At 31.1% G+C, this 67352-nt stretch overlaps 8 protein-coding genes across 14 annotated transcripts in view; 2 read left to right on the top strand and 6 right to left on the bottom strand.

Moving 5' to 3' along the window:
* The window catches only part of LOC110645829 (CBL-interacting protein kinase 18-like), a 3290-nt gene extending 1740 nt beyond the window's left edge, over positions 1-1550 (bottom strand). Inside the window, exons 1-2 of the mRNA XM_058133818.1 lie at positions 1412-1550; positions 1-169 (exon numbers count right to left, since the gene is read on the bottom strand). The exon at positions 1-169 is cut by the window's left edge and continues 1740 nt beyond it. The gene's annotated coding sequence lies outside the window, so the exon portion shown is untranslated. The remainder of the gene's footprint in view (positions 170-1411) is intronic.
* Positions 1551-6613: 5063 nt separating this feature from the next.
* LOC110645834 (uroporphyrinogen decarboxylase, chloroplastic) lies at positions 6614-10050 on the bottom strand. Of its 2 annotated transcripts, none has more exons than XM_058133819.1 (6): positions 9787-10050; positions 9165-9286; positions 8546-8656; positions 8101-8289; positions 7354-7479; positions 6614-7244 (listed from the first exon to the last, which is right to left on the bottom strand). In XM_058133819.1, exons 1-6 carry the CDS (start codon positions 9893-9895, stop codon positions 6729-6731), a joined length of 1173 nt encoding a protein of 390 aa, XP_057989802.1. In that variant the 5' UTR covers positions 9896-10050; the 3' UTR covers positions 6614-6728. The 2 variants fall into 2 exon arrangements, with proteins under 2 accessions (XP_057989802.1, XP_057989803.1); XM_058133820.1 differs by having other exon boundaries at positions 9802-10049.
* Positions 10051-10866: 816 nt separating this feature from the next.
* On the bottom strand, positions 10867-16682 carry LOC110645839 (5-amino-6-(5-phospho-D-ribitylamino)uracil phosphatase, chloroplastic). 3 transcript variants are annotated; one of them, XM_021799104.2, is made up of 11 exons: positions 16461-16682; positions 16249-16356; positions 16030-16098; positions 15787-15891; positions 14713-14767; positions 14225-14298; positions 13576-13659; positions 13350-13490; positions 12425-12490; positions 11498-11607; positions 10867-11286 (listed from the first exon to the last, which is right to left on the bottom strand). In XM_021799104.2, exons 1-11 carry the CDS (start codon positions 16569-16571, stop codon positions 11118-11120), a joined length of 1092 nt encoding a protein of 363 aa, XP_021654796.2. In that variant the 5' UTR covers positions 16572-16682; the 3' UTR covers positions 10867-11117. The 3 variants fall into 3 exon arrangements, with proteins under 3 accessions (XP_021654796.2, XP_021654795.2, XP_057989800.1); XM_021799103.2 differs by having other exon boundaries at positions 16249-16359; positions 16461-16670; XM_058133817.1 differs by lacking the exon at positions 15787-15891 and having other exon boundaries at positions 16249-16359; positions 16461-16670.
* A 9512-nt stretch (positions 16683-26194) lies between these two features.
* On the bottom strand, positions 26195-29375 carry LOC131168859 (WEB family protein At2g40480-like). 4 transcript variants are annotated; one of them, XM_058133815.1, is made up of 3 exons: positions 28761-29367; positions 27560-27902; positions 26195-27439 (listed from the first exon to the last, which is right to left on the bottom strand). In XM_058133815.1, exons 1-3 carry the CDS (start codon positions 28995-28997, stop codon positions 26448-26450), a joined length of 1572 nt encoding a protein of 523 aa, XP_057989798.1. In that variant the 5' UTR covers positions 28998-29367; the 3' UTR covers positions 26195-26447. The 4 variants fall into 4 exon arrangements, with proteins under 4 accessions (XP_057989798.1, XP_057989797.1, XP_057989796.1 ...); XM_058133814.1 differs by having other exon boundaries at positions 26195-27899; positions 28761-29375; XM_058133813.1 differs by having other exon boundaries at positions 26195-27902; positions 28761-29370.
* Positions 29376-37426: 8051 nt separating this feature from the next.
* LOC110645828 (uncharacterized) lies at positions 37427-38470 on the top strand. Its single transcript, XM_021799087.2, has one exon. The coding sequence runs from the start codon at positions 37598-37600 to the stop codon at positions 38273-38275; it is 678 nt and encodes a 225-aa protein (XP_021654779.2). The 5' UTR covers positions 37427-37597; the 3' UTR covers positions 38276-38470.
* Positions 38471-44814: 6344 nt separating this feature from the next.
* Positions 44815-46570, top strand: LOC110645827 (LOB domain-containing protein 15-like). The gene is made up of 3 exons (XM_021799086.2): positions 44815-45222; positions 45514-45763; positions 45962-46570. Exons 1-3 carry the CDS (start codon positions 45209-45211, stop codon positions 46373-46375), a joined length of 678 nt encoding a protein of 225 aa, XP_021654778.2. The 5' UTR covers positions 44815-45208; the 3' UTR covers positions 46376-46570.
* Positions 46571-53848: 7278 nt separating this feature from the next.
* On the bottom strand, positions 53849-56090 carry LOC110645836 (peroxidase 4). The gene is made up of 4 exons (XM_058133812.1): positions 55781-56090; positions 55179-55370; positions 54908-55073; positions 53849-54465 (listed from the first exon to the last, which is right to left on the bottom strand). Exons 1-4 carry the CDS (start codon positions 56015-56017, stop codon positions 54074-54076), a joined length of 987 nt encoding a protein of 328 aa, XP_057989795.1. The 5' UTR covers positions 56018-56090; the 3' UTR covers positions 53849-54073.
* A 6996-nt stretch (positions 56091-63086) lies between these two features.
* On the bottom strand, positions 63087-67075 carry LOC110645835 (protein NRT1/ PTR FAMILY 5.1-like). Its single transcript, XM_021799096.2, has 4 exons — positions 66858-67075; positions 66087-66304; positions 64900-65456; positions 63087-64186 (listed from the first exon to the last, which is right to left on the bottom strand). Exons 1-4 carry the CDS (start codon positions 66958-66960, stop codon positions 63301-63303), a joined length of 1764 nt encoding a protein of 587 aa, XP_021654788.2. The 5' UTR covers positions 66961-67075; the 3' UTR covers positions 63087-63300.
* Between the last annotated feature and the right edge of the window lie 277 nt (positions 67076-67352).

Below are 67352 nucleotides of genomic sequence, written 5' to 3'. Positions count from 1 at the left end.
AAATCCTACCCCATAGAGGTTGGATATTGGTAGGTGAAATTGGGATTGAATATCACCGACTCCGTAGAAAGAACTACCAGAGTTCAAGCGCATTTTTCAGCATTCCCTAGTGTTTTTCTTCCAATGGAAGATGAAACACCAAGCAGCCAAGCAAATACCAGATATGAACCTGTGAAACAAACAATTCAAGACAGCAAAGAAATATTCACACCATAATCATAGTATAGAGGAAAGAAAAAAGAAAAAAAAAAACCCAAAGATCTGGCAATACCATTTAGGCAATAATCATACCATTACTACATTGTGAGGCATGTTTTTGAAATGTATGATTTCTCAATATGCTTAATACAGTATAAGGATATGAACACAAGGGAATTTAATTAATTTAACATACATAATAATGATTTCTATGTTAACAATAATTCATGTAGAAGTTAAATTTTTTTTTTAAAAAAAAAAGGGCAGAGGAAACTACATCTACCCCAATCCTCTTCTTTTGTAGAGGCACACATTTATACTGATTCATTTTGAATCGGTACAAATTACACAATTCTTTGAGAACTTATTAATCGTTATTCATATAATGGAAGAAACATAAGAACCAAGCAAAAGAAGAAGAAGAAGGAGGAGGAGGAGGAAAATTAGTAATAATGACTGGAATTGAAAGTAATGAATTTTAGACTTATTTGGTCAAGACTTTTTTCAACAAGCCTCCAATTGTTTTATAGAAAATAACTTGCCTATGAAAATTGTTTTCTATGTTTTTCATCAATTACCTTTTATGGTAGCTGGTTGCGACCAATTGCCAAGGTTTTTGCACACAGGTGATTGCCGAAGATGACATTTTCACATGTTTTCCTTATGGAATTTCTTTTTTTAATACTCTATCAGAATAAAAAAAAATTTTCTCTTTGCAAAAAAGGATGTCTTTTTCCTTGAAAGTAGTTTAGTTTTCCTTCCAAGTAGTATAGCATTTTCCAATGACAAGTTTTTATGAGTGCCCCGAGATGCTAGCAATGGCTAAATGCAATCAATTATACTACATTACAGAAGATAGTCTAGATTTTAGATTCATACAACAATGCATAGATCAGCAATTAATTTTTATTTTTAAAGAAAATTAAAATTGAACATAAAAAACGCAAAAGAAGCCAATGTTTGAAACTGGCCAGCTTCAAAAAATGCAGATGGCAACAGATTAATCCATGATGGATTTGTCATTTGAAACAACATTTTTTTTTTATTAAGATCACAATACAGACCCCATATCCAAGACCATGACAAAAAGATCAAACAATTGCATAATTTAACTGACAAAAATTAACAAAACAAATCTGACCAAGAGGCTCAGAAGATTCAGCAACGAAACAAATGAGAAAAAATAAAGCTCGGAAAAGAAAAAGGAAATTACCTTTGGGGGGAAGTAAGGGCCCCTTCAAGGGAGAGATGCAATGAAAGGAGAGCCAAATCAGATGTGCCTGTCAAGCTATGTATATTAAAAAACTGGTTTTTTGGACTATTCTAAGGATGTGTATATATAGGAGATAGACATCATCAAAATGAGGTCAGATGTAGAAGAAACATCCCCTTTATGGCTTGAAGATAAAAATAAAATGTAAAGGATTGCATTGGACATCTACCACCCACACAAAAGGAATTTGGGATAGTATGGTAAGTTCAACTCATTTTTGAACAGTAAACTGAAGGTATTTATTTCTAAAAAAATATGAAGGTATTAAATTGGTTTAAAAGTTTAATATTTTTTTTAGGAAATTATCAGAATCCCATTATATTTAGCATAACTAATATTCACATATTATTTGTTTTTATTATAGAAATGTGACTTTTATTGCTACATAATACAATAAACTTTTAACCATTTTCTTAAGCAGTAAAATATTTAATGATTTTAAAAAGATTTGGTTTATTACAAGAATGATTAAATTATCATAATTCAATGGTGCAATTCAATTATTTCCATCATTATTGATATATTTTTTTTCCTTTTTCGATTGAAAAACAAATAAGAGTATTAGCGTCACGATCTGATCCTACGGGCCAGACCAACACTAGTAACTAGGCTAGCATAAAACCTCAAAGACTCGTAGTAAGCTTTACTATTCTCCAAATCCATAACCAGGGCCCAAAATTGAGGCCCAACATGTAAATAAAATAAAATAATATATTATATTTTTATTTGGATCAACTCAACCCGATAACCATAAATATGGGAGCTCAGCTCAACCCTGATACTATTATTTACAAACTAGTTAGATATCATAAAAATTTTCATTTGTTAATACCAATAACTTAAATTAACACTGTCCCTGACAAAATTCATGCTACTGCTAACACATACGGAGTTTTAAATTTTAAATTTAAATAATAATAATACAAATAATTAACTGTTAATAAACCTGCAAGGAATGAAACAGGTTACTCTCAAAAAGAACTATCCTGTAGCGTAGAAAAATATGATGAATAGGAGTGAACGTTTGACTCATAGAGTAAGATATTGATTTTAAATATAATTTCTATAACTATCTAGGGCTAATGCATCTCTAAGGATGAAATGCAACATAAATCATCAAAGTCAATCAATTTCAGACAATATTCACACAAAGTATAATTTAGAGCATTCACACACTCGTATGTCACATCAATCAAATATATATATATATATATATGAGAGTTGATTCCCTACACAGTTCTCTTAATTCTAACATTTGTCAGTGAAATCAACTTGAGTTGGACTTTCTCTTAATAATCCAAATGCAAAGGTCAAAAAGATCAACTCAAAGCCTTACTCACCTCCACTTATCATAAAAAAGATCGGACCTCAAGCGAGACTAACTCAAGCCAATCTACCCGTCTTACCCACATCCAGTACCATACCTCACGCACATTGACACATGCACATAGTTTCAAATTACCTTAAGGCGACACTCACATCAATTTCATCAAATAATAATGTAATACAAAGTGTGTTTATAATAATTATATATATATATATATATATATATATATATATATAATTATAAGTGAATACATGAGCATGTCTTATATATATAATAATATTGAAATTATAAATAAAATCAATATCTACTCGCTGGTTAACCAGTGACTACTGTAGTGGTTGGGTGGAGAAAGACTGCTGATCCTGATCACCTAAATAATTATATAATATTTTCATTAGTACTGGCTTAAAACAAGACTTTAAAGAGACAAAAGTCACCTAATTTATACCGAAAATTCGACAGAGTTTTCCCTATACGTAGGACCTACTTAACCTACAAATGGTTCAAATAATGCTTCTAAAATCACACATCTCAACTCATATTTCATTAACATAATGTGGCCCCTCCTAGGCCCTTCAAACTAGGTAATAATCACAAAATTAGAAAATTATGTTTTAGCTCCTAAAACTGACATTCTGCAAAAATACTCAAACGAGCTCTAAAAATTCTAAAATTTTACTTCGCTGTCCTTAACAAGGTTATAAAATTATGACAATAAGAATTATAATTTTTTAATCACCCATGAATATTTTATTAATTTTCATTCTAAACCCGATATTAGGTAAATAAGAAAACTCAGGATTCGGATTTATCTATGCTAATTCCAATGCTTGAAACACGTTTGGGGTATCTAAAAATGATAGAATCGATTATAATATCGACCGTGTTATGGGACAAGACGCCGAGCAGTCGAATTTGGCAAAAAACTCAATCCCGGTGCCAGTGAGCTATTATCAATCTGATCACACCTAAATTAAGCTCAAAAATCTCACTAAGCAATTTAAACCGTCCAATGATCATCTTTTTTAAACAGTGTCCAATCAGAGTGGGGCCGATCCCATCTCAAAGGTTTCGTCGCCTTATGTCCAATAGTGGTCTTGGATCGTTGATCCGACAGTTGTATCGCCTAAAAAGTGGCCGGAAAGCCACTGTCATACCTATTTTCTCTCTCTTCCATTCTCTCTCCTCCGGCCATTTTTTTAGGTGAGGTTGGTCTAAAAAAGAAGCTAGGTTCATGGGGATTCGAGTGCCGCCTAGATCGCCGGCATTGGTGGTCGGAATTGACTGGAAAAAGGCCTGAAATTTCACTCACCGTCGCTTTCTCTCTCTTTGATTCTCGCCGTTGCCGTCGTCCTTGGCGTGTGGAGGTTATTTGGGCCGCTTGAGTCTTTGGGAAGGTTCTTTGCCACCGTGGTTGCTGGGCAAAGGGGAGAGCATGAGTGAGGGAGGAGAATGGAGAGGGGAGAGAGAGAAGGGGAGGGAGGCCGGGGGGGGGGGGGGGTGTCTGTTGCATTTTTGAATTTTTTTTTTTTATACTTTTAATTACACTATTGATCCTTAAACATTTTGGGTATGTTTAAAGGGGTCAAAACTCTTTTCAATTGGGTCCCAAATTATAAATATGTGTACAATTAAATTATAATAATAATAATAACAATAATATGTTTATTGATTTTTATTGAAAGCTTATGATAGTGATTACTTTGGAGAAGGCTTATGATAGTGTTCCAAGAGAGGTCTTATGGAATGTGTTAGAACAAAAGAGGGTATCTATTAGGTACATACAAGTATTGAAAGATATGTATGAAGGAGCAACTACCATTGTGCGCATAGTGGGAGGGGACACAAGAGATTTTCCGATCTCAATTGGATTACACCAAGGATCACCATAAGCCCTTACCTTTTACATTAGTTTTAGATGAACTGACTAAATATATACAAGAGAGTATTCCTTGGTGCATGATGTTTGCGGATGATATTGTTCTGATAGATGAGACACGAGAAGGAGTCAATAGGAAGCTAGAACTTTGGAGAAGTACTCTAGAGTCAAAGGGTTTTAAGTTAAGTAGAACAAAGACAGAATACATGCATTGCAAGTTCAGTGAAGGCCAAACTGGTGATAGGGAAGGAATTAGTTTGAATGGAGTGGTATTGTTCCAAAGTAATCACTTTAAATATCTAGGCTCAGTCCTTCAAGTAGATGGGGGATGTGAGGAGGATGTTAGTCATAGGATTAAAGCCGGATGGTTGAAGTGGAGACGTGCCACGGAGTTTTATGTGATCGTAAGATTCCCAATAAATTAAAAGGAAAATTTTACCGCATGACCATACGATGGCTATGTTATATGGTAGTGAGTGTTGGGCACTGAAAGATTCGTATGCATCTAAGTTAAGAGTTGCATACATGAGAATGTTAAGGTGGATGAGTGGCCATACTAGACTAGATAAAGTCCGTAATGAAAGTATTAGAGAAAAGGTAGGAGTGGTGCCAATTGAAGATAAGTTGAGAGAAGAGAGATTAAGGTGGTTTGGTCATGTGAAGCGTAGACATACGGAGGCTCCAGTTAGACAAGTAGAGCACATTAGGTTAGAGAATAGAAAGAAAAAAAGGGGTAGACCTAAATTGACTTGGAGGAGAGTAGTACAACATGACTTAGAAGTATTACACATTTCTGAGGATTTAACCCAAAATCGTTCAGAGTGGAAAAAGCGAATCCATATAGCCGACCCCGAATTTTTGGAATAAAGCTTAGTTGAGTTGAGTTGAGTAATTTTATTAAAATAACATCTAATTAAAATATCTTATTAAAAATAATATTTTAAATTTAAGAAAATAGAAATTAAGGAAAATGGGGTTGTTACAATTAGTTTAAGGTCTGTCTTAAATATATGGTTGAATGTTTTCTCCATGATACAATATAGAATATCATGAATTTAAATCTTAACACTTATTTTCCTTTTTAACCCCTCTTTTTAAAAAAAAAAATTGAAGTAAAAAAAAGAATTGGAGGGTTAAAAAAAAGCTCAACCTATTAATATGGAACCCTATTTTGGTGTCACATAGACCACAAATGGAAATCATTATAAACCACAAAGATGGATGAGAGGTGTATCCAGTGTTTCAGACATTTATCCAAGTAGCTGTCCAGATATGAGACGCCTTGAACCTCATGGTCCAGTTAAGGTATGATCAGGTTCTGTTTTCGGAGAAATTTGCATGGATTACCTTAAATTATGGTCCAGGGTTCAAAAATTTCTGTATTAACTAACCTTTAATTTAGCTGCATTATGTCTGATTTAGACAAAACTTGCATTATGTCTGATTTGCCCTGAGGTCTCTATTATCGCAAATAAAAACAAAGGTCCAAGATTGGTGGAAACAAAACTTAGCTAAGCCTTGCTCTTTTATGGAAACTTGGAATTGGAAGGGGGAAGGAAGAGAACTAATGCTGAAATAGAAGTTGCTATTAGTATTAGAAACAATCCTGTCCATATGCAACAAACATCAAAATGCAATGGACTTGATAAATTACGTATCATTTGTGGTGGAAGAATAGGTTGCAGAAAATAGGCTCCATTTAAAACATCAACCTCAGATCGCCTCCTACAAACTGCCATGCACTTTCCAGAAATTACACAGTAACCTGTTTTGCCTTCAAGAGTAACTCAACCTGCTCGATTGCCTCCTTCAAACTTTTGCTTATTACATGAACGCTTGCAATACTAGTGCCACTGGATTGAAACAATAACTTAAACAGAAGAATAAAAAAAAAAATCCTGACTTCTGTCAAATTTGCAGAGTGGAATAGCATCACTAATGAAAATGCTAATGAATTTTCATGGAACAGTATCGATTTCTATAAAAGAAGAAAAGAAGCTAAGAATACATAAAACTCATTTATCAGAAAATCAACTAACCATTGTCTACTTTTAGTATCTAATTCCTTTAGCAACCTCAAAAAAATGAGCAACATTCTCCTCTGGTGTGCCTACTACAATTCCATGACCAAGATTCAATATGTGTTTCCCTTTACCAGCTTTTCTCACAACATCATTTATCCGATTAGTGATAAAATCCTTTGAGCCAAAAAGGACTCCAGGATCTACATTTCCCTGAACTGCCATATCAGGTCCCAATCGCCTCCTACCTTCAGCCATATCCACTGTCCAATCCAAGCTAACTACATCCACACCTGTCAAAGCTAACCTCTCAAGCAAGCCCCCAGATCCACTTGCATAAAGGATTAGAGGGAGATTTGGATGTGTTCTTCTCACAGTATCCACAATCTGCTTCAGGTATGGAAGACTGAACTCCTCAAAATCAACAGGGCTAAGCTCTGTGGCCCATGAGTCAAAGATTTGAACAGCTTGAGCCCCATTGTCAGCTTGATATTGAATGTATTTTGCCATTGAGATTGCAAATTTCTGAAGCAATGCATGAAGTACCTGTAGGAAGGTCATGAAATTTTGGTTTCATTATATGGTTTACTATAAAGAGTAGCAGGTGAATGTTCTATGATAAGAAAACTAGACAGACGTGTTACTACAAGAGTACCTTAGGCTGAGAGAAAGCTAATCTTTTTATTTTTGAAAAGTGCTTTGATGAACCACCTTCAACAACATATGATGCCAGCGTAAAAGGAGCCCCAACAAAACCAAGCACTGCAGCCTTATTATCTACCTGAAGAAAAGAAGAAGAGTGTGAACTTGCTCAGAATTTTATTGGCTGCGATAAAACAATAGAAAATCCCGGAACAATCATTGGTTTCATTAGATTTATCAAGAAAGAGCTCCCTCTTTTAATATGCCAAAATCTTTGGATAAAGAGTAAAAAAAATATGCAATTGTTCATTTAGAAATTAAAATTATATCCCACACAGAAAGCATTTTTTTCACGGTGAGAAGTGAGAACTATAAAATGTGTTCAAGCAATCTTGTTAAAAAAAAATAGAAAATTCATTCAGACTGGCCCCCATGCAAGGTTGTTTTCATTCAGTTCTATGATTCCAAGTTTTTAGTACCAAAGGTGTTAGTTTGATTCTACTGCAAGTAATCATGCACAGCCTGGACCACAAAGACACGGAAAAGAATTTCTCTCAAACTTTAAAGGTATAATCTACAACTTGCTCCTTCCTAGGAAATTCAAATGCATCCATCACAATAAATAAACTGCATTTTGCAATGCAGCTGGTGGCTAACTGGAGTATAAGGAGGCTTAATCTATGAAGAAAACAACTGAATAAAACGAAAACAATTTAACTTTCAAAGTTGAAAATCAAAAGAGAAGCACGCTAAGCTGGACCTCTTTTCGAAGGATTGTCAATGATTCTCCAACGTATGGAACTGACTCCTCCGGAAAAAATTCTCTTACTTGATCAACATCTGCAGCAGTGCGTAAAGGATTGAATATAACAGGGCCTTTACCTTTCACAATGTCAAAAGGTATGTTCATCCCAGAAAGTGGAGTAAGAATGTCTGAGAATAAAATGACCTGTCCCAATGATCAATAAGGAAAACTGAGAAGAGACAGCAGGAAATATTTCTCCTTAAGTAATGAAACTTCAAAACTATGCTGTCAATTTTGTTTGCAGAGTTAGAACTCCTAGTTGAAAGCAACAACTTGTCAATGGATGGTTATTTAATAGCAATCAAAATTGAAAATTCAAAGATACTAGGCAAGCTTGTGCACAACAAAAGTCAGAAAAAAAAAAAAAATACTAGATAACTGATTCTAAAGTTTGTCTTACCCCATCTGGCTTAAAAACATTCCAAGGCTGCAGAGAAATTTCCACTACAAGATCAACATTTTCTGATCTTTCACGAAATGAAGGATACTTCTCACAAATGATTTGGTAACTCTGTAGTTAAAAAGAATGAGATCCAAGTTAACTACAGTACATAGGCTTAGCTAAAATGATCAAACACATTAAAGATGTGCTCTTACTGATGGATAAAAGAGTAGAAAAAATAACATGATATAACAAAAACTCTCTGTTCTATATGACATGGTAAGGCAGAACAATATGCCTCAAGGTATGATAAGGGAAAGATGATGTTATAGCCAAGCATACTATAAATCTGGTGTATACCTAGTTCTCAAAAGCTATTCCATTTCTAGACAGCCACATTATCGTCATATTGAGAAACTAAGTTAATAAGCAGGCACTACAAAACAAAATTACTGCACAATTATGCACAATAATCAGCAGAAGGCACAATATATATGAATGTAGAATCCCTAAAATCACAATTATGCACGATCAATCATCAAACTAGAAAGGCGAAAGCAATAAAAAGTATAAGCCTTAAGCATGGAAAATTACAACAGTAGAAAAGCATATGAAAACTAAAGCTGCATAGACCTGCCTTCATGTACCTCCCTGCTTGCCTCATAAGCCAAACTGGGGGTCTTTCAACATCTTCTCCTCTAACAGCATTCAGCAACAAGGGTTCAGCCACAGAGGCAGTCTTCGGTTCCACCACTGTCCCTGGATAGAAATTTTGAAGAAAAACTTTTAAAACCAGCAATTCTTAGCAAACACAAAATTTGATAGATGAAGAAAAGCATAGTAAGGTCACCGTATGAGTCAAAAACCACAACCAAGGATCACTTGATCAGGTATTATTATCATCGGCTTTCATATTTAGATTGCAAGCTTACTCTAATTCCACTACCAATTAAAGTCAAAACTACATAAAATGGATTATTTTGTAAGCTAAACAGGGTGAAAATAAGCTCCATTTAAGGCCTAACAAACCTAATTCCAAAAGACCAGAGTTTGGTTGCCAAGAGAGTGATGAAAATATATATATATAAAGAATCTGGTGTCTGGAAAAGCAAATAAGCTCAACGCTTCCCCTTTGTTTTGGATTGAGGGAAAAGGGAAAGAAGAGAAAAGAAAAGAAATTTGATTGAGCTCGGAGGGAGCATTGAACAAGAAGAAGAAGCAAATAAGAAATCAAATGAATTAAAGAGAAAAAAAATTACCTGGGAGAAAATTACCTGGGAGGGAGCATTGAAAAATTGGGGGCTTAGATACTGATTTCCTTGGAGAAGAGAAAGAAGAGATTGAGCTAATGCTACAAATGCAAGACATTAGTGCTGAACTTGAGGTGACCCCAGTTTGGGTTTAGAGTGAAAGCTTCAGACTTTAAATGTTTTGTTAGCCGCTGCGTGCTGCACAAAAGTTTTTGCTCCAGCTCTCTCTCTCTCTTCTCTTGCTTTTCCCCCGGCTGTGACAGTGAAAGGGATTGCTGATTGGGCCTTTGACAGATAGAGAGATAAGGGTCAATTGCGGAACATGTAATCTTTATGCCCGTTCTCTTTGGCCATGTCAGCCTTTCCCCATGTTTGAATTGATTGAAAAGGTATGATCTTTTTTTTATTATTATTTTTTAGAAAAAAAAAAGGGGTGATCTTGATAAGCAGAAGCCGCGGCAAAAATAAGAGAGAACGGGAAAATAAAATTATTGTTATTTTTTCTTTAATTCGTTGAAAAGCTCGTTTAATTCAACGATTAAAGTTAATTTTAAATTTTTAATAATTAATTTTTAAAATTATATTTTAATCATTAATTATTAAAAAAGAACTTGCAATTAATGTAAAATAATAAAACTTTAAAATTTAAATAAAAAAATACAAAATTTAAGTAAATGATTTTCTTTTTTCTAATAACATGTACAACAAATGTAATAAAAGTTTTACTTGTAAAAGTTCACATTTCCATAAGCATTTTTATAGCTTATTATTATTATTATTATTATTATTATTATTATTATTATTATTATTATTATTATTATTAATCCTAATTTACTAAATTAATAGATAAATATGAAAAGATAAATTATACTAAACTTATCTATTATGAATCAAAATATAAATATATAATACTCATATATTTAATAAATAAACTCTATTATATATTTTATATCTTAAATTTATAATAAATTAAATTTAAATAAAAAGAATTCATAAATAAATACATAGTACATGTCAATCTTTCCGTTAACAATGTGTAAAATACTCAAAACTACTTTTACCCATTGGGCTGGTGCAGTGACAAATGACTGTTTCATCAAGCTATACCCATTCAATCTCAATATGATCACTGTATCAGGCCACTTGTAGAAGAAGAGAAAGAAGGGAAACTCCTTCACAGTACATGTAATTTTCTAATGTGATCAAAACAGTATACATATCCTTTGATTTCAATTACTGTGCATTCATATAAAGAATTTAAAACCAAAAAAAATAAAAAATCTACCAGGTCAAGAGGAGAGGAGAGAAATTAAGAACAAGAGAGGCAAGGTGAAAACTAATCAGAAAATGGTGTCAATGGTTAGCTTTCTTTTTGAAGGAGATTTCTCTATAATCTGCTTTTGCCTGTCCATAAATCCAGAACCCTTGTTAGCAAATAATCTCCGAAGATTGATCACCGAAAGTTCATTGAAGCTAGCAACTGCAAGATCAGCCTGCACCAGCTCATACCTGCATTTTTCTACATTAGTCCATATACGTATAGATGATGCATTGATATCACAACTTTTTAACCAAACGCAAATTCAATTAACTGAAACACATGAGTGAGGACACTCGATTGCATGAAATTTCCCAATATGATTCAGGATTTTTTTGAAAAACTAACCAAATTGTACAAATCACTTTGCAAATCCAAATAAATTTTCTGAAGGGAACATACGCAGGATGAGCACCAATCAATGCCACGGCCATCATAGTACAGTTGTGAGCAGCAGTTATTCCTCTGGGATCATCCTCAAACACCACACATTTCGATGGTTTCCGATCCAGCTGCAAGAAATTTATTCAAGGGCATCAAAACAACTAAAGTGAACAGAATCAACTAGGACATAAAACTTGTTGGTTTATTCTTCATGAAGCATGTAAATATATATCCCAAATGTGATTGCTTCATTCATTTTTCCCTTTCCCTTAAATAAAATCACCCTTTTTTTTATCAATTTCCTTTTCTCTGAGCTTCTGTTTCTATAGTTGTTAACTTGCTGTGACACTCATTTGTCTTATTATTCATAATAGAGGGCAAGTTAGCTTCAACCCAAAAAAAGAACGCATGCAAGCTCCTCAGCAGTAGCCTGCCCCCACCCCCTCTTTCTCCCTTTCTTTTCTTTTTCAACTCTTCCAAATCACACCAGGACTGAATCAGACTGGAGATGTGACCAGTATGAATATGTTTCACTAGTCACATTATTCTCCACCTTGAAAAATCTGCAACCTGTTATCTATAATAGGCAAACTATTGCACCCCTTTTCTATCCATAGTATTCATCAAGCCCACTTTTCAAAGCAAAAGATAAAGGAACCAAATTACTGCATTTATAGTTCAGATTTGATTATTGTTCACTTTCTCCGTATATAATGCTTTTCATGGTCAGAATGTACAGATAAACTCAAGCTAAATGGAACATGATTATCAGGTATATTGGCTATCCTAAGCAGATAAGAAGAATCCATAGCTAGCAAATTTGAACTAAGCACAATATTTGTTCAAAATAAATAAATAAGAACAGTGAACAGGAGTAGAAGTTGTGCTCCAGTATAGGAAAATGTCATGATATAAATCATCTTAAAGGACAGTTCTCTTCCATACCTTTATTGCAGCAGAAAGAAATCTATGAGCTATAGACTCCATACCATCTTCCTCAGTCACTATCGCCTGAATTGATAAAGAGATGACTATTAGCAGCAGGCCACCACAATTTGGACAATTACTGAAATCTAAACCACTAATGAGAAGTCTGGCAACTTCAAAGAATTACGGTCTTATATTATTCAATTGTCTTTAAGAGCATCACATATGTTACAAAATACTGTCACATTTCTTCATGTATCAGTACTATAAATGCTTTCTGTACTTGACCAGCAAAAATATAAAATTAAATTATCACAACTGAATATCTATTTGACAATTGAAGTAGAGATGGCAATGCAACTTGAACCCAAAATAAATTTTCAATAAACTAAAAGCACTTTTAGGTTTGAGCCCATGTAACTAGTAAAAAAGCACCAAAAATTATTTTTTTTTTAAATTCCCAAATTTAATTTTAAAACATTATCCCAAAAAAAAAGATTTTTTAGTTTCAATTTTTCATTAAAGAAAAGTAATTATAAAAAAGACCTGACAAGAATTCCAACGACTTGACTAGTTAACGACCCAAACCCATTCAAAATCCAAATAACCTTAACCCAAAATAAGCAAATTCAAATTCACCCAACCTGATTTGCTTGCCACCACTACATATAGTACCAATGTAAGCATAAGTAGCCATTCACAATGGGAAAAATGGTAAGAAAAAAAATTACAGCACATAGGAGAGGAAAAAAAAAGAGAAGCAAGGTGATGGCTGCAAAACCAATTAGATCAGTCAGAGAACATTATTAGCAAATAAAGATGAGAAAATAACTAGATGAAACAAGCACATGCTGCACATAATTCCACTTTTTCTGTTAATGTTTGTTAGAGTCATGACTGTTGGTTCTCTCTTCACAAAGTACAATTTACAAGTGGTCATAACCTGAAAATACTTCTTCAGCCCCATCCGCTCCAAGGCACCCACCATGTTTACCCGATCTAGACTTGAAACAACAGCACAAGGAATGCCTGCTCTTGCAACCGCATCCAGCCACTCTTTCAGCCCCTCAATGGATTCTCTGAGCTGAGTGAAGAATATTTATAGCAATATAATATTTAAATTCAAGAGACAAACATACCAGCCATAAATTGAGTAGAAAGGACCTTACTCTAAGTAAATGATCATAATACAGCTGTGATAGCCTCAATTTTAATCCATCTACCTCACTTTCTGCTGTCTCCCAGTGCAGTATCTGAAATAATAATGTGAAAGCTCAGGTACACTTGCAGAGTCTCCAAAAGTAACTACAGTGGAAATTGACTCCAAATCACCACCAAACAAATGAAGCTAAATAATGTCCAACCACTGGTCACTCAAGTACACCTCCCAACCTTGGAGTGATTGTCCTTTAAAAGCTTAAAATTTTTATGCAATGCAATCATACACCAAAACTTCATCCCCAATTCATAGATTTTTTTTTAACTACTCCCCCATTTCTTTCTTTTTCAAACAATCAGAATTTCTTTGATGCTAGAAACTAGTAGGAAAAGAAACACATTGTATCAAATTCAACATAAGTTTCTGCAAAACAATAACATAGAAAATCTTAAATTTTATTCTTTTTTTACTCTCAATCAATGAAAGCATAAGGAAACTCATTCCACTCAAACACAACAAGAAGAGTTGAGTTCAATCAAATATGAAATGCATTTCTTTTTAGCCAACACTCAATGATGTCATTTTGGAGGGGCAGACAAAACAAAAAGGTATTACATCAAAATAACAACCCAATACAAAAATAACCAAAATTCTCAAACCTTATGTAATACATGATCAGCACCTGCATATAACATCAACTTTTGTGCATGTCCATCATCAGGAATTTCCTTTCCTACACAAGAATCCAAACAATTGTACAGAGTCACAAAAATCTCCAATCCAATACACCTTGACAATTAAAAGAAGAAAAATTGAATCTTTGCCTCCACATGAAACCAACTAGACACCAAGACAACAAGATGTTCCATGGCATCTCTCCTGATGATAAAGAAAACAAGAGGCAGTCTTGCACAAAAACTTGCTGCTGTTTCCAACATTTAAATGTAGTTAATTATGATAAAGAGTATTACAAAACATCCTTACAAAATCAGCAGCTGTCTTCCAAAAAGTTAAAAACGTCAGAGAAAGTTCTCCTGATTCTCTAATTTATTTTACATATACTTTAAATTAAAGGTAAAACAACAGTTCACATGAACTTGAAGAATTTTCACTGTTAGCAAGTTAGGGGTAAAAAATTACAACATACCCTCTTCAGATGCAAGCTGCTTCCACACATTCAGCTTCATAGCTCGGGTATCTGCCTGAAACATATCATACATAAGATTAAAAAGGAATTGCATTAGAATGTGTCCCTTAGAGCACATATGATTGGGCATTTTCTCCCTTTTTTAATACCATGATGCCAGTGCCATTCCCATTTTCTCTAATACTCTGTTTCAGGGAATGGAAAATAGGAATAAAAGATTTTGAAAGGTAAAAGTAAGGCGAAAGGAATTTCTCCTTGTTTGGAGAAAAGAGGAAAAAGTTGAAGGGAGTAAAATAACATTCAACTTTCCTTTTGGGATTTCTATTTCCCAAACTCTCAATTTAGAGAGAAAAGTATACCCTTCATAAATTTACTAATCCGTTTCCGTCCTAATTGAGATCAAATCAAAACAAAGTGTAAGTTTCATTAGCTATAAAGTCTTCTCTTCACATGAGTGATCCAATACCCCTTTTTCTGTAGATTATGGAAACACAATGTGCTGGCTGTTATATATTCACACATATGAAAGTTTCTTTACTTACAACATCGCTGTTCTTACAAATTTATTATGTTAAAACTTCATCTCAGTTGATTAAAATAAATAAGAGAATAACAATGCCAACAAGAACAGCAAGAAGAAATATCCACTACCAGTAAAATTGTTTTAAAAAGTTAACAAAAACTTTAAAACCTTTCGGTCTTATATCCCAACCTTCACGCAAGGTGCATGAAATGCATATGCGTTTCTCATACTTTAATGGTTGATCATCAAATGACACATCTTAAGGCATTTCCCAAGTGTCATACATAGACGTAAATCAAGATATACACAAGACAAAGAAATTATGCAAGTTCAACTAGAGCCCATGTTATTGGATTTTGAGGGAGCAATGTAATGAAATTTCAATTTAACCCTTCACTGCACTGCATTAAGAATTTGCAACACCAGCTGATTCAACCGTATTTGGTCCCCAAAGGAATCAAGACACAACAACAAAATCTAACAGAAGGTTTTTCTTTTAGCAACTTGCGAACTCTTATGAAACACACAATGGCAGAGTTTTGGGAGTTTACCACAACATTGTCCCATGAGAAAATAAGACCATACGCTTCATCTGGTTTCATGGCATAACGTATCCGTTGAAGAAAACCTTCTTGCAGCCTATCATTCAAAAAATCCTATTTGCAAAAACAAATAATTCCCATAAGTCATACATATCCTACACTCCTTCAGCACCAGAACCATATGAAAAACCAAATTCAATTCAATAAGACAGAAGGGCCATTAGATATGCATTATCAGCTAAAATTGCTCACCACATCAACCTTCAAAGGCCCATCTGGTCTAAATGTCTCAAAACCTTCTCCATATTCAGCTCCAATTGCCTATAAACAATAAGAAAAACATCAAAAATTAAAATATAAATAGAGAGAGACAACGAGGAACAAATAAAATAATCCTTTAAAAAATACCCAATAAACAATATATACACTGATACACACAAACACATTTATACATGAAAAAAAAAAAGTTACCTCTTGCATAAAAAGCTTGTTGGGTGTGATGGGAAATCCATTAACAGAGCCATTTTCGTCGAACCCACAAGCGTTTCTGATCACTAAACGATTCCGAACCTTTAATTTCTGCTGATTATCAAGAAAAACAATAAACAATACAAATAAGAAGGAAAAAACACCTTTTTTGTTGAAATAAATAAATAAATAAAAAGAGCTGGTAAAAGGCAGACCGATAATCTGAGCTTGGAAGGGAACAGGGAGTGAGGGAGACGAGAAGAGGGTGTAGAAGGAGATAGTAGCAGAGAAGAAGAGCTTTTAAAATTGCTGCAACTACACTCCATATCTTGGCCTCTTGTGTATTCAAAATTTAGGAGAAAGAGCAACTACTAGAACTAGACTCTCGGATAAAAGAGGATCCCTCTATACGACGAGCTCGCCTCACCTGACTCTCTTTTTATTATTATTATTATTATTATTATTATTATTATTATTATTATTATTTCATTTAATTTTATATTGTGAGGTGCACGGTCGGCGTGGGTGTCACGTGGAGTGTCTTCCCGTTCCGGCATGTCATCCAGCCAGTCACGTGCGGTTCCGTGGAAGAAAGAACCCTTGTCTGAAATTAAAAGCGAAAATTGTTACCATTTGCTACGCCATAATATTCAACAAAACCTTTTTTTTTTTTGCAAGTTCTTCTATGACTATGAATAGTTCTCCAATTTTATCCAAAAAAAATTTATTAATCAGTTTTAATTTAATAGTATTTGATTTATTTTTAAAATTATAAAATTTTGAAATTAAATTCTATTCAAAATTAAATGATAAAAAAATTACTCATAAATTTTAGTTGAATAGTATTAAATTGTTCATTAATTATAAGATAAAATTTCAATATCAATAAAAATATAATACTAAAAATAATCTAAAGCTTACTTATTTATTTATAATAATTTTTAAAATTATAAATTAAATTTATAAATTAAAAAAAATTGAGAGATTAAACTTTTTATTTTAGTGCGTACGAATTATAAACTTATAAATTGAACTTAAGCTAAAAAAATAAGTTGGAGAACACAGCTTTTTATTTTAATGCTTATATAAACCAATTTGACTAAATATTTTATTATATTATCCTTATTTAATTTTTAACTCCGCCTAAGTAGTTTATGCCCAAGCCCTGATAAAGGAGGAAGGTTGCGTAGGTAGGTGACAACCAAAGAAATAAAATTTTGTCACACCTTATGATATGGATTCAAATGATATAAACGTTGGGGCTTCCTTTACTAACGACGTACATCTGAGTGTGTAGTGAGAAATATGCAAAGGTGTAGGGCATTCACCGAAGCGACGCCATGCCGCCCGAGTGTGGTGTTAAGTAAGCAAGGTTCCCACATCATGGATGGTGTGGGTAAAGAAGTTAGTCCATAGGATAGACAAGAGAATGTATAGTGGAACAGTAATACAAGATAGACATAAAACAATAGAAGATATCATAAAAGAGACTAATTAGGAAGGAACAGATAGGAGAAGGATCGTGGTTGATACTTGGAATGTTGGATCACTTACAGAAAATTAATGGAGCTTGTGGATACCTTGGAAAGGAGAAGGGTGAATATTGCTTGCATTCGAGACTAAATGGGTAGGAGAAAAGCAAAGAAGTGGGTAATTCAAGGTACAAACCGTGGTTTACCGAAAGGAGATAAATAAAACGGGAGTGGACATAATTATAGACAGACATTGAAAGACTGTAATAGCCGTGAAAAGAGTAGGAGATAGAATTATACTAGTAAAGCTAGTACTAGAAGGAAAAACAATAAATGTAGTTAGTGCTTATGCCCCACAAATAGGACTAGATAGTAAGAGTAAACAAAGGTTTTGCAAAGATATGGATGATTGAATGCAAAGCATACCAAATGAAGATAATATTTTCATTGATGGAGATTTGAATGGACATGTAGGAAGTGATATGCAAAGCTATGAAAATGTTCATGGAGGTTTTGGTTTTGGCAGTCGAAATGAGGAGGGAAAAAGCATCCTGGATTTTGCTATGGCATACGATCTAATACTAGCAAATACCTACTTTATAAAAAGAGAGTCACATTTAGTGACTTTCAAAAGTGGGCAACATAGAAGCCAAATCGACTTTCTCTTAACCAGGAAGACAAATAGAGCTCTATGCAAGGATTGCAAGGTCATTCAGAGAGGCTTTAACAAGTCAATATCGGTTAGTGGTCTTGGATGTCAAGTTTATGAACAATTCAAGTAAGGTCAGAAGAAATAGTGTAGCTCGAACAAAGTGGTAGGAGTTCAAAGGAGTAAAGCAAGTGAAGTTCAAAAATGAGCTTCTCGAGTCTGAAGCATGGAAGCTGAATATGGAGGCCAATGATATGTGAATACAAATGGCATCAAAAATTAGAGAAGTAGCTAGAAAAGTACCTGGAGAGTCTAAAGGACATGGACCACTCTCAAAAGAGAGATGGTGGTGGAATGAGGAAGTACAAAAGGCAGTGAAGAGAAAAAGAGAATGGTATAGGAAATTACCTAAATGTGATAATAACGAGGCATATGAACAGTACAAGATAGCAAAGAAAGAGGCAAAAAAGGTAGTTAGTCAAGCAAAAGCACAGGCCTTTGAAAAGTTATATGAGAAACTTGGAACTAAAGAAAGGGAGAAATATATTTATAGATAAGCAAGGAGGAGAGAAAGGAAATGTCAAGATCTCAATCAAGTTAGGTGCATTAAGGATAAAGAAGGAAAATTATTGGTGAAAGATGAGGACATTAAAGAAAGATGGAGAAATTATTTTAATGATCTCTTTAATAATAGTCAAAATGGTAATAGCGTGAATATAGACTATAGAACGATAGAAAAGAATGTGAATTATACTAGAAGGATTAGATCTTTAGAAGTAAATGAAGCACTTAAGAGAATGAAAGTGGATGTCGCAATGGGATTTTGCGGTCGCCCGGACGATCACTCACCGAAGTGGGAAAAAGTGAGGAGTCGCCACCTTAGTTTTGAGGGGAACTAAAGAAAACCATTTGAGAAGATAAATAAAGAATGAAACCACTTCAAGACAGAGATTCTAGATTCGGGGTCCGTAAACGGGTGGGGAAGGTGTTAGGCACCCCACCTCGTCCCTTAATAAGGGTAGGTAGATTTAATTTTGCGTCCTTTATAAATTAGTTAGAAGGGCTCGGATGGGAATGTTAGTCCTTTTGGTAAAAGGAATGTTTGATTTTTCACTGATTAGGATCACCCAGATACATAAGTAAATGAGACAACCTTAGTGAATTACTTTTGCATGTTAATTTTACTTAAAAAGGAATGTTTTATTTAAAATTTAATTTAGAAGATCGGATAAGAACTCTCCTCCGATCTTCTTTTAGATATTAGAATTTTGGTTGGGGATCGGATAAGGACTCTCTTCCGATCCCTATTAAATATTTATTAGAGATTTTAATTTGGGATCGGATAAGAACTCTCCTCCGACCTCTTTTAAGTATTTATTAAAATTTTAAGCTGAGACCGGATAAGAACTCTCCTCCAATCTCTATTTATTAAAATTTTAAGCTGAGACCGGATAAGAACTCTCCTCCAATCTCTATTTATTAAAATTTTAAGCTGAGACCGGATAAGAACTCTCCTCCGATCTCTTTTAAATGTTTATTAAAAATTTTGAATTGAGGTCGGATAAGAACTCTCCTCCGACCTCTTTTAAGTATTTATTAAAATTTTAAGCTGAGACCGGATAAGAACTCTCCTCCGATCTCTTTCGAATTAGCAGAGCTGGAAGGGGCTTTGCCGATCTCCGAATTTCAATTTCACTACATGTCACAAGAACCTAAAACTAAGGTTTCGGCATTCAAAAATCGAGGTTAGGTTTCTTGATACCCTATGACTAAATGGGTAATACTAAACTTGATTTACCGACCTTCCATGTAGTCATTTCACGATACCTATTAATGTCCGATCTGTCTGGCCTAGTTTATTTTGGTTTTATTCCTCTTCATGGTATCTTGCGAATTCCGCTCACGCCACTAATAGTTTGGCTATTTTCCTGACGTGTTATTCAAGCTTTCTCTTGTAAAAGAGGCCCTTAAGTTGCAGATACCTATATTTTGCCCGACCACTTACACGCTACTAGGAGCTAAAAGCTCGTATTCAAATGACGAAAATTGACGAAATGATGGACCGATCACTAAAGAGATAATTCGAGAGTAACGTTCTTTGAGATTTTTGCTTAGAATAAACTTAGAGTAAACCGCGACGTAAAGAGAACAAAGAAAGTGCGAAAAGTAAACGCAAATACTTAATAAAACAAGAATATGAACTCTTACCGTGAGGAGCCAAATATATTGAAATAATCGAGGTGGTAAATGGTGATGAAGATGGCGGATTGATCACCGAGAGTTGATGTCTGTGAGGAGCCAAATGTATTGAAATAATTATGAGGTGGTAAATAGTGATGAAGATGGCGGATTAACCACTGAGAGTTGATGTCTGTCATAAACCGAGAGATGCTTTAGCTAAAAGGTAACCTGTAAGAACCAGTGGAAGGAAGTAGATCTTGAACATAGTAAAAGAAAGCAAACATCCCCAGATTATCAACAGATAATGAACAAACCGAAATGTAGAGTTCCAGATTCAAAATCTTTTCCAAGAAAACACTCCCAAAACTAGTTTCAAAAGTCTTTTGATCACTACAAAACAATGAGTAACAAACCGAATGAAGTTTGAGTTCCTCCACGATAATAGCAACCTCTTGTCTATATTTTTGTCCGTTTCTTGAAGCTTTTTCATGCAGTATTTATAGGAATCGGGTGCTCCCCATGAAGGGTCAGGATTTATTTTGAGGGAGATGGAGGGTCAAGATTTTGAAGTACATGATCGGATGTTCAGGAATTAAAGAGAATCAAAACAAATGGCTGAGATCGCTTCTCAGAATATTTGTCCTTTTCCTCTTTTAATCTGACGATCTTGAATCCTCTTGTCCGGAACGATCTGAGGGCTAAGAGTGAAAAACGCTGGTATTGTCGTCTTCTCTTTTGATCCAAGGGTTCCGGATTCATCCTTACAAGTGAGATCAACGGTGGAGATTGGGATGTACAGATCGCATGACATACCGCACTTGTCAAGATTAAGGCGATTCTTAGGCGTGCGGTGGAGATCTCGTCTGCCACGCTTTAACTACCTCGGCTCTGATTCTGACGACGGTTATTTGTCTTATTCTTTTTGTCTTCCGATCCCTCCCCTAGCTCCTATTCCGATCTCTCATCTTCATGGGAGTCATAATCACCCCATCTGAGCTGCACATCTATCCGATGCCAACAGCCGGTCTCTTGGTCAAACACATCTTTTGATTCAGCCACAAGACTAGGCTTTGACATAGGCCTTTTAGATAGGATGTTCCACCGGTCTCTAGAGATCGCCCAAATGATGTAATCCTGAAATGTAATCAGATCTCTAGAGATTGCCCAAATGTTGTAGTTAGACCTTTATTGTAGTCCGATCGCTAGAGATCGCCCAAATGATGTATTTTATTTTCAATGCAATCCGATCTCTAGAGATCACAGAAATGATGTGATCCAATGTTAGTGTAATCCGATCCCTAGAGATCGCCCAAATGATGTAATCCGAACTTTTGAAAATAAAGACTTTATTTTGTCAGTTATCATCTTATTATTTTTGCATTGATTATTTTCCGATCCCTAATGTGATTATCCAATCTGATTCTTTACCTGAATGACACTTAGCTGATCCTTTATTCAAAATTTTTAACTTATTATGCCGATCTCTAATAAACCGATCTCAGAACATTCGGATATTTGAGAAAAGTGTCGAAACAATGCCGAGTCCCACCAATCGATGCGCTTAGAACCTCGCGAGCATTAAATGCTCTGACTAGTATAAATAGGGGTGGGAGGGTTAGCCGCTTGTTCTCTCATTCCATTTTCAATCCCCGCTCACAACTTCAAGTTCTCTCATTTTCTCCAGTCTCTCCGACGATCGGACTCTGTAAGGACTTTGATCTTCTTTCTTTTTTAAGTTCTTTGTTTCTTTTAAAAATGAGCGGTCGAAGGTCGAGAGCGGCGAGCCCTCCTTCCATTCGCTTCTCATGGTCATCGTCGACGAAGAAGAGGCGCGGGCCCAACAGGCAACCTAGACCCCTAGGGTCTCTGCTCCAGTCTGTCGGGTCATACCATCAAGGCTTGCACCACCTTCAAGGAGAGAGACCCTTCCTATAGACGAGCTTCCGGTTCTTCGAGAATCCGATCGCAATCCTTTGTTCAAGAATACAACATTTGTCCCGATTCATATGAGTGATCAAGTGCCATGGCGATCTTCGTGTCGATCACTCTTTTGAAGAGAATGACATGGTCATGGTGTACGAGGAACAGTTAAAGGTCGTCCGAGGTTCCCTCTAGCCGATTTCTATAAGGAGGTCCTAAAATTTCACCGAATATCCATTGTTCAAATCCACCCCAACTCGTGGCGGATCTTGGTTGCTTTCCGAGGTCTATGCCGAGCTAAGGGAATCGGACCTACGGCTAAGGTGTTCGCCGAGCTACAGACTAACTCGCCAAAGGAAGACGAACATCGTTCTTTCAGCGAAGCCTCGTTATGACTCTTTTCCGATCGCCTCATCCCTTAAGAATTGGAAGAACCGGTTCTTTATTCCGAGGAGTAAAGATCCGAGCCGCTTGAGGACTTTCCTATTAGCCGGTGGTACCAGGGGCCCTGCTCAAGCACTTTACCCCGAGTCAAGAGGAAAGCTTGATAGTGATGGAGCCGAAAAGTCGTGCCACCACTCTAAAATATTCTGTCCAAATGCGGTGGCTGAATCGCACCATTGGACCATGCAATCGATCACGTGAGATCGCGAACTTCCGCTCTCGACCTCGGCATTGGTATTTTCTATATCTCGCTCAGACCTTAGAGATCTCACTAACCTTTTCTTTGTGCGGTATGGCGGGTGGTGAGGGTTCTAGGAAGCGGAAGAAGGAAGAGAGATCTCCTGAAGGTAAAGGAGATGAAGCGTTGAACGTCTTCAAACACCCGGCCACGAACTGGGAGATACAAAGAGACCCGCCTCAACCTTCGGTCCGCCGACCATTGAGGTCGAGATCTCCTCCTAGATCTAAGAGCACCCGCCTCTCTCGCTTATTCTAAGCACGGAAAGGGAGCCTTCTCAATCTTCTCGAGGACCTCTTCTCGTGGCGCCGACATCGACCGATCGCTTGAAGAATAACCGATCGTTAGGGAGAACTCCGATTTTGCCAAAGTCCCGGGATCTACCATCTTCTTTCAGAGGATCGGACAGCTATCCCGAGTGGTCTCGATGATATCTTGACTCGAACCATGAGCCTAACGTGGAGTGTCCGTGAACCGCACCATGATTCGGGAAAAGATTCGGGTAAGGAGGTCGGGAAGAAAAATCAGAAGTGGCTTCCTCCGATCTCAACTCTCATCCGCTCAAGATTATATATCTCAAGTTGAGGGACGCGAAGTACCATGAAGACCACCGGCCGAAAGGTCTCGTGACTTGGCTAAAAGTGAACGGGCTCTCGAGAAGTCCGTGCACTTCAGCCAACGGCCTTCAGTCGCTCAACTTGTAGAGGAGCTTAACGCGAAGGATAAGGAGCTTTGAGAAAGACAAAGAGCTTAAGGAAAAGGATGAAGAGATGGTGTCGAATAGCCTGAGCCTATGTGAATGCTAATAAAGATCTCTTGGCCGAACTCGAGCGCTATCCTCAAGAGGACTTCTCTTGGATGGACGACACTGCTCCGGGCGACGGTGAAGATAGTGAGGAGGAGGCGAGGAAGAGAGAGAGAGTGAGCAGACAAATCAGCCGAGGGTGATCCTCACCAATAACTTGTACAAATTATGAAATGAAATGGAATATCTCTTTGTTTAATGAATGGATGTGATTGGAAAATCTTTGAATTGCCTAAGTATTTGATTGTATGAGCATAGCGAAACATGAACTAAATGCCATTATTGATCTAAGTATAAAAGATCGGAAAGCACAATAAGCATGAGATCGGTGGGGAGAAATGTGACGGACTTGGTTAAAATTGAAAATTTAACTTGAACACTTAAGATCGGAACCCTCGTTAAACCGAACCCAAACTTTAGCTCTTAATCTTCCAAAAGGAGGTCGGCAATAAAACGGTAGGAAAAGATCTAGTGCTTCATTTTATTTATCAACAGAGATCAGAATATACTTGACAGTCCTAAATTCGACAACGGGTTTGAGGGGTCGGTAAATGATTTGAGAGACCGGCGAGGCTTAATGAATATGAGGACTCAGCATTAATTCAATTTTTGTGAGGAGAGATCGGAAATGTGACCGCCTAAAGAGGGATCGGAAACGAGATTAGCTGTTCAAAGAAGAATTTTTATTGATTCTAGGGATCGGCCAAAATATGGTGTCGACAGTGGATAAAGCCTGTGGACCCGATGAAATATCAATTGAAGTGTGTAAGTGTTTGAGAGATATGGGAGTGGCATGGTTAACTAAATTATTTAATAAGATTCTAAACTAAAAGAAAATGCCTGATGAATGGAGGAGTATTTTAGTACCTATTTTTAAAAATAAGGGAGACATACAGAGTTGCTCGAATTATAGGGGAATTAAACTCATGAGCCATACTATGAAGTTGTGGGCGAGAGTTGTGGAGCATCGACTACGTCGTGATACTTCTATCTCTCTCAATCAATTTGGCTTCATGCCCGGTCGTTCAACTATGAAAGCTATCTTTCTCATTAGAAGCTTGATGGAGAAATATAGAGATGTGAAGAAAGATCTACACATGGTTTTTATTGATTTGGAGAAGGCTTATGATAGTGTTCCAAGAGATGTCTTATGGAGTGTGCTAGAACAAAAGAGGGTATCTATTAGGTACATACAAGTGTTGAAAGATAGGTATGAAGGAGCAAGTACTATTGTGCGCACAGTGGGAGGGGACACAAGAGATTTTCCGATCTTAATTGGATTACACCAAGGATCAGCTATAAGCCCTTACCTTGTTACATTAGTTTTAGATGAATTGATGAAACATATACAAAAGAGTATTCCTTGATGCATGATGTTTGCGGATGATATTGTTCTGATAGATGAGATGCGAGAAGGAGTCAATAGAAAGCTAGAACTTTGGAGAAGTACTCTAGAGTCAAAGGGCTTTAAGTTAAGTAGAACGAAGACAGAATACATACATTGCAAGTTCAATGAAGACCAAACTGGGGATAGAGAAGGAGTTAGTTTGGATGGAGTGATACTGTCCCAAAGTAATCACTTTAAATATCTCGGCTCAGTCCTTCAAGTAGATGGGGGATGTGAGGAGGATGTTAGTCATAGGATTAAAGCCGAATGGTTGAAGTGGAGACGTGCCACGGGAGTTTTATGTGATCGCAAGATTCCCAATAAGTTAAAAGGAAAATTTTATCGTACAGCCATACGGCCGGCTGTGTTATATGGTAGTGAGTGTTGGACATTGAAAGAGTCATATGCATCTAAGATAAGAGTTGCAGAGATGAGAATGTTAAGGTAGATGAGTGGCCATACTAGACTAGATAAAGTCCGTAATGAGAGTATTAGAGAAAAGGTAGGAGTGGTACCAATTGAGGATAAGTTGAGAGAAGGGAGATTGAGGTGGTTTGGTCATTTGAAGCGTAGACATACGGAGGCTCCAGTTAGATAAGTAGAGCACATTAGGTTAGAGGATAGAAAGAAAAAAAGGAGTAGACCTAAATTGACTTGGAGGAGAGTAGTACAACATGACCTAGAAGTATTACAAATTTCTGAGGATTTAACCCAAAATCGTTTAGAGTGGAGAAAGCGAATCCATATAGCCGACTTCAAATTTTTGGGATAAACGCTTAGTTGAGTTGAGTATCTTTATTTAATTTTTAAAATTTAATCATAAATCACATTTAATATCTTCTTAGTCCCAATATAATAAAGAGCTACCACATTTCCAATTTCAATTGCTGGGCAAATTATAATAGATTCCAGCTTAGACCAAGGGCCAAGTCCAGGCTATGGATGTATAAGAACCACACACAATACATCTTTACAAGGAAAGAATATCTAAACAAAGCCTGAAGGGGCGCAAACAACAGAAGCAAGCTAAAACCAAAACTCACGACCAACACAAGGCAACAAAGGAAAGAAAATTTTCACTACTCAATCACAAAACATTCTTCTGTCTAATGCATCGCATTGTTGAAATCTTGAGTCTTTTTCTTACTTGGTTTTGTCATAGGCAATGATATGTGAATGAACCCGAACTTTCTCCTTTGTGCAAACAACTGCTTTTGATCACTTCCATCTTTCTCAGCTCTGGGATGAAATGTTAGATCCTCTCTCAGTTCATGAAGCATTTGACTCAAAGCGACCTTCTGTCGTTCTTCACGGCCTTCTGTCGGCCTTGCCATTACATATTCTTCAGGCATAACTTGCTTTCTGCTGAGTACATCCCGCATTGAAACTGTTGATCTTAAAACAGGCTTTGGATCATCATTAGCTAGATTGGAATTCCTCATTTCATTTAGTGGAGAATCTTGATGGTTATCAGGTTGAAGCATATGGAAACTATTAAGCCTAGTTGCGTAATATGCTGCCTGTCCCTCCTGATCATTCTCTGGCATCCATTTGCGAATAGCCTCTTCCACAGCAAATTGCTTTCTATTTGCCATTTCAACTTTGTTCAAAGCTTCTTCTAAGGCATGTTTACTTTGTTTTACTTCTTCTGTTGCATCCCTCAATTTCGTTAGAATAGACATTTTAGTCATATTAGCTTCACGCTTTTGGAGCTTTGCAACCTCCACTTTCTTGGCAAGCCCTTTTTGAGCTTTAGGGGTCAATGGAGTTAGTGCTTCAAATGAGGCTACTTTCTCGGGCTCTGGCAATACAAATCCCGATGATTTCTCATTGCTTGATAGAGCCTTGATTTCAGCTAGGGCAACGGCTTCTGCTGCCCTTGCCGCTTCCTCCATTTTTTTGGCTGCAAGCAACCTCAATTCAGCAGTCCTTAAATTTGTCTTGGTTTGTTCATTTGCTAAAATTGCTTTTGAAACTTCTGACTTCTCAGCTTCGGCCATTTTCTTCAACTGCTCTGCCTTGTAATCAGTTACTGCACTGTCTGCAATACATGGTTTCACTCTTGCCTGTTTTAGCTCCTCCTCCAAAGACAACACCCCTGCAAATTTTGACGTTAGCCTCTCTCGGGTTTTCTCAAGAAAGGTTTTCTCTTTCTTCATTTTCTTATTCAAAGACTCAACAGAAGTTTGAATGACTCCAAGATCATTAATAGTTTTACCCAGGTTAAGTTTTGCTTGCTTCAATTCCATTAAGATCAAGTCAGGGGACGACGAAGGGCAAGGGCTCAAATTTCCCATCCTCTGCTCTCGGTTGTTGACATGAAAGCTACAATTTTCCTTGTTCATTTCTTTGATAGCAGGACTTGACATCTGCTCATCCGGGATTGTCATACATCTCAGTGCTTCTTTCTGTAGCTGCAGCTTTAAATCTTCAACGATTCTTTTTGTAGTTCCAAGTTCTTCAAGAACATCAAGCGTTTCCAATTCTTTCACAATAAGATCCTTCTCCAATTCTGCTGCCTGTTCCTCAACTTTCTTTATGTCCATCTCCTCAAAGCCCTGCTGTTCACGACAATCTTCTTTCAAATCAGAAAAAAAAGGGATGATATGAAACAAATTACAAATTGCAATACTCACCAGAATCAACATTAAACATTCACACAAATAAGCTTTAGTTAAGTGGTACTGCAATCATTTCCAGGATTGTAAGTCTCAATTTCAAGTTGCAAGTCTCGATTTCATATCTCAATGGAAAAGAAAAAGAAAAATCTACATTATTAATACTTTGCATGGCAAACATAATACTTATGCATGAGTAGATTCTGGCATTCAAGATCAAGGCATGTCAAATCAATCCTCAACAAATTTATGGTTGCAAAAAATTGGAATTGGTTAAATTAGTAAATTAACAGTTATGCTTAAGTAAACAAGTTAAGAAGCCATCTGAAATCTGAATCTCACTTTCACAGTAGAAAAGAGGACTACAAGAAAACTGAATTCAGACATTCTGAATCTTATAAACATCTTAATTTCAAATCCAACATTAATTATAAATTTAAAAAAAAAATAGAAAAAATGGAATTAACATTACATGGTTTAGCTTAAGAATACAAATAGTTAACAATTAATGCATGAAAAATCAATGTCATTTTAGATATATTCATCAATTGGATCAAATTGTGGATCCCACTTTTGATGTATAGAAATAGCATCTTTTATTGAAAATGTCAATATCCAATGAAACTAAAATCTCCCAAAGCTTAATAGAAATTAAATTTCCCTAATCAACAAACTCAAAATTCCATTCAGGTTACTTCAAATAGTCAATTTCCTAGCAAAAACCCAATCTTAAGAATGTAATTCTAAATAATTTACCAACAAAAGAGAATAAGTAGCCAATGTCACTAACTATTTTCCAACCTTGTAATAGGGAATCCAAGACCCACTTCCTCCAAACCGAGTCACAGCCTCCTTGACTGACCCGAACGGCGGCGACGTATCAATCTCTGCTCGCAAGCCCACCTTCCTCGTCCCCTGGTTCCCGCCATTCTGTTGGGCGCAAATCCCGAAACTCTCCGGCCCCATATCGGACCTCACTTCCCGGATTCCGGGAGTGCCAGGTACCTGTTCAGCGACAGAATCCGGATAATCCGCCATTGCAGAAAGAAACGAAATTGAAGCTTCAGTGATGGTGGAAAACAAAAGAGAAAGATGGGTTTTAAAGGGTCAAAAGGGAAAGCCATGATGAAAATGCAATTTCAGAGTTTGTGTGTGATGATGGCGCTTGCGGTCCGAGTCACCAACTCGGACCCCAAAAAGAGCGAGACAACCCTGGTCCACAGTCCACTCAGTGAGTAACCGAAACAGCGAAGAACTTTCCATTTTCCGTTTTGGGTGGTGATTCCATGGTAGAAAGATCATTAGATCAAGATGTTAGGATGACGTGGCGGCAAGTGAGTGGAGATTGACGTAGAATGTTAGAGTTGGGGTGGTGTGACCAATGGGAGGTTTAGAAGGTAAGTGAGTGTAGATGAGATTGGACACATGGTGGTGGGTAATTAGTGGTGGTGATTTTGACCGTGATTTGCGGTTTTGCAAAAGTGATTTTAGAGGTTGAAGCTATTATTGAATATTGGTAAGAAAAAGCAGTTTTTGTAGCTTTATTCATTATTCCTCTTTCCCTGAAAGCCAGTCTCTGAATTTCTATTATTTTATAGCTTTAATCCAATTCAATATCAATGTATTGAGTTTTATATTGAAAAATGTATCTTTAAAATTCTTTAAACAGTAAATTTAGCACCAGTTTAATTGAGCAGTTGAGTTTTTTTTTTTTTTTAAAGAGAAATTAGAGCATACAGTTTTAGTTCAATTTAGAGTTCGCATAAAAATCGAAATCGAATTAAAAGTTTGGTACATTTTCAGTTTAATTCTTCACAATTTCAATTGTGATTTTAATTATTTTTTCGATTTTAATTCGATTTAATATGATTTCGATTTGATTTTTGATTCTTAAAATAATTTTTTATTTCTTTAAAAAGTCTACTTAATTAACATTTAAATTTTAAATTTAGTTATTAATACATAATAATATATCTTTTAATTATTTTTAAATTATATAATCTTTAACTATTAAGTTCATATATAATTTAGAATTAAGTATATTATATAATATAAATAGTTAATATACATTTTAACTATTTATTATATATATATATATATATTAAGAATTATAAGATAATTTAATGTATTTATAACTAAAATTATTAAGAAAATAAAATATAATATTAAGTTATATAGTTGATAATTATATATACATATATTTATATATAGTTATATTGAAAATATATAATGCATTTAAAAAAATTATAGAAAAATATATATATAAATTTGATTTTTAGTTCGATTTTGATATGATCAAAATTCAATAAAATTTGATTCTTAGTGAAAAACTAAAATCGAATCAAAGTATCAAAATAAGTTTGGTTCTGTACTATTGCTGTCAGTTCGATATGATTATTCGATTCGATTCGAAACCTTCAAAAACTATACATAGCCCTAAAAATTAATTAAGGAAGTGATGACTCAAACTTAATTTGAATTATATATACTTTCAATCATTGGATCAAATAGATTAGGTAGTGAAATCAATTTTTAGTTTTTAATTTTCCAATTATTAATATAAAATATTTGATAAATATAACTTTTGAATCAATTTTTTAAAAATTAGTAACTAGATATTTTATTATAATTATATTACTGAAAACAGAAAATTTTAAGTGCATGTTATTTTTTTTACCTTTAATCATTCGCTTCACCATTAGCATTTAATAATAATCAATTGTATGACAACCATTGCATCAAATATGCCTTTAATTTTGATACACATAAATTGAGTCGAGTATTTCTTGAAAATAAATAAAAAAATTAATGAGTGATTGCCAAATTATTTATTTTTTCATTATTTTGCAAGGTGATTGAGAAAAGAGAATGATAAATACACGAATTTCCTCTAGGAAAGTGTTTAATTGCAGCTCGAATTGAGATAATTGTATTATATTTTATATCACTTATGTGATTTTTTTTATATAAAATTTGACAATTTATTAATAACTATCATAATATAAATACAATATAATTTTTTTATAAGAAAAAAATATAAATATAAATAATTGAAAACTTTTATTGAAAGATAATTTGAACAGAGGAAAATAATTTTTTCAGGTAATAAATGATTTTTTTATTTATTTTATATAATAAAAGATACTATTTTTTCAAGAACTTGCTAGCTCGTACGTAAAAAAGTTTAAAGCACCAAAAGAGGAATAAATTGCTCAAATTCTACGATAAAATATCATTATTTATACTTGAACATCTGAAGCTTTTAATCAAAATGAGTCAACAATTCATGCTATATTTTGAATAAAAAAAAACTATCAAATACTCCAAGAAAAAAAAAAACTATCAAGGGAAGCAAAAGGACGTGATATTAAAGAGAAAACTTCAAATCATTCATAATGAATACATATGCGGAGATATAAATCCATATATATTTTAAATAGACACATATCATATAAAAAGAATAAAAATAGAATAAAGATTCAATTTAAAATAGCCATCAATGAAAATTCATGGATATTTACCCAAAGAAAAAAAAAAAAGGAAAGAAAAAATATATGAAGAAATGTCATAATATAAATAAAAATAAAAATAATGCATTCAAGTTTTGGATTATAAATCAGAAACTGAAAGATCGAAAATCTTGATTCATAAATTTATGGAATCAACTTAGATAGATAATACATTATCTAATCAAGACATATGATAGCAATTTAATCAATTTAGAGTCTCTAATCAATTTAGAGTTTGTTTAACATTGTTATTGAAACTGTTACTGAGAAAATTATTTTTTTAGAATATATTAATTAGATAGTATTAGAAAATAATTTAAAATTAAATTTAATAAGTTTTAGTGATAAGAATATTAAAATAACAAAATAATTTTTTCAATTTATTTTTTTAATAATATTTAAAATAATAATTTTATTCAGAAAAAAATTTAAGTCCTTAAAATTTAATGCCAAATAGACACTTAAATATGAAATCTAAAAGTTGGTTAATAAAATTTAAAGGTTTGATTGTCAATATTATTTGTGTTTGAGAAAAATATTATTTAAAATATATTTTTATAAAATTTTAAATTTTAATTAATTAGGGGAATGTGCATGACACGTTTTGAGCACATGAAAAAACTTTCTTAATAGATGGACTACACATATAAATGTGCCCAAAATGAAAAAAAGGAAGGATCATTATTACATTGTGTGCATTGGTTTTAACTTAATGATTTCTCATGATTAACTTAATCCTTCAAACACTACTATTTCACCAGCAATGTTTGTAGCAATGTCTATCTATTGCTGGATCTACCTACCACCATGTGTCAACCATTCATTACTTGTGCCTTGTGCTAATCAATCACTATGGGGAGTTCTCAATTTCATTAATTGTTTAATTTTCTTCTCAACATCAATCATCAATATATTATTTACTTTTACATACAACTAATTTACATACATTTTAAGCTATCAAATGATAGCCTAGTTTTCATCCATTTTTAAAATATAAAGAATGGGGAAATTTTGAATCTTGATTTTGAGCTTTCCCATCTTTTTTTTTTTTTAAGATTTTACCATATCGCGACAATATATATATATATATATATATATATATATATATATATATATATATATATATATATATATATATATATATATATATATATATTATCTTCTCCTACATAATTCACTAGTTTTTTCCTGACCTTATGTAATTCCATTGAATTTAACAAAAAGTTTACCTAGATTTTTCTGGATAATTATTTCTGAATATCTTAGCCTCATCTTACACCATAATATGATAAAGCAACAAATACAAATATGACTTGTGGAATCAACATGCTCACAAATGTGATGCACTAACAATTGAAAGAAGGCATCAATGCACATTTTATGTAAACCTCTCTCCTCATCTCTAGTTTGGCTTTAATGGCAATAAGCCTAAATTCTATTTGTATTGCACGTGCTTAATAATTTTGAGTGTATAAAAATTCAATAGTTAGTTTAATAAGTAAGAATGAGAGCCTCACTTTCTTATTAATCAAGAGATCGACTCCTCTAAAAATTATTTTAAAATTATATATCTTGAATACGTCTGGTCAATGTAAAGGAATACATTCTTATAATCGCCTTTAAAAAGACAACTTAATATTGATACGTGAAAGCTTACTTGAGAATACTCTTAACATAAATACTAAAAAAATAGTGGGTATATATATATAATAATGCATCATATATAACTATTTGAGAGAGGGGCTTATGAAGAAATGGAGTTTTCAAGTACTATAGTTTTCTCGCAAGAGGTAAATTGATCTATTGCGTAGTTGCCTGATCAATAAGCTCCAATTGCCTTTTCTGCGTGCAATTTCTAATATTGACCTCTCGACTCCTATCAATAAATTGCTTGATTCTATTTGAGGCCAAGAATTGCCATTCACCTATATATGACTTATACTTCACGGCTCTGGAAATCACTATATATATTACTAATAAATTAAAAAGAAATAAAATTTATTGTAATTTTTTTTCCTTAATAAGGGAATTAAAGAATGAAATGAAAACTCCAATCTAACACTACCAAGTGAATAATATAATTTCAACCACAAGACTAAACTTTTTTTTTTTTAGAAAATAAGACTAAACCAAGTTAGACAAAGTTTATTGTGATTTTAAAATCATTGAAATATGATTTTTTTTAAAGAAGCATTTCCTTGTATTTATACATGCTTTCAACTTTGGGTGAATTATAGAAACTATTTTAATTACTCTCTTAGAGCTCGTTTGGCATTGTAGTTAGAAGGTTAAAAAGTGCTTTTTAGAAAAAAAAAAAAGTGTAGTTTTAGATATTGTTAAAAAGCAATTAGAAAAAAAAATCATTTTGTTATTTTGATGTTTTTATATTTAAAATTTATGAAATTTAATTTAAATTAATTTTTAATATTCTCTAACTAATATATATTTTCAAAAAATTGTGTTTATCAATAGTAGTTCTAACAATAATGTTAAATAGATCAATTAGTTTCTTGACATGAATAACTAATTTTAATTGTGTTCTTAATATTTTTTTCAATTATTGGATTTGAAATTATTGAATTGATTAAAATTAAAATTAAAATTAAAAAAAAATATATATTATCTATTGAATTTAATTCACAAGCAATTCAGTGGTTTGTTACCAAACAAACATCTATATCTCATGTTGTTGAAGAAATATATAAGGAGGCGTTTGCATTAGAGGTTTGAGGCAGCAAATTGAGGTTTCATACTTAACATTTACTTTAAACTCATTTAGTAAAAGTATTAAACAATTGTTCTTAAGTTCATATACCCTAAATCATTATAGTTCAAAAAGTTGTAAAATTGTAATTGTTTTCAATCAGCTATTGTTGTTTCAAAATTAAAAGATCACTGTATCATTCTCTCAAGCTGTATACGTCTTATATGATATGTAGCTTTATTAATTATTTTATATACTAATAACAATTAGATAAAATTTTACTAAATACTAATAAAAATTAGTTATTATCAGTTGTCAATAATCTGTTAACATAAATAGCTATCTAGTGGATTCAATAAGACCTAAGTTGTATTCTTAAGTGATTCTTAAACATCAAACATCAACTACAATGGAAATTAATTAGTGCATTAATTAGACAAAGGAAAAAACTACTATCTACTACTAATTAAATAAAAAGCTTAAATGCTCATTTATTGTGCACCTTTGATCTCTCACCATCTCATTGAATAGCTTTAATTACTGAGTTGTGGGAATGAATTCTATATTTCTGTCTTGTTTTACTACACTTAATGAGCTTGCATTGTTAGCGTCAACGATCACCATGCTTCATTGCTTTTTCAAGATGGGGCTATTTCCATCACCATCATCACTGCTCTAAAAACCCACCACTTTTTTATTTTAATTATTAATAAAAGAATTAACTATCTGTGACTGTTACAATTTAATCCCTTCACAAATCAGTTCTTCGTAGGTCTTCTTAGTACATGCACTCTTAATTTGTTTGATATGAGTTGCAGCCAATGAAAAATATTTTCTATATATAAATTATTTTTCATTAAATATATGAAATCTTAATCTTTTTATATTATGTTATGAATATATGTATTAGAGGTGTGTAGTTCTGATTCAGTTTAAAATTTGTCTAGGAAGTAAAACTAGAACTAAACTAAAATTTTGATATGGTTTTAGTTCGGTTCTTCATTGTTTTGATTTTTGTTTGGTATGATTTATGATTTTTTAGTTCAGGTTTAGTTTTCGATTCTTAAAACAAATTTATATAATTATTTCCTTAAAAAGTCATATTTAAATTAATATTTGAATTTTAAATTAAATTATTAATACATAATATATCAAATAATATATTTTTTAGTCATTTCTAAATTATATAATATTTAATTATAACGTATATATATAATTTATGATTAAATATCTGATATAATATAATAATATAAATATATCATATAATATATATTTTAACTATTTATTAATTATATAATGTTTAGGTATAAAATATAAATATAATTAAGAATTAGCATATATATATATAATATAATAGTACATTTATAATTAAGGATTATAAGGTATAATTAAAATTATTAAAAAAATATAGAAAGATAAAATATAATATTAGGGTGTATTTAATTCATAATTATATATACATATATAAATATATATAATCATATTAAAAGTATATAATACATCTAAAAAAAATATATATATAAATTTAATTATCGATTTAATTTTGATTTGATATATTTTTTGTTTGGTTTCAGTACAGTTATTGTTCGATTCTTAATGATAAACTAAAATCAAACCAAAGATAAAAAAATTTTAGTTCGATATAGTCCTATTGATTTTGTATGGTTCTTCAGTTTGATTTAGTTTCCAAAAAAATATAGTATCCTAATAATGCATGTCATCAGATGGCAATTTATTTCATTGATTCTATATGGGTCATGGGGGACTATTAAATATTATAGAAAATTACAAATTGTTGTTGTCTTTTCTAGCTAACCATTAATTCACACAGCTGCTAAGACTGGAATAATAATAATAATAAAAAGAAATTGAAGCAAGAGAGAGTAACATCTTCATCTACTTTTTCTCCACAGACCCTCTCCATTAAAACAGCTTTTCCATGGCTTCAAGGCCCACAGCATGCAATTTCTCATTTATTTTCCTTTCCCCATCTCCATCTAAATTTCCTTCCTTCTTAACTGCTTTATTATAAATGAAGGGTCCAAATACTTCCACGTAAACCCCTTCATCAATGGTCGTAGCAAATCTATATATGTAGATATATTATTATTGCGGGTAAATTTTATTTTGAAAAATTTTTACTTAAAATCTAATTTATCGTGAAATTTAAATTTAATTTATTATAAACTCTAAATATATTAATAATATATGTTTTCATATATGCAACATAATTATTCTAAATTGCTTTTATATATACTTAAATTATAATAATTAATTAATAGCAATAATTTGGGAATTACTATGTCTCTGTTGTCATAACATAAAACAAATGCGTGATTACATTTTTACAATGAATAAAAATTGATATCTTAAATATGTGTAAATTATTGTTATTAGATTAGTTTTAGTAACAATTTTATTAAATTTTTAATATAATTTATTAATTAATTTATAATAATTTTGACTTGTATATATAAAGATAACAAATTTATAATTATTGAAAAAATCCCTACTTTAAATGTAATATATAAGCAGTGAATGTAAATGAGAAAACTTTATACAATAGATAAGATTGATTTTTACATGCTTTAAAATGAAATTGAGTGAGTTTTATATTATAAATTGAAGTTAAAAATTTTATAGGCTGTAGCTATCAGCTTACATAGCCAGCCTATACATCAATAGATTTCATCACAGTTAAATTATGGGCTTATTAATTAAAATAAAATTTATATCTACAATATAATTAGAGAGGTGTCCTACTTCATTTAATATATGTGACCTTGGTTGTTATATTTTTGACTCCATCTTAGATATAATTTCCAAAATCAATAATACCATGAATTAAAATATGCATATCTGATTATAATTAATTATAAATATTTATAAAATTTACACAGACATTTTAAATTTTATTTTTATAATTTAAGATTCATCTTAGATTTTTCAAAACAGTAGATACTTGGGATCTATGTCAACAAATTTTATATTAATATTTGAATCTTGTTAATTTTCTTTAATAGAGGTTGAGAGAGTAGAGACTCGAATCTAAATTTTTCTAGTGAGTAATATGCCTATAATCATTAGATGAAATTAAGTTAAACCTAATCTTAATCTTGAACCTGGAAGAGAGAATTATTTTCTATTTTTTTTAAAATAAAAGACAATATTAATGAGAAGAGAGAATGCGCATATGCTTTATTCTATATATTATTAGAGCCTTAAATGTCTCCTCTTGCACAACCTTAAGTTAGTGGATGGACTACTAATAGCACCAAAAGACTCGATCACTTATCACCAGGAGACGAGAGAGAGATATATTCTATTCTTTATGACCAGCTTCACTTGCGGATCTTGAATCTTTAGATTTGGAAAGTGCTGCAAACCCAAGAAAAAGAAACCTACCTGCTGATAGCAAATTCAAGATGCTAAGTAAAAGACGTGAAGTAGTGCCTCCAAAATCTTTAGAAATCAAGCAAGATGACAAGTTCTTCACTAGAATCATGTCCAAAGAAACCTCCATGGCTAATTCTTCTTGCAGGATCTACTACGGAGGTGCTTCAGGTGCAATTCCTTTCATGTGGGAATTAAGACCAGGTACTCCTAAGCACACTCTTGCTAATACTTCTATTAATCCTCCTTTGACACCCCCTCCTTCATATTATTCCACTCTTAAATCAAAATCCATGTACAAAAGATCATTAAAACAAAGCATCATGAGCACCATCTTCCATGGTAAAAAGAAGACTCATGTCTCACCTTCATCTTCCATGTCTTCTACTACAACATCATCTTCTTCATCATCGTTGTCGTCATTCTATTATTCATCCTCATCAACCTTCAAGAACTCGAAATTTCGAAACCGTTCATTTTTTTCATGTTCAAGATCTCCAATTCATTATACAATCAATGGTGACGAACAAGAAGATGGCGACGATGGTGATGATGATAATGATAAAGATAACAAGCGCAACATTAAATCGCCTACATCAACATTGCGCTATGGTGGTAGAGGTAAAGGTTTGAATGTGTTTGGAGGTTGCTATTTAATGGAGAATATGAAGACTGCATTCTTGTCCATTGTTGGACATGGATCTGGCTAAGATATGCTGGTTGGTAATGCTTAATTAGATATTAGTTATTTTCCCTACGGTGTTAATAATTGATTTCGATTCCAAGTGGAAACTTGATGTGTTCAGTGTTCTGTTATTTGTTTTTAATGGTAATATAACTGTGAAATCATTTGTGTGAACATCTTGTTCAATGTCAAATCTCTGTTCTTAGGTTTCTTTCATCTACTCCTATATTTTTGGTTTTGTTTTCCCCTTCTTTTTAAGTAATTTACAAGCATTTAGTGATCAAATAAACAGAGTGATTGCTATTGAGGTTGGCTACATGTTGTTATTAATTAATTTGTAAAATCCTTTTCCTTTTCATAAAATAGAAAAGTGAAATTGACATGATAATCAACTGACATATAATGATTGTATTAAACAATTTTTTAAAAATTTGATGCATAATAATATTGAATATACTCGATTAATCATTCATTTTTAAATATTAATTAAAACTTTCAATTTTAGATAATCACATAGAACCAGAAGATAGTAATTGACTTGTGGGAATAAAGTAAGGCTGCTGATTGATAATGAAAATTCATCTCTATTGCCTTGTACTAATTGAATTTCTATTCTCTTTCTTCTCTCTGTTTTCTTTCTTATTTCTCTCATTTTATGGGGTTGCTACTCTGACATCTTTTACATAAAGATAGCCTAAAAGGGAAATTTAATACTTGAATTATGTGTTTATAATACAAGAAGTTGGGATTTAAATTTCGACATGATCATTTTTACATGAAAATGACTTAAAAGAGTAATCGAGTATGTATTTATAGTTCATGAAGTCAAGATTTATACTCTGACATTTTTTAGACAAAGTCATAAAAAATGATTTAAAAGGATGGTACCATAGTAAGTATAATTACTATGAATTTATAGTGCAAGACAGACACACAAATTTTAAAAAAATTAATAATTACATAAATACGAGAAAGGAAAAAAATATGTAAAAATTTACATTCATTGTAAGGTTTATATCGATAACAAGACATGAGAGAAAATTTCAAGATAATGAGAAAGAATAAATTACAATTATTTAGAATTTTTCAAATTCCAAGCTTCATTTGTTTTGTAAAAAATATTTTATTAGAATATATTTTTTACATTTTCTAATGTTGGTATACTCAAAAAATGAGTAAATTGAAAATATATTCCTAATTAAAGAGAAATTAAACTATTTTTAAACGGAAGTAATTTTCTAAATTTTGATAATTTTATTAAAATATAAAAACACTTTTATATATATATGTAACATAAATACATACAATTAATTTAATATTATAATTAAATAATAAAAAACATTTTCAAGGAAAATATTTTTTTTTAAAAATAATTTCTATAAAAAATATTTTTCATATATTGTTCATAATTCAATCCCATAAAAAATATTTCTAAAATTTAAATCACATCATAACAATTAGAATTTAGACCCATATATCTTCTTTTATATCATAAAAATAGGCTAAAAGAGTGATTGAAAAATTTTGAATATATATTTAGAGTGCTATAAGCCAGGATTTACATTGTGATTTACAGAAAAATGGCCTAAAAGAGAGAGTTGGGAGTTCTGGAGGAGAAGAGAGAGAGCTTTAGACAGTCAAAGGGGAAACCTTTCTCTGGGCAATAATAATCCACATGCTATCATTAATACACCCCTTTGGTCCATTGATTGTTGAGCTGTTTTCCTCTTCACGTTTCAGAAGACCGCAGAATTTGATGTTGATGAATGGAGATCATTTATAAAAAAAATATGAATTTAAATTAAAAACATATTACTCCATTTATTTATTTTTATTTATCATATTCAAATTTTTTTTATTTAAAATTTTTCATCACATTACTAATGAGTATTAATTTTTTTTTTAATTTTACTCTTTATCTCTATCAAATACAATAAATACTTATATAAAAAATAATTACATGAGATAAATAATAACTTAATTAATTATTAATATATTTTTATAAAAATAATGTTATTTAATTATTTTTTAAAATATTATATAAAATTTAAATTTTGACAAATAAAAATCAATGGGATAGTAATTTTTTAAAATTATACTTTTATAAGTTTTAAACTTTAAAAAGAGTAACATTTAATCTCTTCAAAGGTATAAATATAAATAAAAAATTAAAAAATTATAAAAATAATAATTACTTTTTATTGATTTCATATATATATATATATATATATATATATATATATATATATATATATATATATATATATTTTTTTTTTTTTTTTTCCACACTCCATACCAACTTTCATAGAACATATTTTGTTTTTATAATTTTTCTCCGTTGATAAATAATGTAGCTGACTATATAGCCCCACTGTTTAAATGCATGGGCCCAATTGCATTGAGAGAAATATTTTAAACGAAATTAATGATTCTCCCATAAATACTGAAAATTAATGAATTTAAAATTACATTATTTAAAATTTTAAAAATAATTTCAATATTATTAAATTAAAATTCATTAATTAAACACATAAAAGTTTAACATATATGGTTATAAGTTGCATGGGCTCAATTTCATTGCCCCCAAAACAAGGGCATTTCTCATGACCATATTAACTAATTGGACTTTTGAAGCAAGTGAGCATATGATTTGTGAAATTTTAAACTAAATCAAATTAAAAATAAATAAATAAATCAAATAGATTGAATTTTTATAAAATTTAAAATTAAAACGAATCGAATTATTTAATAAATCAAATTCAAAATTTGAAATATAATGGTTTGATTTGAAAATTAAATTCAAATCAAATTTTGTTAATAAAATAACTTTAACTATCTAAACAAAAAGTTTTAGAAGAATTTTAGTTTGATTTAATTCTCTTTTAAAAATTAAATCGAATAAATTTTATTTTTATAATTTTTAAATTGAATTGATTTTTCAAATAAGAAAATCTGATAAAATTTCAAAATGAAATTTGCTCACCCCTATCCATAACCCCTCCCCAAATAAATAAATTTTAGTAATTTTGGGTCATCTCATGAACACCTCTTCAATGTGGAAATATATAATACATGATGTGAACACATGAATTTGCATTTATAGAGCATAAAATGCTTGAGTAATGAAACTGATCTTCTTAATTAGAACTCCATTGATATGTATAGTTTCATAATTTACTTGATTGTGATCATTTTCTTCCTTCATAATGCATGTGCCTTTCAAATTTAATATGTTTCTTTTCTTATTTATGTTTTAGGTAGCCTTTGACAAAAGAAAAGAAAAAAATAATTACAATGGAGTGTACTACTATTGACATGGACAATTAACCACCTCCTAATTCCTTTGATAGATACCCTATTGTTATTATTTTTTATGATTTCATAACATTACATGTTTATTTACTTTAAATTTGAAAAATTTTAAATTTTAAATTTAATTTTAACATTTTTCATAAAAAAATTTAAATTTAATAAAATTTTATTAATTTAAAGAAATATACATATATTGTTATCTTACATCAGTTTAGGATAAGGTAATAAAACTACATTTAAGGATTTAGATAATCTTCTTCTCTTGAGCTAATTTTTGGGATTAAATTAAATTCAATTCAGTTTGGACCATTCGCAAATGTTTATGTATGCAAACTTCACGTCGATTTGAAATAAAGATAAGAATTTGGATAATTCTCTTCCCATAAACTTACTTTTCAAATTAAATTACATATCCTTTTTTATTTTTCATTTTCCGCAAGATTTTATATATTTTTTGTTTTTGTGTTGAGTTGCATACAAAATATATCGATTTATGTGTTCATTAAACTCTCAAAATCTATATTGACCATCTTATACCTTAAGGCCTAAGTATGAATTTAGGCCCATGGAGGCATCATTCACTTCCCCAAGAGGGCCAATTACATAGAGAATTAAAGAGTACTATTACAATAGTCAGTTGGTAGGCAAAGATTCCAACATAGAAGATCAAGATTCAAGATTAATTAACCCACCAAGAATATGAATTTTTTTGAATTGGATGCCAACCATAATTTGACATAATACCCTGTTCATTCAATGTCACACCAGCTAAAAAAGATTGAAGAAAAAAAAAAAGGGAAGGAGCCAATAATGATGAAAGACTCAAAGAGTTTCAATGCAGAATAGGTGATGCACAGTAGACGATAGTTACATTTTAAGCATCAAGTTCATGTACAAGTAAATGATTTCTCTACTGGATTTTGACCTTGGAGATTTGAAACGAATGTTTGTTTGGTAAGAGGAAGTTGAAAAGAGATGCATAGATATATATATGTGTGTGTGGTCACAAGTCTTGGATCCAAGAATTTAGGAGGCGTTTTTGAAGACCATGAAATAGAGGGTTTATTTAGGGTTTTAGAGATGAAAATAAATGAGTTTGAAACCCATGATCATGTGGGTGAGTTCTTCTTCTGCTCTTCTGGGTTTTGGTGCAATGAGAGGTTGGGAAAGTTAGGTTGGCAAAGAGAGAACAACGGGGCGATTTGTTAGCCACAAAATAAGGGTCAAACAAGAGTTAGATGGTGCCATTTTCCTTGCAATCTAAGCAAATCAAATCTATCACAGTATAATTTAATCAATCCCCTCCAAATATAACCAATTCCTTTCACTTCCCTCTCTTTCACCACCCACTTTGATATATCACTCTTCAAATATTCACAACAAAGAAAATTATTAAAAAAAAAAAAAGAAGCTACCCATATCTTCATATCACATATATTCCATCAGAACATCCCAATCCCATTTAGGATTTCGAATCTTTTTTCGCATTGGTTCTTTGTATTCTTGGCTATGACAATGATAGTTTTCTGCAAATCGTATCCAAGCAAATATTATTTTTATTGATTCTTAGTATTTTCGTAAGTTGGAATTTAAATTAGATGCTGAAACCCTTATTAGTTGTAAGGGTATTTGAATCTAAAACTTCCTTTTGAAAATCTCATATTTCATCTTTTGCATTAAAGAATAAGCATTTGATTATTGAACACTTCAGTAAAAATAATATAAATTGAGGTGAAAATGTTCAACAAGTTATCACTTAATTGATAAAATGAATAAACAACAAGTCTTTTTTTAGACTAGTTTAACTAACTAAAGTCATATCACTCCTAATTATAAACTAAAGTTTGAGTCTTCACTCCTTGATCTCCTACTAAAAAAAATGAATTTAAAAATGAAAATTATTAGAGTAGTCGATAATATAGATAAAAAAAAATTCTTATTGACACCTAAATGTATATATTGAATTATATATATATATATTTTTAATATCTTACATCAGTTTAGGATAGAGGTAATGTATCTCTTATAAAGTTTTGGACATTCTCTTTTTTTTTTTTAGCTAATTTTTTGGGTGAGTTAGATTTAGCCCATTTTTTTAAGATGGTATAAAAGTCTTCCCAATTAATATTGAGTTTTTCATAAGTATTTTACACTCTAAGTGTTCGATCTTGAATATGAGAGGGTGAGTTAATATTTGACATCAGTTTGAGATAAAGATAGTACATCTTTTATAAAGTTTTATATACTTGTTTTTAGATAGTAATTATTAATTTAAAGTGGGTAAAAACAACTTTACCAAAATTTCCAAGATTCTTGAATTCTAACGCTTTCCATATATGAAAAATGTGGGTGAGATGTCTTCCATATCAGCACATGCATCAATCTGTCATGGATCCACCAAGTTACTGTCTACAAAAGATAAACCAACTTATCGTGAAGGTGTCCAATCTTTTTCTATGAAGAATGTCAACTACAATTAAAATTTTTTCAGGATTAAAATTTTTCTCCTTACAAGTGTACTCTACAAATCAATGAAGCAAAGGCCACATTATAGTCTATAGTGAATTAAGAATCTGATGACAGACCCAGTAGTCCAAAAATAATGATAATATATATAACAAAATCTCAATTTATATTATATATATGCATTAATCAAAACCAGATTTCTGATGATGAGAAATTCAAATGGGCTATTTTGATCCTTTAACATTTCGAAATGGACTGCAATTAGCCTTATATCCATCTTAAAAGAGGTGTAGATTGCGGTTCTTACACGGTGATGCTGATATTAATTTTAATTTTATTTTCTTTCATTTTTTTGGAAGTGGATCCCAGATATGATCTTTTTAATGAAGGTGGGCTCTTGATATTGACAAGAAACTAACATATACCGAGCCTAGCTATAGATAGCTTAGATAGCCTAATTAACAAAGTACATGGTTGATGATGATGATGATGATGATCATCTTAATTTTCACTTCAAGCCTTTTAATGGTTTGTTTAAGGTGGATTAACAGAAAACTAACAAGTTAATTATGCATTTTGATAATGGAATTAAAAGATTAATTAAGAAATCTCCAGAGAAAGAAGCAGAGACCCACATGGAGCCTAGGGAAGAATTAAGGAAATCCAATATTTATATATATAAGCTAATGTAAATTGATTTCAAGAAAGTCAAAACACATTTAAGAAGTCACACGTGAGCAAGCAGAGATCAGAGCTGGCATTTGTTCATATATACATAGCCAAGGTCTCTCTCTCTCTCTCTCTCTCTCTCTCTCTCTCTCTCGGTATAGAGAGAGCCTCCATTGATGCTCACCATTAATCTCACTTATCTTTCTGCAAGCTATAATTGCTGAAATCCTCCTACATCAACCAGCGGAGGGTATCATCACCAACAAGCCAAAAAAAATAAAAAGCTTCTTATTATTTGGGGCTCAATATTTATATACATAATATATAAATATCTTTTCTGTCTATTCTTTCTTTTATTAACATAGGCCTCTCTGGTCCACTTTAATTCCCTTTTATATCTTGCTTTTTAAGTACTCTCGTCCTCTTCTTATTTCTTGTTTCTTCTTCTTCTCTTCAATCTCTCTCTCTCTCTCTGCAACTCCTTCTCAATACCTAGAGAGAGCATGCCTGAATGTCCAGAGAAAGGTAACATGTATCTCTCTCTCTCTCTCTCTCTATGTGTGTGTGTATCTAAAAATGCAAGATTTACATATATGCCTATAACCCTGGTTTTCTTTATCTAGTTTGAAGCTAGTAAGAAATCATATTCCTTTTTTACCATGTTGATGAGTGCCTTATAACTAACACTAACAACTCTAATTACTTCCTACTTTTAATTTTTTTTAATAATTTTTTTTCCTTTTTACATATAAATTGCTATGTGATATGAGCAGTTTAATTTACCATTGAATTATTCCTTTTCTCCTATATATGTAGGGAGAGACTTGAAGAGATAGGGAAGAAGATCAAGAGAGAAGGAGATGCCTCATCTCAAACGGGAAGAAGACACATGTTGGGTCCTCCTGGAACCCTAAATACAATTACTCCTTGTGCTGCTTGTAAGCTTCTGAGAAGAAGATGTGCACAAGAATGTCCCTTTTCTCCATATTTCTCCCCACATGAACCCCAGAAGTTTGCATCTGTTCACAAAGTTTTTGGTGCTAGTAATGTCTCCAAGATGTTAATGGTAATTTAAATTAAACCCTACCAAAATCCCCCATTTATGTTTTTTCACCTTTCTCATAAATTATCTGTTAGTTTTAAATTAATGATACTGAAGTTATCTTCAGTCGAAGTCAAATTAACAAAAAAAAAAAAAAAAAAAATCTATTACCAAATTCTTGGTCTTGATGGTTTATGTGTATTATATGTAAATTAATTTCAGGAGGTTCCGGAGAGCCAAAGAGCTGATGCAGCTAATAGTCTTGTATATGAAGCTAATGTCAGGCTAAGAGATCCTGTTTATGGGTGCATGGGTGCAATTTCAGCTTTGCAACAACAAGTTCAATCATTACAAGCTGAACTTAATGCAGTAAGGGCTGAAATTCTCAAATACAAATATAGAGAAGCAAACATTATACCTTCTTCTCATGTAGCTTTGCTTTCTTCTGGGGCTTTTTCTGCTGCTGCACAATCTCCATCTCTACCTCCTCCGCCGCGGCAGCTGCCTCCCCCTCCTCCCCCTCCTCCTCCTCTTCCTCCTATTTCCTCTTCTTCTTCCATTTACACTCATCACCAGCCAGCCAGTGCCACCGACTATAGCACCATTTCAAATGAAAATGTTTCCTTCTTTGGTTAATTAAAAAGTTACTGCCACTAGTCTAAAAGGAAAACCATTTATTTTCTCTGTTATGAATCATCAGGTTGCGCAAATAAAAATGAGGAAGAGATATTTGATTTGTTGGGGACTTGTTTAATTATTTTTGGATTAATTACTGCTAATTAAATCCATGATTGAGGCCTATATAACATGTCTTTAGATATTGTTGGTTGATATGTTTCGATCTTCACCATTTTTTTTTCCTTTTATACTGAATTGCTTGTTTTTCACATCTCTCATCATGTCTCTTGAAACCATCTTTCTATCTATCTATCTTAATTACTTTCTCCACTATAACATAACGCTACTGGAACTGCAAATTAATAGCTTCAAGGTCCATCAATGGCCTAATTACTCCATTGAGTTCTTTTTCATCTCGGAATTAATTAATGTATGTGTAATTATTGCACCTATGTTAGCTGGATCACGAGCGACAATTTTCTCAACATGTTAGTCTGTGCCATTGATGAAGATTCTGAATGTTGCTTAAAGTGATGGGAGACAAAAGGTACGGCTGTGACAATCCCCATATAGAGTTAGAAACTTCTCAAGTATTTGGTTACAATTTGAAAAACATGTAGGAGAGAAGCTTTTTTTTCCTATTATTTTACTACATTTGTTATATTCCTCTAGTACCCTTGTAATGAATAGTTGGAAAACTACTTTTGTATGAGATTCTTCATTTCTATTATTTTATGAGGTTCTTACATTCTTGTTTCCTTTTCTTCCTTTTTCTAATATGTTAGAACAGGGAATTTGCCATTGATGGAAAATATATCATTTTTCACTTTTGCAAGTTCTATGATTTTTTTTTAATATAGTAATTTCATCAATCATACTCTTTCAATTACTTGTTTATCAGCTGATAAATAGCTTGTGAGAAGAGGGATCAACGTTGCAATTACTCTTCTTACTAAGGGCTTCTCTTGCAGGCTCTTGATGATTTTTCTTTGACCAATAAATTAAACCAGTATCATTATATAGTATTGATCCAAGATATTTTTTTTTTTAAATTGTTATAGTTTTTAAGGTTTTCATGTATATGATATTAGTCATAGAAGATATGGATTTAGCATTAGAATTTAACCTCTCACATGATCCAATCATATATAGTAACCTCAATTATATATATCATCAAAATAGTGGTTCTCAGTTCTTCAACAAGAACAATGTAAACTCTCAATTATACTTCTTAGGACCTCCCAACTTTTTCTCCCTTTCTTCTATTAGTCTAATGTAGAAAAAAATTTTGAAGTGATAATTTCATTCCTTGATTTATAAACTCTATTGAAATGAATATGTGAAGTCTATTTAACATTATTATTGGAGTTGCTGTTGAAAAAATATATTTTTTAAATATATTAATTAGAACCTATTGAAAATTAAATTTAAGTGCAGCTATGCAATACAAAACAAGATTATTGTTTATTATATTTCCCTTTAATTTTTTTTTTCTGACCTAAATTATTTTATATAAACAAGTCATGCATGGATTAGAGACTAGAGAAGGTTAAGGGTGCAACAGATATTAATAATACTTCAGGCGATTATCATTAATTCTAAAAAAATGGCCTATGGCTGTTTTATTATTATTATTATTATTATTATTATTATTATTATTATTATTATTATTATTATTATTATTATTATTATTATTATTTTAAAATTGGAACATTGTTGAAAATGAAAAATATAGCAAACATAAGAAGGAATCTCATTATAAAAAAAAGGCACATGTTTCTATAGAATTATTATTTTAATTGACTTGAAAAATTAAGGAAGAGATTATGAAAGAAATATTTATCTTTTAAATAATTTTCTAAAATTTAATTTTAATGATTAAATTTTAATTAAATTAAACAGCTAAACTTACCATCTGCAAAATCTAAAATGAAGTAAAAATGATTGCAGTATAAATAAATTACTTTTTTTATCATCTCAAGGGTATGTTTGTATAGTTTTGAAGCTATGTACAATGATTTGTGTAGTAGACGTATATGTATTGGTTGGATGGTCAATGGAATTGGCAGCTACATTAATTATTTTTTCAATAAGTTTGGGTTTCCTTGGCGTGTGGATTTCAGCTTGAGTGGAGAAGGGGATTAATATCATACCAATATTAATTATTTTGACTAATTAATCATTCCATTTCATACAAATCTTCATACTGTATAGTCTATTTTCTTCTTTTTCTCTATTATTATTATTATTATTATTATTATTATTATTATTATTATTATTATTATTATTATTATTAACTTAAGTACATATTTACGAGCATTTAAAAAAAACATATTTATGAGAAAAAAATAAAAAAATTAATTTCAAAAATTTACGTGGATAATAAAAGATATAATAATGTTCAATTAATTTTGCAGCTCGACATTAATTCATATATATATATATATATATATATGCATGCAAATTTAAAGTGTATAATCACACAATATAATAATAATAATAATAATAATAATAATAATAATAATAATAATAATAATAATAATAATAATAATATAGGATTTAAGCAATTCTATCATAAGATTTATATTTATAGATAAAATGAAAGAAAAAAATTTAATTATGATGAAAAAAGTAATATATAATCATTCAAAACTTTCAAATCATAATTCTAATATGTTTCATAAATATCATACCATCACATATCTCATTTTTTATAATCAAATCGTAATGCAAAACTTTAGGGTCGGGTTATAGTTAAGTAGATAAAGATATATCTAAAATTTAAGTCATATAAAAATAACATATATAAAGTAGAAAAGAAGATTGGTTGGTTTACCAAAAATTTAACTATATATATGGAAAATAATATAAGAAGCAGCCTTGTTTATATATATATATATATATATATATATATATATATATAGAAGATGTGACTGAAACTGGTCTCATGTCATGGTTGCTTGTAGTATTGGCATCCTACGTACGTTGCCCTTGTGCATCTTCTCTTCTTTGATATTAATTCTCCTTCAGCAAAAAAGAAATAGAACAAAAAGTTAAACTACATATGTATTGAAAAATTTTACATATTTTCCTTCTTCCCACAATTAATCTGATTTTAATTCCTTCTTGTGTGGGAATTGTGTAGAAACGATGGGAGAGGGTTTTTAAAAATGTACTTCACAGAAAACAAAAATAGATATTAAATGCAAGAAAACTATTGAATTTGATTTCTTTTAATGATTAATATTGATATATAGAGGTGAAAAACTAATTAGATTGAACGGATTTAAGTTATATGAATTTAAATTATTTTTAGTTACAAATTATTTTAAATTTTATTTATTATGAGTTTCCATACATTATTTTGGATCGCGGGTTGATTTAAATTCTTTGTCTAGTCACTCTCAACTCAAAATAATTTATTGAAACTCTCCTTAAAAGGTTTCGGGTCAATTTACAAATTACAACTCTTTTTTAGTCAATTTGTTAAATTATCTTTAAAAAAATTAATTTTATTTTCTTAATTAAAATTCCTATTTATCAAATCAATATCTAATTATGTCAATTTCAAATTGAATCATTTGATTTTATGTCATTTAAAATTGAGGCGGACTTGAGTTCGCTAGTTAGTTATGAATCAATTGACCAAATTCGAAATGAATTAATGGATTGTCAAAAATTTTCACATATGCTTTCATATTTGGGGTGGAGAGAGCTTTGAATCAACAATCAAATGCATTATTATATATTATTATAGCATTGGAAAGAGATTTATTATGGTAATATTTAAATGATGATTACAAATACTTAATTAGTGATTAAATATTTTTGTTTGATGAGTATATTTTTTTAACCACAATAAGAAAAAAAAATCAACAAATTGAGACAACATTTGCTCTAATGGGTGTTCAATTAGTAATCATCATACTAATTGTAGCAAAGTGAAAAAGTTTGGAGCTTCAACATATATTTGCTAAGAATGCTTATTTCTTACTCAAGTCCTTGCCGACAGTTCTGCGAGAAGAATAATACAAAATTTGAGAAGAACAAGAATATGCAGATCTCTCTTCTTTTTGAGCTAAAATAAAAGCAATAGGGTTAAAATTCAAAAAAAGAAAAAAGCAATAGGGTTAGTGGGAGTCATGGCCATATGGGAATAAATATATTGATGATTGATCACCTAAAGCAAAATGGTTACTACCAATGAGTGTGAGTGTAGTGGTAAGAGAACTCATATTCGATTCTTGAACAAGAAGATAATGATGAAAAGAGCATCAACGAACCCCAGAAAGGATTAGTTTTCTACAGAACATAAAATGGACATAGAGGACACCAAGAATCCAAAGGAGCAAAATGGTTACTAGAGAGAGAACAGGAAATTCTGCTGTGCTTTGAAAGACATATATGAAAGGCCAAGTTGGCGTCATCTCCTTATCTACTACAGTCCCAGCATATGCTCCTTCTAGTTTATACTTGCTAGGACCTATCAACATAATAGAGAAGATAAACGGATTGGATCAGACAGGTTTAAATTATTTTGAATTATGAATTATTTAAGTATTATTTTACTTGAACGGGTTCAAATCAGATCATTTTGAGTTGTATGTTTTTTTTATTTTATTTATTTATTTATTTTTTTTTTATAAGCAGCCAGTGAATTTAATAGAATGAGTAAACAGAGTAACTAATAGACTGAGGAAAACATGCAGATATGGAGCCCAGGATCAACAAATCCTCCCCATACATCCCCCTAACAACTAGGTGCAACTGCTGATGAAAAATCTCCAACTCCAATCAAACAAAAGAGCAAATTGAAGCCAAAAACAAACTTAAAGCAATTCATAGAATGCATGTTAATTCGATTTATCTTTATAAATAAAAGATTTCATGTTAAATTTAAATCAATTTACAGGTTGCAAGATCTTGAGTAAATACAAATGAAAGCATCAGTTGAACATGTTATGATGGCTTTGGATTGAATAAATTTAAACAGATGAAGTCAAAATTTACATTTCTATATAAATTCAAAGTAAAAGCTCAAATTTATTTTTTTTTTCCTTTTCTCTTGGTATCATATTTTCCACTAGATGGAGAGCTTTTTTCACTTCCTTAAATTAATTAGGTTAATGACAATTAGGTTGAGACTAGGGGAGTTTTTTTCAAAGGAAAAGCAGATAAATCTTGAAAATAGAAAAAATGGCAGACTTTGATTAAAGAATTCCTTACTATTTATTAATGTACAGTATTTTTTTATTTGACTAATGTCTATATTGCTTTTCTCTCACAAGCAGCACATGCACACTCTCAAATCTCGATATGAAAAATAGAAATTAAATTAAAATAGTAGGTGATGACTAGATTATATACATGAAAATTAATATTTCTTGTAAATGTTAAACACTATACAAATGTCTAACTCAGACCACACAGCCAGCTGTTATTTTTGTCTATAAAAATATTTCTTGGGATTAGGGAATGATACTTGATTGGGGACTTCTGTAGATTACCTAAAAAAAATTTGAAGAAATATTATTTTTCACTGTTATGGCATTTATGTGGGGTTGACAAAGTTTTCTATGATTGACAATTTAAGGTATCAGCGATTGGATTATTAAATATATATGATAATAAACAGTTAATTAAACACCCTTTTCATTATATTACTTAAATTGATAAAAAAAACCATTTGATTTTTTTTTTAATTAAGATTGATATGATCAATTTGATTAATTCTTAGACAAATTAAATTATATTTATATGATATTACAAAAATGATTTAATTTAAAGCTGAGTCATTTTATATAATTATAATGATAGAGTATATGTGAGATAAGGACAAAAGAAAGAAGTTCCTTCATGAAATTGAAGATAGACCAGACTCCTATCATCAAGAAAATTCCTCTAAGAAAACTTAATATTTTTAAGATAATTAATTCCTAAAGAAATCTATGACATTGCTCAATTGGCTACTCATTGAGTTTAAAAGAATCCAGTCATGTGCTATGGTCAAATGAATGTAGCCTAAAAATTTTGAATCTTAGTCATTGATCAACTAAAATATGTGTGAAGTGTAATTATCAATCAATTCAGAAAGTGATCATCATCTACATTTTCATTTTTCTGATTATTATTTTGAGGGCATGAATTATGATGCAGTGACTAGTATAGTATTTATCATCCATGTACAGGCCGCTCCCAGTTTTCTTCTCTCAGGTCTATTCAAATTCCATTATGTCAACAGCCTTACAATGAGAGGATCAGCATTAATAAGTGGCATATGATGCGGGTTGTGTTTCAGATTTTCATTTTTATTTTTGACATAGATTGGGCAATATGAAAAAGATATTTTATGAGGCTTATAATAAGAATGGATTCCTTCAACGTCCCTCCAATAACTTTTTTTATTTTGCAGGTTCTATCGATAATCAAGATTGGTCATTTCACCTTTTCTTCCTTCCAAGTAAAATGCTAACCAAATGCATATTTTATTCCTTTGGCATATTGTTGATTGAAGGTTAATAGACTTTCCAATCCACAACTTCATGACGTTATATATAATGATATAACATTTTATGTCGATCAAGAGACAAAGATGAAAAAAGTTTTATAAATTATAACTATGAGATTTTTAATTTAAATTCAATTCAAACTCATTTATATATGTATATAAAATTATTCTTTTATTTCCTTTTAAAATTTATTTTAAAAGATAAAATTGTTAAATTCAATCGTTCAAATTTTAATAAATTGAGATACGAATACGATTCAATCTAATTACTTGTATAATATTGATAGTCTAATTTAGCTTGATTTATATAGTTGAATCTAATTACTTGTACAATATTGATGACTTAATTTAACTTGATTAATAATTAAATGTATAACATTCGATTTGACAAAATTAAATTCGAGTCTTAGATTTCTTAATTTTCCCTCCCTAATGAAAAAAAAAATAATAAAGGGCCCAAAGACGAGACGAGGTGAAAAAGTTTAAGCAGTTGGCTGGGCTTGCAAATATCGTATCAAACTAGAACCAGCCTAACGAGGCCCATGCAGATTTTCATACTTGGCAATTAAATTTGGCTATGTAGAGACTGTTTAATATGGAGAAGTAATTCACTGTAGAGTTGGACTTCAAGAAACTCTGGCATGAAGAGAGCATCCCAAAATGACCAGGCCTGGAAAATAATCCAATAAGCTAGTAGCCAACCCACTAGCCATGGAATGAGCTTGGGCCACTCCCTCGCTTAGCACTAAAATCTGTTGACTGGGGAATTGACTTTATGGGTGAGCATTGGAAGTATTACGCTAAATCTAAATAGATTGAAAAATAATTAATAAAACTTTCTTAATTTCTTCACTTTTGCAGCTTTAAGCAAATTAGGTTTTCTGTTATGGTTGATTGTGAATTTTGGAATGGTATATAATTGATAACCACAATCTTTTAATCAACATATTAATTGCAATGAAAAAAAAAAAAAGACATGGTCATAGCCCTAAAATAAAGTTTTTGTATTAATAGAAATTGGATACAATACAGTTGAACACAAGTGTCCTTGAAAGAAATAGCAACACCAATTGGATTTTTTTATGAAAAATCACAAACATACATAACCTAAATTCTGTAATGCATACCCAATTAAAGTTGCAAGTAACCTAATTATTCTTTGAAGTCTTAATCCAAGGATAAAAAACAAGACCCACAATAATAATTAATTAATTCACCCTCCTACAATTCTTTCTGATCTCTCCTTTTGATCCAGTAAGTGGGCTGATATCTCCCATCTTGATCATGCCAGTAACAAAATCAGAGAAGAAGGTGCTTTGGCCATTGCTGTAGGTGCGAACTGTGGAATCAGTGGATCCACCATTGAACAATTGCTGATCAGAATGAAGGAGGCCCTTCCGGGTAAGCAAGTTCTTGAAGTAGTTATTGTCAAAAGTCGTAGGAGTCTGCAAATCAAGTGGTGCCAAGTTGTTGTCCCCTGTCCCATTGGTACTTGGGCAGTTTGATCTCCTTGTCTGAGCAAAGGATCTGTCTATGTTTGTCTCATTGTATATTCTAGTCCTGAACGATGTGCACCTTGCTAGTCCAATTGTGTGCGCTCCTGTAACACGTATATATTATATAATCTTTATGTTTATGGAGCAGACACTTGACCAATTAACTAGCAAGTTAGTTGATTATATCACTGCAACTAATGTTTGAATTAGTAGTGAAAATTTTGTAGATTTTGCTGCTATAATGACAACGTAAAACAGCAATATGAGTAATTATTATTAATAGTATATAAAAAGAAAGGACAGCAATTATTATTACTAATAATTATTATCGCTAATAATGATATATATATATATATATATATATATTTTAAGCAATCACAATTTTATTATAAAATACATGTGATTATAATTTTGTATTAGCAACTCATATGTTATTATTATAAATTTATCACAATAAAATTTATAATTTTGACTGTAAAAATTTTTACTGCTAAATAAAATATTTCTTACAGTATGTGACAGAAATTTGAAGGGGTGAAAGCTAACCAGATAATGCAACCAAGTCTCTGGTTGAAAGGCCAAGGGCATTGAATCTTGAGATGAGTTGGTTCAAGTTAGAAGTGGGAGGTGGAATGCCATTATTGGCAGCAGAGCGGCTTGCAGTTCTAGCATCTCTTCTTCCAAGTTTAACATTCCAATTTGGACCTCCAAGCTAATTAATTAATTAACAAAAGAAAACCCCATCATTAATTCATTAATTGCCACTTGAAACTGTCTATAAAACAGATAGACAATTGTCATCAAAAGCAAAACTTACAATAACAGTGGAGTCTCTAGCAGCAACGGCTAAGACATCAGCACATGAGACCACTCCAGGGCAAGCCTTCTCAACTGCAGATTTTATGTTGTCTATCACCTCAAATCCTCTAGCTGAATTACGATTTGGAATTGCTGTTTTCTCTCCGGTGAAGGAAGATGTGTCATCAAGTAGAATTGATCCATCACATCCCTGTCATGAAATTTAAATCAATCTATCATTGATATAACAATATAAACTAAAAATAATAATAATTAAATTAGTGGGTCCAATAATTATAGTATTTTAAGCCGTGATCAAGAGGATTGTAAACAGAACACTTTTGTTCACATAAAACAAACTGTAATATACCTAGGCAATTATACATAACATTAATTAATATTACTTTTAACACAGCTAACTTTTGAGTTCAAAGGAAAAATAATTTGAAAAAAATTATTTTATTATTTTAAAATATTTATGAGTATGATATATTAAATTTAATTTTAAATTAATTTTAATATTTTATAATTAATATATATTTTTAAAATATTCTTTTAACAATAGTGCGAAACAGAGCCACAATTAACTTATACTACGAGTAGAAAGGGAAAAAAAATTACATTAACAAAGCAATCGTGGAAGAACAAGCGAACGATGGATGCACCCTGTCGTTTCTCTTTATTAATGGCAGATTGAACAACAGGTTTCACAACAGAAAAGAGGTTAGGGCAAGACTTGGAGTAGAAATTTGTTGAAAGTTGAGCTTTGGTAGTGGTGATCTCGATGGAAGCCAAAGAGATGAAGATAAGGAGACAAGAAGTCACAGTAGGAGCCTTGAAAACTGAAGAAAAAGCCATGGATATATGAAACAGTACTAAGTACTACTAAATTCACAGTGAAGTTGGGTTTGTGTTGTTGAAAGAAATGCAAGGAAACTGGGATTTATATAGACGACATTTCCTCAAGGATTCTTGTGGTCGACACAGGGCAGTTAACCTAACACGTAGACTATTATGTGGGTGCATGGCATTCTAATACGTTAAAAAGGGAAATGGGATTGATTTGAATTTGATTAATTAGTGAAAATTACAGGGAAATTAAAGATTAAAGACTTTTGAGTAAGAACACGTCTCTTGTCAGGTATGCTTCACGGGCTACTTGTGGAGATGATAATTTGTCAATTTTTCTTGTAACAATTTTTGTCAAAATCTAAGGTCCCACACAAATCCATCAATTTCTATCTAAAATTTGGCTAATTATTAAGAGATATATGAAATTGAATGGTTCTTTCTTTTTCTTTTAATTTATGTGCATATAATTAATATATTTCTAGGTTATTACATGCACCGACACTAAGAAAAAAAAGTAGTTTAGAAATGAAAATCATTTCCAAATTGAAGATTTTGGTTCCCAATTTGATTTATAAATAATTTAGAAAAAAAAAATTCTAATTACTTTGTTGTTAATAATAGTAGATAATATTGCTGTGGGCATTCTGGATATTTGATATGCTCCTTTTGATTGGATTGAAGGTTACCTGAGAATCAGAAATCAAGTGAGAGTCGGTGGTTGGTTAGCAGCTACTTCGATGCTCAAGTTAGTGACCAAAATAAGAATGAAGTATTGACTAATTTTTATGAATTTTCATAGATCGCATCAGTAGAAATGAAAATTTCTATTCGCTATTAATTTAGAAATAAAATATCGTCCATTTATAATCTAATTAAAAATAAAAATAATTCTGTTTCTGTTACTAATTCCACTTCTAATTAGAAATGGAATTAGAAATAAATATATTTTGTTTCTAATAAGAAAATAGATTAATCCTTTTCTAATAAGGAAAATAAGTTTTTTTTTTTAAAATAAAATTACGTTTAGAAACAGAATTTTTTTTTTCGTTTTTAATTAAAAAAGTCAAAAAAATAATAATTATTTATTTTTAAATCATTTAAAAAAGAAAAATAATAAATTAAAAATAAGATTAGGACAAATTTCTCACATCAACTTAATGCTTCAACAATTTTTAAGTATTTCTCAACAAAATTAAATTTTGATGGAAAAAAAAAGGGGTTTTCATTGTTATGAACTGCATTAAATCCTATCGAGTAAAAAAAATTGTTTTTTTTTTTTTTTTTTTTTTTTGAAAGTTAAAGTAGTAGTAAAAAACTTTTTTTTTTTTGTTGCAAATGCAAGATCAACAATTTTTAAGTTTTTCTAAAAAAATTAAAAAAAAAAAAAAAAAAAGGTTTTCATTGTTATGAACTGCATTAAATCCTAATTAAAAAATAAACTTGTTTTTTTTTTTTGAATTTTTTGAAATTTGGCAAAGTGTAATATATATATCGATCGGGAAGGTTTTAATTAATTATAGAGATACATGCCTAATTTGATTTAGTCTTAATAATTAAAAGCATATTATTTATTTGACAAATTTAATTATAATTAATATTTTATTAATTTCTACATCAATATAATTTTTAGTTGTTTTTCTGTGTTTTTTTTTTTTTAATTTTTTATGAGCAATAAGAATCTTTTATTAATTAAGTGAAAGCCAAGAAATACATAATATAAACAAATCTTCCAGTTTGTTTTGGAGAAGTGTAGAATTATCTTGAGGAGCCCCACTTGTTTCATTTTCGCTTGCTCTTGCATAGCCAGCTTGCTTCAATGTCACAGATTGGCCCCTCAAGGTTTTGAAGTATTGTTGTCTTGTGTGCAGTGAGCATATGCATGCATCCTTTCTTTGTAGGGCCCTCTGTTTTCTCTTTTTAGCTTTTCCTTTTGGAATGTGGGTGATTAGTTTGTCAGTTTGCTGGCTTAGGTTCATTCGTTTTTTCCTCTCTATTTCCTGTTATAATTTCTTTTCTTTAGTTCCCTTCCCTGTTTAATTCAAATTCTCTACTTTTTACAAGTTCAATTTTCCCAAAAGTAACCGTTATTTTTGTAGTTTGAATTTTAAATATATTTAGACTCGAATTGTGATTCCATCCGAAAGTTTCGCGTTGCGATCCGATTGAGATAAAAAGTGATATTTGTGATAGTAACGAAGTGCGTACGAGCCGATACCAATATAAATATTATAATATTCTACCATTTGTGGTAGAGTTGTGATACTCAAGAAACACACTGAATTTAGGATTTGAGAGTTCTGAGTGATTGTATCTTGCTTTTTTTTTTTATCATAGTAGAATTTTTTCTTTTGTTTTACCCATGGATGTAGACATTTTCGGTTAAACCTCGTTAAATCCTGTATTATTCCTCTTCTCTTTTTTATACTATGTGATTGTACGATTTGTATGTGTATTTTAGATTTGCGTATATGTTATAACAGTAACGAAGTTATTTCTTGAGAAGTGAAGGAAATTTCTTCTTTAAACTCTCAGAAATTGAGATAAAATATCAATCAAATAAGATATATTTTCACTTAAAATTTCCTAATTAAAAATCATTAATTTCTTAAATGCAAAGGGATCATCGCTATGAGATATAAAAACTAAGAGGACCACCGAAATCTCTTGGTAATGGTTAAGTCTTGGGTTTTAATCTTAGCATAAAGTAATTATACTAAAGAAAAAGAAAATAGAAACAAATGGCAAGATTGAGTTCCCTTAAATGACTGCAACTTTGATAATTCGCCAAAACGACCACACGGAACGCAATTTAAGTCAGTCAAGCATAATGGTCTTCTTATTTTTTGAAGGTGAAACTATCAAATTATAAATATATATAAAAAAAGAAATATGTCAAGCTATAACTTAACTTTATAGTCCAGATTCATAAAGTCTCTTGAAATAATTAACTATGTTATTAATTCCTCATCTATCAAAATTCAATCATTTGCATAACACCCAGAGGGAGAGAGAGAGAGATTTGCACATTATAGATGAAGAAGGAATTCAATACAAATCAAAATCAAAGTTGGCATAATTTTCTTTGTAGTTGAACCTTCTTAAAATAGGCATTTAATAGGATTAGCTGGAATCATGTTCTATTTTTTCAAAGAGTAGCTCAGCATGTCTTTGCTTAACTGAGGCTATAAAATTCTTCACCATTTATGAAAAGAATCAACCCTCTCTACAGCTCATTGGATAAATAAAATTAAAAAAAAAAGCATTAATTAGATTTCTTTGAATTGGCTTAAAATATTTATATATATTTTCTCCTCTAGTTAAAGAAAAGCTTTTAGGTCCAAATATTCTCTTATACCAAACTTATGTAGAAAATTAACAGTTGTTATCAATTTGTACATCAATAATTGGAGCCTGGCCGACATATCACTTCATTTAGTTAGATTTTCTAAAATATATTTTCCCCTTCTTTTGTCCTTTTTTTTTTCAATCGATTGATGTTATGATTTGATTTTACATTTCAATATATAATTTTATTGGTCTGAATTATCATTCAATTTAAAAAATTTATAGCACAATTCGAATAGAATATTTTATAAAATTTATTGTGATATAATATACGTTTATGAGAAGGATAAGATTTAAGAATAATGTTAAAAAAGGCTAATTATACAATACATTGAGAGTATTAAATTTTAGTATTCCTTTAAATATAAAATTTTACCTTTTTTATATTAATAGAGAATGAAATATTTTTATAAAGAGAGTATATGTCTCAAGAGTGCACAATAATTTATTTTCAAAAAGAGGGTAACAATTAATATTCAAACTCAAAAGTCATTAATTTTGATTAAAAGAATGTTTGAACAGTTAATATATACTACTTTCTTGTCTATTTTTATATGTGTATTTAGATTTTGTACGATAATTAAGAAAATAATTGAATAATCTCATTTTTATAAAAATATATTAGTAATCAATTAAGTTATCTTTTATCTCTCTTAATTATTTCTTATATAAATATTTATTATATTTAGTAAAAATAATAGGTAAATTTAAAAAAAAAATAATTCTCAATTTTTTTTAAATGTGAGAGATAATTTTAAATAAAAGAAAAACTTTATACTCAATTAATAGATTGATAGCTCCTCACAGAGGCCATGTGACCAGCAACCCATCAATTTTGAGAATTTAGACACAGGCTTTAGTTGTCATATTAAAAAAGGAGAAGTAAATCTTATTTTCTTGCTTAGCATGCACTAAATCTAGAGAGCAGCCCCTAATTAATTTCTTGATCAGGAGGATCTTAATGGTGTTGAACTGTTGATTAAAAAAAAAAAAAAGACTATATGTGAAAATTTGCTAACAGCAGCCTATTGTTTTCTAATGATATGTCCAAATAACAATAATAATAATAATAACATATAATCAAAATCTCTACTACATCACTATCAGGACAATGCAGTATTATTGATCAAAATATTTAAATATTATTGATGGGATGATAATATAAATAATGTGAACATTTAAAATGGGTTAAAATTTAAATTTGAAAATTTAAAATTATGAAAACAACTTACTTAATGTTAATTGACAAATCAATATCAATTTTTATATAGAAAAACTTAATAAAAGAAAGGCCCATGTTATAAATTAAAAAAAATAAATAAAATAAAAGTCTAAAAGAGAAGACAATTAATATTAATTAATGTGTGGTCTAGTATTAATAAATTTGGTTGGTCAACTACTGCAGATATTTTTGAACAAGCTTTGATTTCCTTTTGAAAGGTTAACCAATTAATTTGCCATGCATATCATAAATGATCAAACTAATTTTTTATTTCTTCTTGAATTTTAATTAGGGTTTGCAGGCAATACTTGACTTTCTTTCAACAACTTAATTAATAATATTGGTTGTTAGGTCTATTGGATAATGATACACTGCCAAAAGAAAGAGGGGAAATTCATATTTGCAATTAAACCAACTTAATTTGCTTGTATTTTTTTTTGTTGAGGAGTCAAATTTGAGTAGAACAGCTATTAAATTTCTTAACTCAAACTTATAAAAAATAAATGAACCACAAAGAATATATTATTTTAAAATTCTGACTTTTCCTTTTTATTCATACAAGAGTAAGCCAATAATTTTAAAATTATTTCTTTTTATTTTATATAAAAACAAAAAATTGAATGTGTAACTTTATATCGAATAAATATAAAGTTAAGCGTCATTTAATATTATTATTTGACGAAAGGTATAACTTTAAATATATTAATTAAAAATTATTAATATTAATTTCATTTATTTTACAGAAAATAGTTTATATATGAAAAATATTTTCATGAAAAATATTTTAAAAAAAATTTTTCATGAAAATATTTTTAATTATTTAATTATAATGTTAAATTAATAGTTCATATTATATCATCTATGTGCAAATATTTTTATATTTTAATAAAATGGTCAAAATTTAAAAAATAAAAATAATTTTCTTTTTTAAAGGGAAGAAGTCATTTTTCTTAATTTTTTTATCAGAAAAATATTTTTTGTTAATTTATTTTTTTAAATATTTTAAATATTAAAAAATTTAAAAATATTATTTTTCATAAAATAAACAGAATAAATTACATTTAATATGTTTTAATCTTAATAAACCTAATCGAACCCCCATAGCTCCATTTTTTTGGTTTGAGTCATAAGGGATATTGGAACTCAAAACTTAAAAAATCAGACCTAATTTAAATTAGGCATTAGCCCATTGTTTAACTAGACAAGTCTGAACCACATTTGGGCTATGAGAAGGACAATATATGAATTTCTGGACCACATTTGGGCTGTTTTATTATTATTATTTTTTACCATGGAACACAAACTCAAGTTCTCACAATCCTTACAGCTACTCTAATACTATTATAATACTACTAAGCTAATTGTCATTGGTGAGCTGCCTTTTTTAATAAAAAAATTTATTAAACATTCATAAATATCAAAAGTTGTCATTTTTAGCCAAATATTTATTTTTGTAAATTATATATTATTAAACTATATATATATATATATATGAAAGAAAATGCTAAAATTAAATTGATTAAAGTGTGTAAATTTTTTTAATTAATGAAAATTAAGAAATAATGTCAATAAAGAAAAATCATATATTTCCTATTCAAGTAATTTAAGTAGCTATAAATTGACCAAGGAGATCCTTAAATTTAATTTGGATCATGAAAACCCACTTAGATCTCATTCATGTGTAGTAAAACAAAAAATAAAATAATTAATCTCAACTGTTAAGAAAAATTAATTTAACATATTTAGAGACCTATTCAAAGTGTTGACAAATTAATTTACTCTTTGAAGTAATGTGGCTGAAATCATTTCCCTTTAATATGTAACAGTGTATGTGGTGGAACAAAGGCAGAAGTTCATTGTATTTTCTGTGAGCCTCTCAAGGGCCCAAAAGTACAATTAGGTCAACAAGAAAGCACAGAAATCAAATAATTATTTTATAGAAAATTTTAGCAAGCTTTTATTCATATTATTGGGTTAATAATTTAATAATTAAGTGTCTCTTATAATATAAAAAATAAAATATTAAAATTATAATAAATCTTAACTTTTAAATTTTAATTTAATATATTTTGTTCCTGAAAATTTCAAAAAAATAAAATTATATTTAAATTATCTTTTCAACGGCTTCATAAAAAATAGTTTATATATAAAAAATATTTTCTATATAAATTATTTTATAAGAAAATATATTCTGTAAAAATTATTTTTAAGAAAATATTTTTCATGAAAATATTTTACATTATTTTATTGTAATATTAAATTAATAGTATGTGTTTATGTTAATTATTTACAACTATTTTCACATTTTATTAAAATTGTCACATTCTAAAAGATGATTTCCTCTTTTAACAATAAAAAGTCATTTTTATTTTAAAATGACTTAATTTTTACTTTGACCAAAAAAAAAAAATTTCTATTAACTCATTTTTTAATGCTCCAAGTACTTAAAAAAATGTAAAAGATGTTTTAAAAGAAAATATTTTCTGCAAAACAAATGAAGTCAATTAATTTTCTAAAAACCAGTTTTAGTCTCAATTCCACAGGTTCTGAATCTGTTACAAAGAGCAGGAACAATAGTTCATCCATACAAATTTATTTATGGAGGATTCCAGTTACATGTGGGATTAAAACAGCAAAACAAAGAACCTAAAATTAACACTCATATCTTACAAGGAGAATGATGGTGACTAATTAATTAATTAGGTTTCAATCTCCATCTTAATTATACTTGTAAACCTAGAGGACATGTGTCCAAGGTCTTCCCTTCCACTTGGACACAACTCTCATTATTAGCTTTTATGATTTCCTTCTTGTATATGAACCTACTTGAAGCCCACACAAATGCCCCCAAGTTAAGAGTGGATATTACCAGAAGGAAACCATAATAGTAATCCAAGTGACAATCATTTAAGTTGTTTCCAATCCAACTCTTGCCTCCTTCTCTCCCTGTGATCTTATCAACCACTGTCACTAAAAAGCTGTTCAAGAAATTCCCAACTCCAACCCCACTAGTGAAGAAAGTGGTTCCAAGGCTTTGCATGTCTTCAGGAGATTGATCATAGAAGAATTCTAGCAACCCAATAGCATTAAACACATCTGCAACCCCTAAAAGAACATATTGAAGCACTAGCCATGTTATGCTCATAGGGACAATTTCTTTAGGCCCCATGATGTTGTGTAGCCTTATCACATGCATTCTTCTAAGTTCAACTGCATAAGCAATTGCAATGGCAGTAACTTGGATCATAAATCCAATTCCAAGTCTTTGAAGCAGTGTGATTCCTCTTGGGTTCCCAGTTTTCTTACGCATGAAAGGAACAAAGCAACGGTCATATATTGGGACAGATAGGAGCATGGAGAGTGTAACAAAGCTACCTAGTGAAGCAGCTGGGATTTGGAAATTAGAGCCAAGGCTACGGTCCAAGGTAGTGCCTTGTTTGACAAAAAGAGTGTTGATTTGTGCCCATATGATGCTTGGAATTAAGGTCACTAACCATATCAGTATCATCCCAAGAACAAGCTTGGCCCCTTCTACTTGAGTCACTGTGCATGGCGGGCTTGAATGAGCACTGGCGTTGACATCTTTTATTGCAGCTTTGTCCAAGCACCTGAGATCACAAATATATACAATTATAGGTGAAACCTCCAAGAAAGTAGGTTTGATGGCTTCACTTTAGAGGAAGACTTTTGGTACTCTGCAAATAATGCTATGTAGTGGAGGATTCCACCATTAAATTCACCAACAATTTGTTTGGATATGAAGCAGTGGTGGGGTAAGGGAAGCGCACCATTGCACTGTGACACTTCCTATGCCCAGAAACAACTTGACAGAGATGGGTTGACAATTCATTAATTAAAGATGAGCAAAAGTAGTACTAGCTCCTACTGTTCACCCATGCACATGGATTTAAACCAACGGCTATCAAATCTCGAAGAGAAACCCCACAATTTTTTCGCTTATTGGCATAGTAAATTTCCTAGTTATGCACATGAATTTGGGAGGTCCCCTCTCCACTGCTCCTTCCCAATGGCATTTAAAGACTTGGAATCCATTTTGAGGTCTAATATTGACCATGCCTTCAGATTCCATGCCACAATTATTTGCAGGAATGAAAATGGTACGCTTATTTCCATAATGTTTTTCTATTTTAATAGCAAAAAAAATTTTTAATAGAAAAATTATTTAGCAATAAGCTCGAATCATTTGAAATAAATCTTTAGACTACTTTTCAAACATAATTAAATGTAATGTAATTTTATATGCCTTATTAAACGTAGCTTTAGATCTTCCAGTGGTATTAGTAATGGTAAGATAACATACCTGAAAATTGGGGTGTGATGGACTTGGCGTTTTCTGCTATCAATATAATATTGGAGATCAAATTCATGAAGCTCTGAGGAATCATTGGGGAGCTGAAGCTTTCTGTTTCTGAAGGCAGCAATGAGGACTTGAATCAGATCCTTTGTAGGACTCTTAGTTTTCCTAACTTTGTGCCTGTAAAGTGGAGTCCCTATATAGAATATGAAACACGATAATAGAAGGCCAACTGCAGGGATGCCATACCCTAAACCCCATCCCATGTTCTCTTGGATGTAAACAAGACACAGTGTGGCAAATAGAGCTCCCAAAAAAGAGCTAAACATCCACCAGTTAAAGAATGAGATCTTGAGCTTCTTTTCATGTGGATTAAAATCATCAAATTGGTCCGCACCAAAAGTTGATATGTTAGGCTTTGTCCCTCCTGCACCTATTGCTATAATGTAGAGAGCTGAGTAGAAGAATGCAATTTGTGAAGTAGAAGCCTTGTTGCATACTCCATTTATGCATGTTGGCCTCATGGATTTTAATGAAACAGCCATTGTGAGTAGTATCATTCCCTTAAGAGAAAATTAAATCACATATATTAGTCCTTTAATTTAATTACTCGATAATTGCAAGTCAAACGTATAAGAAGAATAGCATAAAAAATATTCAAACACATATATATTTGTTCATTGTATTGGGAAGAAAATCATCCCAATTATTTATTAATAATGAATCTAGGAAAAACTTAACATGGGCACATCCATTATAACCCTGGTCAATAGACCACCCTAGAACACCCAACCTAGGAGATAGGGAAAAAGAAAAAAGAATTTATGGTATTCAAAATGAGACAAGAAAAGCTACTGCACTTATAGGTCTAATGTGCATCTTATGCTTGTGAAGAACAAAATTTGCAGCTCATAAATATCCAATAATCAAATTAGCAATTCCTAACAGGTCCCACAAGCAAAGAAAAGGAACCCAATTGGCCATCTAGAAGTAGGTAGTTCAATATATGGTCGAAATTAACAAGTGGTGCACTCTGATAGAGATTGTGAATATGAACCTCTCATGATATGAAAGAAAGAAAGAAAGATTCATTTCAAGAGGAAAATTTCAAATGGGGTTCTTGATAAGACATTAACAAGAAGACAGAAATAACTCGATTTAATTAATAAAGGAGCACATAGTGGAGGAGATACCATGACATAGAAAAGAGAGGACACAGTGAAAGTCCAATATCGACCCATGTAAGTATCTGCTATGTAAGCACCAAGAATTGGTGTGATCCACACTGACCCTGACCAGTTGTTCACATTCCTCACTGATGAAACTGTGTCTTCATGAAGTTGGGTTGTCAAGTAATTCACTAAATTTGAAGCTATTCCATAAAAAGCCATCCTCTCAAACGCTTCATACCCTGTTGATGATCAATTATGTTCATATTTATATATAATTAAGCAACTAAAGAAAAAAGCCAGACTCCTTTTTTTATAAGCAAAAAGGCAAAATCCTATAATTTCCAAGTTCTAGATTACATAAAATAATATATATATATATATATATATATATAGAGAGAGAGAGAGAGAGAGAGAGAGAGAGAGAGAGAGAGAGAGAGAGAGAGCAGTAAAAGCTAAAGATAAAGAGAAGATACTGAAGAATGGATCCAACATTGAAAACATCTTATTAGTACGTATATATTTCATAAGATAATTAATGGTTGCTTTACGTTTCAATGATCTTTATATATGTGATCAATATATTGTGCTTAAAGTGAGAGTCTCTCATGAAACACAACCAATAATCAATCTTGCAAAACCAAAAAAACTAGCTATTTAATAAGGACTTTTAAGCACCCAAAAAGAGAGAAAAAAGAAAAGAAAAGAAGTTAAGCATGCAAAAAAGAAGATGGAAAAGAATGCAAATTAACTTCAAGATCGATAACAGTAGAGAAGATATGGTTAATTAATTACCAACTAGAAAGGCACAAGCTTTCCATTTCCCAGTTTTGGAGGAAAGAACAGGACGGCCATGAAGATCCACAGTGCCATCTTGGGTATATCCTTTGGATTCCATTGAATATAGTTAATGGAGTTTTTGAGTGAGAGAGCAAAGAAAGAAGGAGAGCACTTATAAGCTTGGGTAGTGGAGGTGGAATACTCGACTATAAATAGGCCAACTCCTCTCGCTTTGCTTGCCAGAAAAAAGGCCTGCGTTTTATAGCCACTATCAGTTATTCTCTTTATGTTTATTTTTTTTTTTAATTTATTTATCATTTAAAAAATTGCATTAATAGGATAATTTTTTTACTTTTTTTAATAAAAATAAGCACCTATTACATATATAGTCAACGGTTGAAGAATTTGGACCAATTATACTTTAGACTATATTTGGGAGACTATAAAGAAATAAGATTTTTTTTTAATTAAAATAAAGTAAAGTAATGAAGGTAAAGTAGAATTTTTTTA

The sequence above is a fragment of the Hevea brasiliensis genome, chromosome 14, assembly GCF_030052815.1.
Source record: "Hevea brasiliensis isolate MT/VB/25A 57/8 chromosome 14, ASM3005281v1, whole genome shotgun sequence".
In the NCBI taxonomy this organism is placed as follows: Eukaryota; Viridiplantae; Streptophyta; class Magnoliopsida; order Malpighiales; family Euphorbiaceae; genus Hevea; species Hevea brasiliensis.
Note: the sequence above shows the minus strand (reverse complement) of the source record. Positions and strands in the feature narration are given on the sequence as shown.

What these genes read in the sequence shown, in the direction of transcription:
- LOC110645835 (XM_021799096.2), bottom strand. Translation starts at nt 66,960, where the DNA reads ATGGAATCCAAAGGATATACCCAAGATGGCACTGTGGATCTTCATGGC. An exon ending in AGCTTGTGCCTTTCTAGTTG is followed by an intron (nt 66,305 to 66,857) that starts GTAATTAATTAA and finishes GATCATCAACAG; the next exon opens with GGTATGAAGCGTTTGAGAGG. An exon ending in CATCACACCCCAATTTTCAG is followed by an intron (nt 64,187 to 64,899) that starts GTATGTTATCTT and finishes TTGTGATCTCAG; the next exon opens with GTGCTTGGACAAAGCTGCAA.
- LOC110645828 (XM_021799087.2), top strand. Translation starts at nt 37,598, where the DNA reads ATGCTAAGTAAAAGACGTGAAGTAGTGCCTCCAAAATCTTTAGAAATC.
- LOC110645836 (XM_058133812.1), bottom strand. Translation starts at nt 56,017, where the DNA reads ATGGCTTTTTCTTCAGTTTTCAAGGCTCCTACTGTGACTTCTTGTCTC. An exon ending in CTAGAGACTCCACTGTTATT is followed by an intron (nt 55,074 to 55,178) that starts GTAAGTTTTGCT and finishes TTAATTAATTAG; the next exon opens with CTTGGAGGTCCAAATTGGAA. An exon ending in AGACTTGGTTGCATTATCTG is followed by an intron (nt 54,466 to 54,907) that starts GTTAGCTTTCAC and finishes TACGTGTTACAG; the next exon opens with GAGCGCACACAATTGGACTA.
- LOC131168859 (XM_058133813.1), bottom strand. Translation starts at nt 28,997, where the DNA reads ATGGCGGATTATCCGGATTCTGTCGCTGAACAGGTACCTGGCACTCCC. An exon ending in CTTGGATTCCCTATTACAAG is followed by an intron (nt 27,903 to 28,760) that starts GTTGGAAAATAG and finishes TGTCGTGAACAG; the next exon opens with CAGGGCTTTGAGGAGATGGA.
- LOC110645827 (XM_021799086.2), top strand. An exon ending in ATGTCTCCAAGATGTTAATG is followed by an intron (nt 45,764 to 45,961) that starts GTAATTTAAATT and finishes AATTAATTTCAG; the next exon opens with GAGGTTCCGGAGAGCCAAAG.
- LOC110645834 (XM_058133819.1), bottom strand. Translation starts at nt 9,895, where the DNA reads ATGTCTTGCATTTGTAGCATTAGCTCAATCTCTTCTTTCTCTTCTCCA. An exon ending in AAGCAGGGAGGTACATGAAG is followed by an intron (nt 8,657 to 9,164) that starts GCAGGTCTATGC and finishes TTTTAACTACAG; the next exon opens with AGTTACCAAATCATTTGTGA. An exon ending in ATGTTTTTAAGCCAGATGGG is followed by an intron (nt 8,290 to 8,545) that starts GTAAGACAAACT and finishes TCATTGGGACAG; the next exon opens with GTCATTTTATTCTCAGACAT.
- LOC110645839 (XM_021799103.2), bottom strand. Translation starts at nt 16,571, where the DNA reads ATGGAGTGTAGTTGCAGCAATTTTAAAAGCTCTTCTTCTCTGCTACTA. An exon ending in CTTCCAAGCTCAGATTATCG is followed by an intron (nt 16,360 to 16,460) that starts GTCTGCCTTTTA and finishes CTTGATAATCAG; the next exon opens with CAGAAATTAAAGGTTCGGAA. An exon ending in GCAGCTTGCATCTGAAGAGG is followed by an intron (nt 14,299 to 14,712) that starts GTATGTTGTAAT and finishes ATTCTTGTGTAG; the next exon opens with GAAAGGAAATTCCTGATGAT.